Genomic DNA, 71796 nt, shown 5'->3' with positions numbered 1-71796 from the left:
CGTACTAGCGTATTGAGCTTTTGCTCTCACGTTCAGTATTTTCTGTGTTTCTGGACACCCCATTCGACGGGACAGTTACAGGTGTGTACCCAGATTTGGGATTCGATGGTTACCAAGCAAGAGCTGCTGGAGTAGTAGCTAGGTTATCGAATTATTTTCAATAGGTTTGTATTATTGGAATTTATTCACCGATTGTATTCTTCCGGTCTATTATTTAATTAAGTTTCGCAATTTATCTCTGATTAATGTTCATTGCATACTTATTTAAGCTTTAACCTCTGATTAGTAGTGGATCCAGGTTGGGTCACTGCAATCGACATGTTTCTTGAGTCATCTAGGACGACTGGATTTGCATGAAGCACACAACACTATGACCAATGTCACACACACCTGTCACTATCTTTTTAAGGGTATAATGTGCGAAATCTTAAGGGGTGCTATGAACACATTGAATTAACAGAGGAAAGTGTATTGTGCATGAATTTTATTTTCTTACACTTTAGCTTATAATCTATTTTGCTCGAGGGAGATCAAAATGTTAGTATGGAGGGATTGATAGAAGTAGGAATTTTCATGAAAATTATTACAATATTTGGTATATTATCGGCATAGATTTTTTAGTATTCCATATTTATGTCCGAAATTCTAGTTTTTGAGCTTTATGGTCTCTACTCATATATTTAAGACTTCTTGTAGGAAAAGGACGGAAATCAGAGCTCGAAAAAGCATAATTTAAAGACCGGGACAGAACTACTTCCGCCTAGGCGGAATTTATTACCGCCTAGGCGGAACCCAGGGAGCCCCTGCTCCCTGGGAGGGCGTAGCTGCGCCGTAGAGAAAGTAGGTGCAGCAGCCCTGCGCTGGACTAGGGCACACCCGCGCCCTGGGAAGAGAAATTGGATGCCTAGGCGCCTAGGCACGACGCGGACGGAAGGGAAAAAAACAGATTTCGGGATTTTAAAATCTCAATTTTACGAGCTTTGTTTGATGGGCTTTCAAGGACATATAAAAAGAAAAAAAAGACACACATCAGGACTTGAGATGCATACAAAGGAGGCGGCCATCAAGGAACGAAGAGGGAGAAGACAAGGACTCAAGAACCGCAAACGCTAGTTTTCTCTTTTCTTATTTGTTGAGGTTTAGGGGATCCTACCCCCAAAACTTTGTTTTGAATTCTTTTTGAATATTGAATTTGGTTTTTATGCATTCTTGATTATATTATTGTGTTTATTGCAACTTTGGAGATTGATCAACTTCGAAGTGATTTTATATGTTATAATTGATGTCGAAAGGAGATTTTATAACATGATAGAGTAATATAATCCATGGATCTACAACTTACATAGACATATGAGGTTGGGTACATGTTGATAGTCATAGTCCAATAGGTCGAAAGCTAGAGGATTCCGTGGTTCGCTAATGCAATTGCAATTATTAAATAACACAAGGACACTTGGTTATTGCACTTTATTAATTAGATTAATATAGCTCGACATAGTATATTGATAGCTTAGAGAATTCCGTCAAAAACATGACTTGAGAATTGAAATTAAATCATTAGAGGAGATTAAGGGGTGGTGAACCAAGATCCTAACAATCGTTTATTTATTTCTGAATTTAATTTATTCATTTTTCATGTGTTTCATCCTTTTATTTTAGTTTGTTAATTTATTTTCCATCTCATCTTAATTAACTAAAGAATAATACTTGAGGTAATTTTGTCTTAAATCAATCTCTGTGGATCGATGCTCGTACTCACGTACACTATATTATTACTTGACTCGTGCACTTGCGATTTATTAGAGCTTAATTTATAGATATATTGAAACGACCATGTAACGCACCAAAATTAGTCTTATCGAGATCATGTGAGATTAATATTTATAATCAGAGATTAGGAAAGTCTCGGGTTTAATTGATAATTGATCAGTGGCTGTTTTGCAATGTTTGAAGAATTCGAGGGCCAAAGTGCAAAAAGTGATTATTATATATCACTTGGCCTTATTTGCTTTGACTAGTCTTCTCTTCTTCCTACTCCTTCTTCTCCAACGCCTTCTTCCTCCATTTCTCTACAAAACGTGAGTTTGAAGCCTTTAAATTTCTCGGTTTGTTCGATTCGTCCGGTAGATTTCAGATTTTATTGTATATTTGCGATCACGGCTGCGAGAGCTCCGTTGTATCGTAAGTTTTTCTTCGATCAACTATAGTTCATTTTTGGGATGTTATTGGAATCGAATGACTTTCAGATATGTTGTTCTTGAGCTAGCATAGATCGTATATTCGAAGTCGGATCGGGAAAAGAATGTCGTTTGGATTTGTTATGATTTTTGGAAGCAAATTCGTAATAGGGGTTTTTAAGATGTTATTGGATTTGAATTGTTTTGATGGATTATTGGTGTTAGAATTCGAATTGGATCGATATATTGATGTCTGTGGTTTTTCGGTTGGCCGTTTTATAGCTGTTATGCCGTCGATTTGAGATTTCAGAATTTAGGAGTTTGATTGAGTTTTTGGGCTTGATTTGAATTGGATTGTTGATATTGAGCTCTTTTGTATCTCCGTACAGATTTGGTTAAAGATTGTTGAGTTCAGAGTTCGTGGAATCCGAATCGTCGAAGAGTTGATCGAGAATTGGTAATGAGTTTACCTTAATCATTGAATTACGATTGAATGGAATTTTGATTAGAATTCTCGTTCTTGTATCTTGTCCAGATTGAAACTGCATCGAATCGAAGAAAAGGTAATAGACGACATCAAATCGAAAAAGGATGAATACTCGAGTTTAGACTGATTCTCGAGTCCCTAAATCACATACATGCACGATTACTTGTTATGATTGATTAAATGCATTGAGTTGAATTACTTGAATGTATTATGATTTTATTTGCATTCATACTGAGCCAGAACGATTGATTTAAAAGGGCCGAGTTGCTCAGTCTTAATTAGACGTTTTAGAAACTATAATCGAGTGGCATTGGTCATCAAGTTACTCCATTAGCCCGAGGCTCCTTATAGTTGCTCCAGAGTCTAGAGGATTGAGATATGCATCATCCACCTCGATCGGGAGAGTCGGTGAGTTGTTGTGATATCTTGACCTCGGGATCCCAAAATAAGAAACCAGATTCTTTGATTATCCGAGTCGATAATCTTGTTTTAAAGACATGCATTGCATTTTATTGCATTTCGAATTGAGTTGTTGATATTTCAGGTGGTTGGTATACTACTTGAATTGCTTGTCTTGTTGTTACGTATATCATGAATTGATATATTACGTGGATTTACTTGTTATGTCTCTTTTGCTGGGAATTATATTCTCACCGGAGTTATCCGATTGTTGTCTTGTTTTATATGTGCACTTGGAAACAGGAGGAGCAGGTTCGAGTCAGAGGCAGCATGACTAGATCGAGTTGGGAATGATAGAAGTGAGAACTTGGTTTAGAAGCCGATATTTGTATTGTGGAACTTGTTTGTATCATATTAGATTGTTGATGAAATGCATGTTGTATTTTGAGATTTGAGGATTTTGAGGTTGGATTGGGATTGCATGTTCTGTTGCCTGTGTTTTATTTTTCAGAAAATTTATAGGGCACGGACCCCGTGCATGCGTCCGTGAGGGGTCCGTGTACCTTCGCATTTTGTAAAGGTTGAAATTTGTTCATGCACGGACCACAGACATGCCTCCATGCATGGGTCCGTGTGAACATTGGTCGAGGTAGAGAGTTGAGTTTTTGTGCATTTTGTGCACGGACCCAGGCACGGAGGTGTGCATGGGGTCCATGTATTTGTAGTCTTTGAGCTTGGGCTACAGCTTAATGCACGAACCCGGGCACGGAGGGTGCATGGGGTCCGTGCATTCTTTTAAAAAAAAATTCTTGATTAATCCCTTGACTCTCTGTCATTGATTGTATGATTTATTCTTGATTAGATGTCTAGAACCGAGGTCCTCACAGACCCTCAAACCTCTAATATAAAAAAATAGTAAAATAATACGGGATTTTTCAAAAAAAATCGGCATGACTTTTTTAAAACATTTACAAACCACCTGTCTCAACTAGCACACAAAAGACTGAACTAAACGAGGCAAAAGACTAAACAAGGAAACGAGCGAGAATTTAAAATGGAAACAGTTCAAGGTTTGCGATTACCAAAATTTAACAAACAAATGTTTAACTTGCCAATAAAATTGATCTAGAAGTTCTTAAATTTACATCCAATAAATATACAAAATAAATTATATCAAAATATTTACGTTTAAATAACATCTGCGAAAGACTAGCATAGGTCGGAGGGATGTGCCAATCCCGCATTGCATTCCACTCAAGAGTCATGTTTCTCGATCTCAATGAAGGTATAACCTGCACCAAGCAAAGTAGTGAGCTTAAAGACTCAACAAGTATAAAGCATGGAGTAACGAATGATACATAATACATGCACAATATTTTAAAATATTTGTACTCAAAATATTTTGAAACTTTTCCTCGAAAAAATGCTTGAAATTAAATGTAGATGAGACTTAGAACTTTAATGAAACCGCATGCAATTAACTCACTTAACTTTAACTCAAACTCATGCTTGAAACTTTAATTTTACTCGCACTTGAACTTTAACTTTCCGCATGTCTTTAAACATGAACTTTCATAAACATTAACTTTAACTTTAACTTTCTTCTGTGAATTTAGATCCTCGATTGTGACCCTCTTTGTTTTGATCGATCAATGACTATAGTACTATGCCGGCAAGGACACCGAGATTTCTCCCGACACCACATTGTCCCTCTATGGAAAGGACACCGAGATTTCTCCTGGCCCCATATTTCCCTTCTTGGGATGGACATCGAGATTTCTCCCGGCGCCACAATGCCCCTGTAGTTGGTAAGGGAGCCGAGATGTCTCCCGGCAGCACACTATACGTCTGATTTGGCAAGTGAGTTGAGGTATCATCCAACCGACATTACACGTCTATTGTCACAGACTCACAATCAACTCTCCTAATTCAAAAATTTTACCTTTTTATCAACTTCAAACTTTTACTTTATTCAACATCAACACAAACCTTCACTTGAATCAAAAACGCAAAGGTATTTTCTCAACTTGTTTAAAACTTTACTCAACTCAAAATTTGGAAGCAACGCACTCGAATATACAACTTTAGAGGAGGAAAACATGCTTTAAATCAAGGAAAAAGGATGATTAAGTGGATGCCCCTAGGCTAAGCTATCCAACCACAACTCCCTTATCCCTCAATCCCGACTTACATCGAGCATTCCAACCGAAAAACCCATAACTCGACCTTTCATCAACCAGAATGACTTTTTCTTGAACTGACATATTCTACACACTCTAAAATAACTTAAGGATCAGTCCTTAACCTCCCATGCCAACCAGAGCAGCCCGAACAAAATGGATTTCCGGGCAGCAACTACGCTCAACAAAATCTGCACAACCAGCTTGATTTAATTCATTCTTAAAATATCCAAAACGTAACCGAATGGCTCCCAAATCGAACCGACACGTTCACCACATCCTAAAATTGAACTATGGCTAGACCACCCCCTGTCCAGAACAATTGAAGCAGCCCCTAATCCTCGGCACTAGGACAGCCCTTAAACCCATAAAATTTCTGCACCGACCACTCGATGCTAAATTGTCCTTAACTTGACCATCCCTTATTCAAAACAATTCCAAATTGACCGACACAACCCTCACATCCTAGAATCTACCTAGGACCAGAGCACCCCCCAACCCTAGTCTCCCGAACCATCCATCCTATATGATACACCCACAGCTCTACTGCGATGCTAGAAAATATGCACGAACTCAACTTAACACCAATCATTCCTATCTTACCTTTACTTCACCACCAGCCTAAGGCCACACTACATGACACCATGGAACATCACTCGACTCACCCCCAGCCCACGAACTAGCCTAGGCCAGTGGCTTCCCTTTCCAACCTAACTCAAACCGATGCACCATCAATTCAAGTTCAACTCCCTACGCACATTGCACCTCTAAAATCAGCCTTCAAATCCAACACATCCGACATCAATTCATCATTGAAACACAACAAAAACAAGTGTAAACACATATCTAGGGCATCCTCTAATCACCAATGCATCAAAATTCAGAAATGAGCCAAAAACACAATGAGACACAAGCTGAAAATTTCGGATTGGACAAGCCCTTGCATGAATCATTCAACACACACATCAAAGCTCATTTTAACATCATAAACACACAGACATTTCGAAATCTCAGCATGTCCCTACTGATTTTAATTGAAAAACACTTCAACGATGCATAAATTCCATTTTTTCGAAATTTAATGCATAACTCTTCCAAGTTTCAACTCAAATACAACACATAACTCATTCCAACGCCAAATATACATGACATTTTCGAACTAAAGCAATAAAACCTACTGAATTTCGAATAAAACCCAAAACCCTAGCTTGAAATTTAGAGAAAAATCAAAATAACAAGAAGAACAATGCATACAACAATATATCTTTGCCTGGTGGTCAAAAGAAAACTTTATACTTGCCTTAGATCTAACCAACCCAAGAAAAACGAGCTGGAAAGTAGGTTTGACGAGGAAGAGAGCTTCCTTAACGTTCCTAGGCCCGAGCTCCGGCCGGTAAAGGTGGTGGACGGAGGCGGCGACAGCTAGCTTGAAGGAGAATAGACCGATGGTTTTGAGGTGAGAGAGGTGAAGGAGGCGGCTAAGAGGTGTTTTGGGGGGGAGGGAGGGAGGGGGGCGCTAGGGTTTTAATTCTATTTTGTTTTAGGGATAGGAACATTTAAAAGTGTGTATGTATATGTGTGTGTATTGTAGTTGTTAGTGTAAGATTTAATAAAGCTGCTACTTTATTTATAAAAGTGCTTCTACAAATATTACAACTCTTTCACTATTTATAGCAATCTATTTAAAATCCCTATGTTTGAAGAGTCAAATTGAACTAAATAATTTAATTCTCACTTGCCCCGAGCTTTAAAACGCCAAGTTTGAAAATTTTTAAGATTAACTCTAAAATGTTGTAAAATAATTATGATCACCCGAAAAATCTTTAAAATGGAATTTTTATCTATTTTCCTCACTTTTTCATAAATTCCAATTCTGTGAAAATAAAGGTTACCGCCAAGAATTCACAGTCTCTTCGCGTTGGGCCCGGAACCACTGAACTTAAAAACTCAAGAATTCTTTTAAATAAATAATTAAACGTTTTGAGTCACAACGATAATAAAATATTTAAATAATAAATGAAGCGATTAAAATAATTTAAATAAACTAGATGAACGTTTAAAAGTCATTTAAATAAATACATCAGCGGAATTAAAAATCTTTTTAAAACAAATTGGGCAATCAAAAGTATTTAAATAAATAATCTAGACATTTAAAATAATTTAAATTTAAATAACTAACCGATAAACTTAAGTTATTTTAAATAAATAAGCTGTAAAATTATTAAAATTATTTAAATAAGCAAGCTTAGACCCTAAAAAATCATTAAAGATAATAAGTTGTACAATAAAATCATTTAGATAAATGAATAAACATTTTAATAACAAATAAATCAATTAAAAAATTTAAATCAATTAAACTTAGAAATAGTATTCATAATATTTATTTAATTTAATGCATGTGATTTAGTAGATTAGATTTTAGACGCTACATATATTTAAGTTGATTTTCCGTGGTAGCATTTGCTCGATCAAGTTTTTGGCGCCGTTGTCGGGGATTGAAATTGACAAATTTTACTTTTTGTTATTGTCTTTAGTTAATTTTCTATTTATTTATAGAGATTTATTCATGCGTGATCTATGTTTTCTATTTTATTTTTACAGGAATTCAACTGGTGTAATTAGGGGTGACATACAGTACCGTATCGAAAAATATATAACGTACCATATACCGTACCAAAAATTACGATATAAATTTTTTATACTGATACCGTACCGAACATTTCGGTATACCGAAAATTTTGGTACATATAAATAGCATACCGATTATACCAAAATTTTAAGGTATACCGAGATTTCGGTACGGTATCGGTATATTGCGTTTTATACCGGAAAAAAAACCTTATATTTTTTATTTATAAATTTATTGTTTAAAAATATTATATATTTTTAAATTTTTATATAATATTTCGGTATATTGGTATATAACAAAATTTTCAAGTTTCATACCGTTACCGCACCGAAAAAGTCGGTATCGTTAACGTACCCTATCGAAAAAAAAAGGTATACCGAAAATCCGGTAAATTCGATAATTTTTGGTACGCTAACCTCAATATACTGAAATTTCGGTATTTTTTCACACCCCTAAGTGTAATACTTTGAGATGTTCCATCGACAAGTATTCACGAGTTTTACCCAGCAACATGGAGAGCCATTCTACGCAGCATGGGATTCAATAATTTAGCGAACACCTTCTGATGTCATGGTTTTTCTAATTATTCTCTCGTTAATTTTTTTCTTAATGGTTTGAATGCAGTGACAAGAAGATGGGTAATCTATGGAGTTTTGAAAACTGGTAGTCCACTATTTTTTCGAGATGATAACAGTGTGATATGCATGTTAGATGATATGACAAAATTTAACTACCATCGGTATTGGGATCTTTCACCAAATATTCGGAACCACCAATACCCACAAGATACTCATTACCCAGATTTTACAGACCAACCATTCGAGTTTCAAAATGAGGAGGTAAGTTGTTCTCAATTGATCTTACATTCACTAGAGGATATGGTGGACAATTATGTGGCATTGACTGAGACATCGGTAGAAGATCAAATCAATTCTAGATGTCACCTTGTGGAGCAAATAGAGAATATCAAAAGATCAATTCTCCATGAACACCGAGAACATGAACTGAATCAAGATATTCAAGCAGTGATCCATCAAATTTGGTTCGATGATGATGACTCAGAGAACCAGGATTGGGAGTGCCCGTGATAATTTTGGTCCACCAAGGAGAAAGTATCCTTTTACACATTGTTTGGAGGCATGTATTTGGTGGAATTTGGTAGGATTTGGATTTGTGAATCTCATTTTCATTTTTTGGTTTCATGAAATTTTAAAAAGGGAATCGGATTTTGAGGAACTCTATGGGATTTGCTAGGATTTTGTTCTGTTGGCTCAAATCTCATCAAAATTGAGAAGATTCGTTGGGATTTGGATTTCAATAAAGTAAAACTCATTCAAATATTTATTTTCTCTTCTTTATCCTTTCATTTCTCTTTTCACAACATTCATCTCTCTCCTTCCATTCACCTTGCTTCTTGCCTTGGCGAGCACAAAATTCATCTGCCTACCAACAACTTTCAGAGTCGTATGTGTTGCATCTTCCTCTTTTGGTTAGTTTTCTCTCTTTCTCTCTTTTTTATTTTTTTTTGTGTGGGACAATAAATATTGTACTGCATTGCATGTAGTTGTCATCAATAAAGTCAAATGTCAAAAGCACCATGTCATTAAATGTGTGTATGTGTCATTTTGATTGATTCTTTTATCACACTTTGATATTTTACATCGTTGAATGGACCCATTCGAAAACAATTGGATGATGACAAAATTCTCAATGATTGTAATCCCGTATTTCTATTCAACAACGTATGAATAGTTATTTTATTTTGATTAATGGGTTAATTCTTGCCTTGGAATAAATGAAAGAAAACGGACTGATATTGGTGCAATCTGATCCATTATCAGAGAGCAATCCTGAGCCCGCTAGATCATTCCTATATGAAATAGGGGATTTCACTAAGTCGATTCGTAGGAAATGTCGAATCAAACCATTTGCCCTTATTTCAGCACGGGCTTCTTCACTAGAAGAGCTTTTTTTGTCTTGGTTCATGATTAACCATAATACTATTTTATTTTATAAACGTTCATGTATGTATATTATATTATATTATATTATATTATATATATATATATATATGTATATATAAACCATATTCTTGAGTGCAACGAAAATAAACTTGATTGGTGTGGGGGTCAATATGACCCTACACTCAAGAATATGGTTTCTATATATGACTGACCTTTATCTGCAAGTTGGTAAGGAAACTAGTGGTTTTAGAGGTGTCATTTCCAATTTAAATTAGAAATTTATCGCTGATTAACTTATTTGTTTGTCCGAAATATTATGATATGTTGTTGAAATTCTGAATTTAGGATAGTTTTCATATTTTCTATAGGTTTTTTCTTATTTTTATAGATGGATAACATCAACGGATCAGCTGAAAGATCACGGATTGCTGTTGTAGTTATAGTATCTTGTATCTTGCTTGAATATATTATTTATTAAAAACAAAAGGTATATTAATCGAAATATAGCAGAAAACGATCCAAAAAGAGAGGAAGTTAGGAAGGAGTTAATGTATCGTACTGAAACCGAAGAATGAATTCGTGGTGTGCTTCGTATGGGATCGACTGTATTTAAAAATTTTGTTTAAATATTACGAGAAAAAACACTCCTCAAAGATACTATATATAGCACCATAGAAGAACATTTGGAAATTTTTTTGTATGTTGTTGGCCAAAATGAAAGTAATTGTTCGATGAAATTTATATTTAGACGTTCTTGAGAAGCAATAAGTCGACATTTTCATAATATCTTGAAGGCAATCATATCTCTTGAAGATCAATTTATGATCCAACCCGATGGAAGTGAAACTTCATCAGAAATCCTTCATAATCCTAGATACTACCCATATTTTAAGGTAAAATTACATACTCAAAACTTTTTGTTGTTTAACTAAATTCTTTGAGCCATATCTTTACAATTTTTTTTACATATGATAAGAGTGTATTGGTATAATTGATGGAACACATTTTCGTGTTAAAGTTTCTAAAGAACATGTTGCAAGATACAGAGGTAGAAAAGACTTCTCCACACAAAATGTGTTGGCTGCATGTACCTTCGATCTCAGATTTACATATGTGTTACTTGGATGGGAAGGTTCTGTAGATGATGGGCGTATCCTTGATGATGCGCTTAATAGAAAAGATAAACTAAAAGTTCCAAATGGTATTATATCATAATTACATCAGCCTCTGAAAATGAAATAAAAAATATGTTTATTAATCAAAAAATAATTTTTGTAGGTAAATATTATCTCGTTGATGCTGGATTTATGCTAAGAGATGGTTTTATCGCTCCTTTCAGAGGAACACGATATCATCCAAAAAAATATAGCAATCGTGGACCAGAATCAGCAAAAAAAATATTTAATCATAGACATGAATCTTTGAGAAATGCAATAGAAAGAGCATTTGGTGTCTTAAAGAAAATATTTTTAATTTTAGCTAGTGGTGCCGAGCCTAACTATGACGTTTAGACCTATTCAGAGATTATATAAACATGTTGCATCTTGCATAATTTTTTAATGGGTGTAGATCCTGATGAACAATTGATTGCTGAAGTTGATGATCAACTTAGCACTGAAGGAGTTACACATGAAGAATTTAGTTCTTCTCATGGTACACATGAAAGTAGTAGACTTGGAATATTGATGAGGAATAGAATATCACAACAAATGTAGGAATATTATACACGTGTTAGTACTTAAGAAAATTTCTTTTATAATAATATTAAAGTAGTTTGATTTGTAAATAATTCATTGTTTTCTTTTTCACCTTATCTGTTTGTTTCTGTGATTTGTATTTTAATTTATTTTATGTTATGAACTAACTGTCTTACAATTATATAATATTCAAATTCTTTCTTTATATGATCTTTAGTTTTGTGTTTTTTACATGTTAGGAAATGAATGATGATTCTCAAGTTGTTCACACTGTCTATTACAAAACTTGGACGCCGCAAATGGATGAATTTTTTTTTGTTTTTTTATTAGACCAAAAAAATCAAGGCCAAAAACCGGATAGAAATTTTACTCAAGCAGCATATAATGCTGTAATTGAAGCTATGAATTCAAAATTTACAATGAAAGTTAACGAAGATAATGTTCAGAACCAATTGAAATCATTGAAAATAAAAAATGACTATTGTTCTTGAAGTTTTTAAAAGAGGGAGTGGGTTTAGTTGGAATGATGTAACAAAAAAAATTGACGCACAAGAGGAGGTTTGGGAAGCACGAATCAAGATATGCTTTATTGCTTTCTTCATTTTGGATTTTTTTTTTCCAATTATTATTGATGTAACATATTAGTGTAAATTGAATAGGCGTACCCTGATGCTAAACAAGTCTGAAATATTTCTACTCCTTGTTTCCCATTGCTTCGAGAGTTATTTGAAAAGGATAGAGCTGCTGGAAAAGGAACGAAAATTGAAAAAAAAACATGTTTTCAAGTGGTGTTGAATCTTCAAAAATAGAAGAGATCGACCAGTTAGTAGCTGAGCAAGAGATTCATTTAGAAAATTTGAAAGATTTTGGAGTGGAGAACTTTCAACAACCTTTCATTCCTCGTTCATCATCCTCAGATGTTATATCTAAGGCTGGCAAGAAAAAAACATCAAAATTTGATGACCTGAATGAGATACTCGATAATTTGAATGCTACAATCACACAAATTGCTAAAGTGCTGGATGTCACTGAATAGAACAAACGTCGATGTCAAGAGCATACATTGAATTGAAAAACTAAATGGAGTGGATAAAAGTTTTGTTTATGCAGCAAATGATTTTTTGTTGTCAAATCCAACTGCAGCTGATTTTTTCTTAAGACTTCCAGCTGATGATCGCCTTGATTGGCTGTCATGGAAAATGAAAAATTCATCTTAGGATTGAACAATGATTTCATTTGCTATAATAAAAATTAGGATGTGATTCCTGGTTGGATTCACTAATAATTTTATTTATTTACTCGAACATTTCATGATTATTATTTTCACATCAAGACCAAAACTTTACTTTTTAACGTCTTTTGTTTTTTGCTGCAACTTTTTCACTGACATTATTATTATTCTCTAAGGCTCCGTTTGGTAGAAATAATAGGATAAATAATATATATATAAGTAATGTAATGTAATAAAAAATAAATAAGAAATGGTAGTGAATATAGTAATTGATTTGATTGATAGATTATAGTTTATTTGATTTGATTAGTTGAATTTTATATAAAAATACAAAATTACCATTTTGTCCTTTTTAATAATAAATAAAATATGAATAATATTATTTATAAGGGATAATATAGTAATTTAAATTCGATGATTTGATTGATGTAAGATAAATAATTAATGATTTGATTGATGTAAAATAAATACTTAATAGAAGGATAAATATATGGCGAGAAAAACGTAGTATTAGACAAAATAAATTATATATGGATTAATAATAATCCTACCAAACGGAGCCTAATAGTTTTAGGTTAAAAATATGGTTCAGTTTCGGTATTTGTAACAATTGGTTTGCATATTTTTGGATTTTTAATAATGTGAATAATATGGGTTAATTATTTATATAAAAGACCAAAGATTACTTTAGTTAAATTTTAATTTTCCAAATTCAAATTCATTTTCTTCCAAACAAGAAATGGATTTGCAAATATCAATTTTAAATTTCATACCAAACACTAAATAGAATTTCAAATTTATGGATTTTAAAATTCAAATTTAAATCCTAATCCAAATTTTCGAACCGAAATAAACATGAAATAAAATAATAATAGTATGAAATGATATTATTGCCCCCGAATGACCTAACCGCTAAAACCCTAAACACTCGTTTTTATTTCTCAGAATTTATCTGCGCGAGAGAGAAATCACGAGGAGAACAAGGAATCGCCTGCGCGAGAGAGAAATCACGCGGAGAACAAGGAATCAGGCGAGAAGAAACGCTGAGAACTTGACTCGGTGAGGTGAGATTTGCGTGGCCATTTTTGTTAATATCATGTTGTGAACGTTTTTCTTTCTTTTTTTAGTTATTTTTTTGGTGTTTTCGTGAATATTTTAGTTCTGCTAAGTAATTTGAGGTAATTTGTTGTGTGTTTGAGGTAGTTTTTATATTATTTTGTGTTGTGATGTTGGTTGCAAATTAAAATATGAGATACAACTTTTAGTGTTATTTTTTTTCTTTTGGCGATTATGGATCGGACATGATATATGCTTTCCCTTGGTTGATTTGCGTTAGCCACCATTAAATAGAGTTTTATTGTTGATTAGTTTTCCGGATACCTTCAGCCCAACCAGGAAAGGGTTATTTGTAAGTGCTTGTAATGATAGTTTTCTTTCCATTCTCCCAACACCATTTCTCCCATAGCTTTTGTGAACACGTAGGTATATGTGTAAACATATTTCTTGATTTGATACCTATTTCTAGTACATTAGTCAACAGTTTCTGAAAGTAGAACTGAAACCTGTTTGATTATGTCCGATCAATTGGATTTGTGTTTTTGGTGTGGAATAAGATCATTTTTCTGGATATATATATTTTATGGATTTGGATGGAATTTGTGGGTTACTTCACTAGTTATACTGCTACAATATTTTTGTGAATTTTTGTCACTAGAAATACTAACGTTGTACATTCTTTATTATCATTTGGCAGAAGTTGTTCTGCCTTGAACAATCAAGATCGTGGTGTCTGTTGACTGTAGAAGATGGCACATCAGGGTGGTGGTGGTGGTGGAGGTGGTGGTGGTGGTGGTGGTGGTGGTGGTGCTGAGGCGCACGCCAGGTTCAAGCAATACGAGTATCGAGCCAACTCAAGCCTTGTCCTCACTACTGACTCTCGCCCTCGTGACACCCATGAGCCTACTGGGGAGCCAGAATCTCTCTGGGGGAAGATTGATCCGAAATTGTTCGGTGACAGAGCTTACAGGGATAAACCCCCCGAGTTGGAGGAGAAACTTAACAAGTCCAAGAAGAAAAAGGACCGGGAGCCTGCTTTTGATGCTCCTACTCAGCCGAGGAGTAAGAGGAGGCGACTTCAAGAGGAGAGTGTCCTAACTTCCTCTGATGAAGGTGTTTACCAGCCCAAGACTAAGGAGACAAGGGCTGCTTATGAAGCCATGCTTAGTGTTATTCAGCAGCAGTTGGGCGGGCAGCCTTTGAATATTGTCAGTGCTGCTGCGGATGAGATCTTAGCAGTTCTTAAGAGTGATAATGTCAAGAATCCTGACAAGAAAAAGGAGATCGAGAAGTTACTGAACCCTATACCAAACCATACTTTTGATCAGCTAGTATCCTACGGGAGGCTCATTACTGATTACGAGGATGGCGGAGATGCTGGTGATGCTGCTGTTAATGGTGACAATGGTCTCGATGACGATGTTGGTGTTGCTGTTGAGTTTGAGGAGAATGAAGAGGAAGAGGAAGAGAGTGATCTTGATATGGTACCTGAGGATGAAGAGGATGATGATGATATTGCAGAAGTGGATGGTTCTGGTGCTATGCAGATGGGTGGTGGCATTGATGACGATGATAGGCAGGATGCAAATGAGGGACTGAACTTAAATGTTCAAGATATTGATGCTTATTGGCTTCAGCGAAATATCTCGCAGGCTTATGGCCAGCAGATTGATCCGCAGCAAAGCCAGAATCTCGCTGAAGAGGTTCTAAAGATTCTCGCCGAAGGTGATGACCGTGAAGTTGAGACCAAGCTGTTGGTGCATCTGCAATTTGATAAATTTAGTCTCATTAAATATTTATTGAGGAACCGATTGAAAATTGTATGGTGTACTCGCTTGGCAAGGGCAGAAGATCAAGACAAAAGAAAGGAGATAGAAGAGGAAATGATGGAGCTGGGGGCGGATCACATTTCAATCCTGGATCAGTTACATGCCACCAGGGCAACTGCAAAAGAGAGGCAGAAGAACATGGAGAAAAGTATCAGGGAGGAGGCTCGTAGGCTGAAGGATGAATCCGGTGGCGATGGTGAGCGCCAGCGTCATAAGCTAGTCGATAGAGATGCCGATGGTGATTGGTTGAAGGGGCAGCGGCAATTGCTTGATCTTGAAAGCCTTGCCTTTAATCAAGGTGGGCTGTTGATGGCCAATAAGAAGTGTGAGCTTCCTGGGGGTTCTTGTAAATATCATAGAAAGGGGTACGACGAAGTTCATGTCCCAGCTTTAAAGCCGATGCCATTGGCTGCAGGCGAAGAACTTGTGCAGATCTCTAACATGCCAGACTGGGCACAGCCAGCTTTCAAAGGAATGACCCATTTGAACAGGATCCAGAGTAAAGTTTATGATACTGCACTATTCTCTGCAGAAAATATCTTGCTATGTGCTCCCACTGGGGCTGGGAAAACAAATGTCGCCATGCTCACCATGCTTAAACAGATTGCATTGCATATGAATGATGATGGATCCATTGATCATAGCAATTATAAAATTGTCTATGTTGCACCGATGAAGGCACTGGTTGCCGAGGTGGTTGGTAATCTTTCCAATCGACTACAGCATTATGGTGTCAAGGTGAAAGAACTGAGTGGAGACCAGTCATTGAGTCGCCAGCAAATTGAAGAGACTCAGATAATAGTGACAACCCCTGAGAAGTGGGATATCATTACTAGAAAATCTGGTGATCGCACGTATACACAGCTTGTGAAGCTTCTCATTATTGATGAGATTCATCTTCTGCATGACAATAGAGGCCCTGTCCTAGAAAGTATCATTGCAAGAACTGTGCGGCAAGTTGAAACGACCCGGGAGCACATTCGTTTGGTTGGGCTATCAGCTACACTTCCAAATTTTGAAGATGTTGCTGTATTTTTGCGTGTCAACTTAAAGAAGGGACTATTCCATTTTGATAATAGCTACAGGCCGGTGCCTCTGGCTCAGCAGTATATTGGAATCAAAGTAAAGAAGCCATTGCAGAGATTCCAGTTGATGAATGATGTATGTTATGATAAGGTGATAGATGTTGCTGGAAAGCATCAAGTGCTCATCTTTGTGCACTCAAGAAAGGAAACTACTAAAACTGCCCGCGCTATTCGTGATGCAGCCCTTGCTAAGGACACTGTCGGTAAATTCTTGAAAGAAGATAGTGCAAGCCGTGAAATTCTTCAGTCTCACACGGAGCTGGTGAAGAGCAGTGACCTCAAGGACCTATTGCCATATGGCTTTGCAATTCATCACGCAGGGATGGTTAGAGCTGATCGTCAGATTGTTGAGGAACTTTTTGGAGATGGACATGTACAAGTCTTGGTTTCAACTGCGACTCTAGCCTGGGGTGTCAATTTACCTGCTCATACTGTGATAATTAAAGGCACTCAAATCTACAATCCTGAGAAAGGAGCATGGACAGAATTAAGCCCTCTAGATGTCATGCAGATGCTTGGTCGAGCTGGAAGACCTCAATATGATTCGTATGGTGAAGGAATAATTATTACTGGCCATAACGAACTTAAGTACTATCTGTCTTTGATGAATCAGCAGCTTCCTATTGAAAGTCAATTCATATCTAAATTGGCTGATCAATTGAATGCCGAAATTGTCCTAGGAACTGTGCAGAATGCCAGAGAAGCTTGTAAATGGCTCTTGTACACTTACCTTTTTGTACGAATGGTACGGAATCCAACATTATATGGTTTGGCACCTGATATTCTCACTAGAGATGGAAATTTGGAGGAAAGAAGAGCTGATCTGGTAATACATATTATCCCCATGCTTGTTTTTATTTTGTATTGTCATTCTTTCTTAAATTTTTCGTAGAGGCTGCTTGCTTCTACCTGTTTTTGTGGTCATGGTTTTAATTTTTTGCTTATCTGAGATAGTACAGGATTATGCATGCAGCAAACTTCTTGTGGTTTTCTTTCTTGTGTGAGAATTACTGGTTACATGTCTTTGCCAATGTTAATTAGGTTACTTGACTCCTGGATTTCTTGAAGTCCTAAACTAACTTCAGTAGTGCCTAACAGCTGTGGAGGTGGCAGTTTATTACATAACCATGCAGGCAAGGTTCTAAAATTCGTTAGGCGCTAGTCGGGTGCCAGACCAGCGCCTAGCGCCTAGGCGGGGATTAGGCGCCACTTGGCGAATTCCTCGGTATAACATTATAAATTAGATATCATAACTTTAACACGATAACATCAAATTTAAAATGAGTTAAAAATTGCATAACTAATAAAATTCTACAAATTTACTCTACTTCTCCATAAATTTCTTTACTTATTATTCTCCATATTTTCTTTTCTTTTCTTAAAGAAAACGACTTCAAAAGGGTTTTCGCGGAAGGGTAATAAAATTTTTCTTTTAGTTTTTTACTAGGCTTACGATTTAAAAGCCCAAAAAAAAATTCATTTCCGTCTAGAGCCCGCCTAGTCCCACCTAGGCCCGCCTAAGTCCGCCTAGGTGCCTAGGACGATTTTTAGAACACTGCATGCAGGGATCTACTTTCTCAGCCAAAGAAGGTAGACCGAATTACCAGACGTATACATGGAATGTAGAAAGATCAGGCTTCTCTCACATTCTGTCTGATAGCTTAATATTTCTTTTTTATTTACATTTGGATTAATTTATATGAAAGCTGTTATGTTATGTTTTGTTTTTTTTTTTAATGTAGTATTAATTGACTTTGAGGCGTTATTTCATATTCTCTCATACTGTCTGATTGCTTAATGTTTCTTTTTTATACATCTGGATTAATGTATATAAAAACTGTTTTGTTTTGATGTAGTAGTAATTAATTGACTTTGAGGGATTATTTCATCTATTGAGTGAGTCTTTATTTTCTCTGTTTCAGATTCATTCAGCAGCTACAATATTGGACAAGAATAATCTGGTGAAGTATGATAGAAAGAGTGGATATTTCCAGGTCACCGATTTGGGTCGTATTGCCAGTTATTACTATATAACTCATGGAACGATATCCACGTATAACGAGCATTTGAAGCCAACAATGGGTGATATTGAACTTTGTCGCCTATTTTCTCTCAGTGAAGAGTTCAAATATGTAACTGTGAGACAAGATGAGAAGATGGAATTAGCAAAGCTTTTAGACCGAGTCCCTATTCCAATCAAAGAGAGTCTTGAGGAGCCTAGTGCTAAGATCAATGTGCTGCTTCAAGCGTATATTTCGCAGCTGAAGCTCGAAGGGTTGTCATTAACCTCGGACATGGTTTTTATTACACAGGTTTCAATTGCACCTGTTTGAGTTATCTGTTTTGTCATGTGACGTTTTCATTTTAGTTAAATTGCAACTTTGATATTTTATTCTTATTTTGACTCTTTTCTTTTGCAGAGTGCTGGACGTCTGATGCGAGCCCTGTTTGAGATAGTTCTGAAAAGAGGATGGGCTCAGTTGACTGAGAAGGCTTTAAAATTGTGCAAAATGGTAAGCAAGAGGATGTGGAGCGTCCAGACACCACTTCGCCAGTTTCATGGTATTCCAAATGAAATTTTAATGAAGTTGGAAAAGAAAGATCTGTCTTGGGCAAGGTACTATGACCTCTCTTCACAGGAGATTGGAGAACTTATTCGTTTTCCTAAGATGGGAAGAACTCTTCATAAGTTTATTCATCAGTTTCCGAAGCTTAACCTTGCAGCACAAGTTCAACCAATAACCCGCTCTATATTGAGGGTTGAACTAACCATTACTCCCGATTTCCAGTGGGATGACAAAGTTCATGGGTATGTGGAACCCTTTTGGGTCATTGTCGAGGATAATGATGGCGAGTATATTCTTCACCACGAATATTTCATGTTGAAGAAGCAGTATATTGATGAAGATCACACACTGAATTTCACAGTTCCTATTTATGAACCACTACCTCCTCAGTACTTCATCAATGTTGTGTCCGATAGATGGTTGGGATCGCAGACTGTTCTGCCTGTTTCATTTAGGCACCTTATTTTGCCTGAAAAATATCCTCCCCCTACAGAATTACTGGATTTGCAACCCCTTCCTGTGACAGCATTGAGAAACCCGGCTTATGAAGCCCTCTATCAACAATTCAAGCATTTCAATCCCGTCCAGACCCAGGTTTTCACAATCTTGTATAATTCAGATGATAATGTGTTGGTTGCTGCTCCTACTGGTAGTGGGAAAACCATCTGTGCTGAATTTGCTGTTCTAAGGAATCATCAGAAAGGATCTGATAGTGTCATGCGTGCTGTCTATATTGCTCCTCTTGAAGCTCTTGCAAAGGAACGGTATCATGATTGGAAGAAGAAGTTTGGAGAGGGACTTGGAATGAAGGTCGTTGAGTTAACTGGTGAGACTGCAACTGACTTGAAACTCCTGGAGAAGGGTAATATAGTTATCAGCACTCCTGAGAAATGGGATGCTTTATCTCGCCGATGGAAACAACGGAAATATGTTCAGCAGGTTAGCCTTTTTATTATTGATGAACTCCATTTGATCGGGGGTCAAGGTGGCCCTATCTTAGAGATTATTGTCTCGAGAATGAGATATATTGCTAGTCAGGTGGAGAACAAAATCCGTATTGTGGCGTTGTCAACATCTCTTGCAAATACCAAGGATTTAGGAGAATGGATTGGTGCTTCCTCTCATGGGCTTTTCAATTTTCCTCCCGGTGTGAGGCCCGTGCCTCTGGAAATTCACATCCAGGGTATTGACATTGTTAATTTTGAAGCAAGGATGCAAGCTATGACTAAGCCTACATACACTGCAGTTGTACAGCATGCTAAGAATGGAAAACCTGCAATTGTCTTTGTTCCTACCAGGAAACATGCCCGTCTCACTGCTGTGGATCTCATGACATATTCTAACATGGAGAGTGAGGAAAAATCAATGTTCTTATTGAAATCTATTGAAGAGCTGGAGCCTTTTGTTAGCAGGATTAGGGAACCTGCATTGAGGGAGACAGTTCGGTTTGGTGTAGGCTATTTGCACGAGGGTATAACTGGCACAGATCAAGATATAGTGAAGACACTGTTTGAAACAGGATGGATTCAAGTCTGTGTGATGAGCAGTTCAATGTGTTGGGGAGTCTCGTTGTCAGCGCATCTGGTGGTGGTTATGGGAACTCAGTATTATGATGGCAGGGAGAGTGCTCACTCGGATTACCCAGTCACTGATTTATTGCAGATGATGGGTCGTGCCAGTCGACCTCTTGTGGATAACTCTGGAAAATGTGTCATTCTTTGTCATGCTCCGCGGAAAGAATATTACAAGAAATTCTTGTATGAAGCTTTCCCTGTGGAAAGCCATCTACATCATTATTTGCATGATAATCTGAACGCAGAGGTTGTGGTTGGAGTGATTCAAAACAAACAAGATGCCGTGGACTACATCACTTGGACATTTATGTACAGAAGGCTCGCTCAGAATCCGAACTACTATAATCTCCAGGGTGTTAGTCACAGACACCTGTCAGATCATCTCTCCGAACTTGTGGAAAGCACACTCAGCGATCTAGAAGCAAGTAAATGTGTTGCCGTAGAGGATGAATTTTTGCTGTCACCATTGAATCTTGGCATGATTGCTTCTTATTATTACATCAGTTATACTACAATTGAGCGTTTTAGTTCGTCTCTGTCTTCCAAAACAAAGTTGAAGGGTCTACTGGAAATATTAGCTTCAGCTTCAGAATATGAACAACTTCCAATACGGCCTGGAGAAGAAGAGGTGATAAGAAAACTGATCAATCACCAACGATTCTCCTTTGAAAGCCCAAAATTCACGGATCCACATGTGAAGGCAAATGCTCTGCTGCAAGCTCACTTCTCTAGGCAAATGATTGCTGGAAATATGGTTGCTGACCAGCAAGAGGTCCTAATTTATGCTTCTAGGCTACTTCAAGCCATGGTTGATGTTATTTCCAGCAGTGGATGGCTTAGCCTGGCCCTCCTGACCATGGAAGTAAGTCAGATGGTGACACAGGGAATGTGGGAGCGTGATTCGATGCTCCTCCAACTTCCCCATTTCACGAAAGACTTGACAAAGAGGTGTCAGGAAAATCCTGAGAGGAGTATCGAGACCGTCTTTGATCTGGTGGAAATGGAGGATGACGAAAGGCGAGAACTCCTGCAGATGTCAGACTCACAGTTGATGGATATTGCGAAGTTCTGCAACCGCTTCCCAAACATTGATTTGACCTACGAGGTGCAGGATAGTGATAATATAGGAGCTGGAGAAGACGTCAGTGTTCATGTAACTCTTGAGAGAGATCTTGAAGGACGGTCAGAGGTTGGACCTGTAGATGCCCTTAGATATCCTAAAGCAAAAGAAGAAGGATGGTGGCTGGTTGTTGGTGATACTAAAACTAATCAGCTACTTGCTATTAAAAGAGTTGCTCTCCAAAGGAAGTCCAGGGTCAAACTAGATTTTGCTGCTCCTACAGAAGCTGGCAAGAAAGCATACACACTCTATTTTATGTGTGATTCTTATTTGGGCTGTGATCAAGAGTATAGCTTCACGGTCGATGTTAAGGAAGCAGGAGCTATGGAAGATGACAGTTAAAGAGAATGGACTTGCTGCTTATTGCTAACTGTTTTGATCATTGGATAGTAAGTCTTCATGTTTGTTTTGTTCGTAGTATGTGGATGAACTGCATATTGTTTCGTTTATGTTCGGTAATATCTTTAAACCATCTTTTTAATCGCTTATTGTTTCTCCTTGGTGTGTAAAATTTTGACAGCAATGGTGGGTTTGCCATTTGAAACTGTGGTCTATTGCCACTTTTGCACTGCGGCCGAAAGGTATCCGAAGTTGGTGGATGCATTTGCCTTGGGAACATACAATCATTTGGCACAACCTGCACGAACCCTTTTATCACAACCCTTTCTTTGCCAGCATTGTAATTTTAGGTACCAACTTTCCAAAGAAATTGTGTTGTTTAGTACCTTTTCAGCAGAGTGAAACAAATCATTGTTCAAGCTTGGCTTGATTCGGGTGACATTCAAATATTTAAAAGCAAGTCGCGTTCGCGTAGCTAAAGGGTTTGGGCCTTCTTGTTCAAAACCCGTTAGCTATGAAGTGTTAGATACTCTGGAGGTTCTCAAGTTTTACGAATGATGCATGTTCCTTCTATTCCTCCAAACAAGCTCTTTGCATCGCAATGCCTATTGTGCGCAAGTCTGGCATATGCAGGCATACACACACGCCCACACACAAACACATATTATATACATATATATCACGTGTATGTGTGTAAGCCGGGTTGACATGATCAAACTAAAGAGAGACACGAGCCTTCGCCCGCTTGCATGTTACATCTCAAAGCAGAGGGAAGGGATGCCAATCGAACGCTTTCTCTTACCTTATTTTCATGCCCGAGATTTCAACTATTGACTAGAGTCCGTCTCTTTAGTGAAATTTATTCATATACTCGTTGCTTTTAGGAGTCTATTTATATTTATTTACTTATATGCCCTATGATCTTATTTATGCTTTTTGGATGATATAAGATATAGCAGAAACTTAAACTTGTTAATTTATAATGATTGATATTATAACGTCACTTGATTGTGCTTGTTTGCAGTTATAAGATCAATCAATTTGGTTTAATTAATTGTTTGCTATAATCAAGATCAATCCACTATGATAATACAAAAAGGCACGTGATCATGTTATGTTATAATGCAAACAGTTATTTATTACATATTTTTATATGTTAAATATTGTTTTATTTTTGACAGTATATATTAAAATATTGTTATTATTACTAATTATGACAGAGTTTTAATTATTCGTATATCTGTTACAGTTGTAATCTACTATAAGTCTATTATCTATAATAACTATTACTATAAGGTACCGTTTGGTTTGACTGATGAGATAAATAATATATGGATAGTTAATGTATTGTAATAAAAAATAAATAAGAAATGATAGTTATTATATTATTGGATTTGATTGATTGATTATAGTATATTTGATTTGATTGATTAAATATTATATTAAAAAATTAAATTACTATTTTATTTTTTAAAAAATATATAAAATATAAAATAATATTATTTATAAGGGGTAAGATAGTAATTTAAATTAAATGATTTGATTGATGTAAGATAAATTATTGATGATTTGATTGATGTAAAATTAATAATTAATAGATGGATAAATAATATGTCGAGAAAAACGCGAGATTGGATGAGATAAGTTATACATAGATTAATAATAATAGCTACCAAACGGTGCCTAAGTAGTATTATTATTGTGATTGTTATTTATAAGTCGTTATTGTTATTACGATTTTATTTGTATTCTTATAGTTCATGAATATTGTTGTATTTATTATCACTAATTCATAGTATTAGTATTACAGACAGAAAATCAGTTTGCACAATTTATTATCACAAAAAATTTTATGAGATGGTCTCACAGGTCAATTTCGTGAGACGAATCTCTAAGTCACACATAAAAAAGTATTATTTTTTATGTTAAAAGTATTATTTTTTTATTGTAAATATGGATAGGATTGACCCGTCTCACGGATAAAGATCCATGAAACTTTCTCATAAAAGACCTACTAATTTATTATATGAGGATATATTTGAGGAGGAATGCTCAGCTGCCCAACCATGTTTCTCCACTTGGTCCGCGACCACTAAAACCCGGTAGTGGGTTTTAGTGGTTTTTGTTTTTGTTTTTTTGCATCACTAAAACACGAACTAAGTTGAAAAACATAGTTGAACAGCTGAAAATTCCTCATATTTGAGACTTGTTAAAAGTTGCGGAAAGATCTTTACAAATATGTTAGGATGATTCAATTTTTTTAAAGACAATTTAATTTTCAATCTTATAAGCAGTCCGATACCTTTTTTTAAACAATTTTTGAAAACGTACAAGCTCTCATAACTTAAAATTATTTTCAAAAATTTGAAGTTTTCTGAAACAGTCGATTAAAAATTTTAATGTTAGCTTATGTAAAAGTCGTTGCTCCTGGAAAAGAAAACTGAAAATTATCGTTTACTTGACAGTTTGTTATTGTCATACGAGTATGTCTTTTGTAAGACGGTCTCAGAGATCATTATTCGTGAGATGAGTTATCAATCCTACTCATATTTACAATAAAAAGTAATACTTTTGAAATAAAAAATAATATTTTTTATGGGTAACCTAAATAAAAGATCCGTATCACAAAATTGACTCGTGAAATCGTCTTACATGAGTTTTTATGTTGTCATATTATGTATGTGATGGATCATAATCGAAATTTCGTAGTCCATTAACATCGGGTATCATAATATAAACCCCAAAAATTATTTGAAATGTTTAGGTAAATTTGGAGTAATTGAATTAATAATACAAAGAATAATCATAATGTTATATTTAAAAAATATATAACTTAAAATATTGAAATTAGACATTCAAAGTAATTAATAAAATATATTAAAAATAAAAACATGTGTATAAATCCTTACATTGACACATGTTTAGTTTAGACATCAATAACTCTCACAAGTTGTCAAGACAAGTGTCAAAGTTTGCCTAGACAGGTGCCAAAAATCGAAAAAACAGTTTAGACAAGTGTCTAAGTGTAGAGGCTCATTCTCTCCTATAAACAGGCTTCATTTCTAAGTATTTACTCACACATTTTTCTCACAAATTTGTAGGTTATAGAGTTGAAGTTGTAGAAAAATATTGAGTGAAAATGAGAGGAAAAATAGGAAAAAATAATTTCCAAACCTTGTCCAAAAATTTCCAAAAATTACACAATACTAATTTTTTACCCAGAAACAAGAGTGTTTTGGAAGTGTATCAAATTCTTCATCCAAACCATTCTAGAAAATTCGAATCCGTGAAGAACATTTATGAAAAATTTCCAGAAAATCAGCTTCAAGGTAGCTAGTTCTTGTTTGTTTTTTCTCATTCTTTTTGAATGAATCTCACTTTGATTTTAACACAAAATTTGTTCAAAATATTTTATAGTTTTAACATATGTCGGTCGAACAACCAAAACGTTTACGGAATCACTGTTTTTGAAGCCCAAAACTAGCTTGATCATAATTTGAATTTTTCAAAATCTGGGCAAAATCAATCGAGAATTTTTAAAAGTGTTCAACATGAAAATTGTAGATCATTCAAAAATACATCTTCTTGTCAAATCCCAGCCACACGTGGCCATCGGAGCGGCCACACGAGCCGAAAAAATTCCAGTGTTTTCATTTTCGATCAATTCTTGACATATTTTCATCCATGTGGTGAAGTTTCATAATTTTTGGATTCGTATTTTAATTTTTATGAATTTTTAAATTTTTAATCAAGACTTTTTGGTATAATTTTTTTTTTCCAAAATTGAGTTTTAAAAGGTTCCAACATCCACTCTCAGTCCTTACCGGTGTAAAACCCACTCAAACTATGTTTATAAGAATTTATATTGTCTTGGGTTCAATCGACTGGTTCGGTGGAATAATAAGTATTGAGGTGAGGTTCACTACCGATTTCTTCAATATTAATATTTGACATTTGACCTGTAATTTATGGTAAAATTTCATAAACTATGATTTATTCATATATATATATATATTGCATCATCTCGGACATTTCTCGTTTCATTGATCATATTTTCTTGCATATTTGATCTCTGGTATGTTACTGATTCCTGAATGATTATCGATCGACTACTGGCTACTGACTGACTAAATGACTTAATGAATGAAAAACTGAATGAATTGAGCCTGGACAATGGTGTATGTACCGGATTGCTAGCCCACTGAACAACGTGACTTCAGTCCGAAAATATGAGTTCACTTTGGCTCGTAAATGATCAATTGTACGGATCCTACTGAGTACGTGAGAAAAAGTGCTACACCGAATGTTAGTGGGAGCCACCTCTTTAACATACGATATTCACTTCAGAATCTTGAACAGTCACTGCATTTCACTTGACAGATACTTCATACTGATACGTTATTACTGATACATTGCATCTCATAATGAAATAATGCACTAATATCGTTTGTCCTCTTATAAAGGTACACAGTCATTTTATTTCCTCACTAAGTTCTTAAAGACTTTTAGTAACCCGCACCCCATTATATAAAATTAAATAGTAAAACATGATTAAACGACCATAATCCTAATTAACCAGATGTTTAATTTGATTAGAAATTTAGTGTTTGAACTTCGGAACCACCGATGAGTTCGAAACCTCCGAAGTGGGTTCGGAAGCACCGAACATAGAGATGCGCAGTTCGGAAGCATGGGGTCAGATTGGAACCAGCGAACGGGAGATCGGAGCTTCCGAAGGTTATGCCATGCGCACTAAGTGATGTGTCACCATAGTTTGTACATGTAGTCTCATGCATATGATCAGAGCTTCAGAAGTGGAGATCGGAGCTTCCGATCTGGGCAGTTTGGATTGTGGCATGTATGCAGGGATAAAAGCTTCCGATCGTCGTCTATAAATAGGACATCCTAGGCTCACTTTCAACTTCCCAATTCACAACTTCCCTCTATTGTCTTGAGTTCTTTAGGCGTTTCCAGCCATATAATCAAGGGCTGGGTAGTAGCGAGACGTTTTCGGAGGAGCTGCGGAGCAGTGCTCAGGAGTTTGGGTCTTTGACCACAAAGGGCTGAAAATGGACATGTATAGTCTAAGATCCCTAGTAGTATTAGGGAGTATATATTAGCTTAGTTAAAACTTTTAGAACAACTTTAGTGATATGATAATTGTTGGCTTGTTGGCTTGGACCCTAGACTGGTATTGCTAAGCTGCCTTAGATAGGTACGTGTGTATTAATTGAGATTGCCAGCAAGTATGCTTGCTTATATGTTGCATTTTATGTGCCATGATCCATGTTTTAGTGCTTTATATATTATGATGTATGTGCATATCCATGTTGAGCCGAGTCTTCTTCAAGATAGCCATTTGAGTAGGCTCGCTCAGCCCTGCGTCCTTGTTTTATTGTTGGACACTGGGAGATGCAGTGATGACGGAGACCAATTCTACAATGATCCTCGGCGTGTTTGTGGATGTACCCAGCGGAGTTGGTCCCAGATGTACTATACACTCATTGACGCCTATACTGAGCAAAACTTGAGATTTGACCAGTACCCCGTCATTTGCATGCATCATAGTAGGTTTTATACTCGTGCTTACGTTCTTAGCGTAGTTCGCTCACGTCCTTGTTATTTTGTTTTTTTGGACATGGCATTTGATGGGACATGGCTTAGGTTGGGCGAGGCTAGTGGTTTGAGCAGGGTTGAGAGCGGACCAGTGGCAGTAGTGTTGCGATATCTTGTTTCAATGGTTTGATACTGATTTTGATTTGGTTGTATAACACTATTTCTACTTTGGATTTTTATTCACCGGTTGTATACTGTCGGTTTGGGGCATGTAAAATTATTTTATTTCCGCTGGTTGATTATTATTTTAGGATTATCTTTAATTGCATACTTAATAATCAATTAGTAAATGATCCGAGTCCGATCCTTACATTTTTAGTATCAGAGCATGTTTGATATTTCAAGACTTAGTGGGGCCTTTGAGTTTTTTTTATGTATGCTACTTATTTCAGATGGCTGGTAGAGACGACGAGAGTCACGATAGTGTAGATTGTTGGTAGATGATGATGCCCCTAGACGTCATCGTGGTCACCACCATCATCACGAGGATAAAAGTATTTTTGAGATGCATAGGTTCCTTCTGATGGAGCCCAAGACTTTGGCAGTGGGAGAGACTCTGGAAGTTGCAGAGAATTGTTTAGAGTGGATGGAAGGCTGCTTCCATGCTTTTGATTGCTCTAAGGATCAGAAGATGGACCTGACCACTTTTCTGTTGGAGGGTAGTGCCGACAAGTGGTGGAGATCCACGTCCGCACAGTTGCTCTAGGAGAGAGGACATGTTCCGTGGGCTGATTTCTGTAGGGAATTCATGAAGTTTCACTTTTCTCCAGCCCTTGGTCAAGAAAATTCTATGGAGTTGCTCAATCTGAAGCAGAGATCGATGACGATTGAACAACATCAACAGAAGTTCCTTGATATCTTACCGTTTTGCTCACTTTGTGGCGCCAGTTCTGAGGGGTAGTATGATCATTTCCTGTAGGGTCTGAATCATGAGATCTACAATCGAGTCACTGTCTGTGATGAACCCACGTCTTATGAGGATTTAGTGAACCGGTGCAAACAGTCAGAGACCAGTTTTTACCACACGAAGTTGTTTCAGTCTTCCCGACCTGCTAGTTATCTTGGGCCTCAGGCACAATCATTCAAGAAACAGGCATATACGTCTTCTTCCTCTAGTTGTGATGGTGTGTTTCGATTCGGGAAGAAGAATAAAAAGAGAGGGGAAGACCATTGTGAGCACTGTGAGACGAAACACCCATATGATGAGTGTCGCCACGTATTTGGAGCTTGTTTCTTATGTGGTGTGATGAGCCATGAATCTCGTAGCTTCCAGACATATCATCATCTCGAGATCGTTTTTTTTTTCTTTTCGGGTGAATAATTGAGTTTTTTTTAATCTTCTGCAGTTTGTGTGATTTTATTTAGTAAACGATTGAACTCAAAAATCTAGTAAAGAATGAAAGTCACAGAACCTTTAATTAAATCCATTACGTCTGCTTTCAACATCCCACCAATTCATCCTTCTACTATAATCAAATTCATATAACTCCATCCAAAACCAGACATGGATTGAAGCGATTGACCGGTATGAAGACGGCGACCCTCTTCAGACGTGGATCGAGTGAGTAATTTTTATTATATTTTATGATGGTTGTTTGGTCATTTGATTTGAGTCCTAGTTCCTGGTTGGTCGATGAGACCCTTAAAGAGGAATTTAACAAACTAATCACCTTTTGATTTGGGTATTAGAACGAATATTTTTGTTGTTAGGATTGCTGATTCTTTATAAATACATGAGCATTCTTTATTTAGTTAGAATGCTTCATTTACAATATTCAGATGCTATAATTTCTGAAATCCAATTTTGGGGGAGTAACTTTGGTACGCAAGGAATATTCTTTATCTAGTTTGAAACTTGACGTATTTATTGGAATATTTTGCTGAAGAATTTAATTTTTTAGAAGTACTTTTTTGAATTACTTCCGGAAAAAATAATCATGCCTTCCCTTGATGTGTTCTTATTTTGACCATATCAGGGTGTTTATTGTTTTTTTTTTTGTCGTCAAAATTTTGAGAATTTTGCATTAGTAGATCAGATTCTCTCTTGAAATCCTAATGTTTTCTTCTCTTGATGTATTTTTCTTCTCTTGCTCTGATATTTCCGCCTTCAATTCATGAATCATGGTTGCTCAAAGGTGAAAACAACATAGTTTCTCATATGTTTGTGTCTGATTGATAATATGATGTACCTTGATGATATAATGTACCAATAGATTCATATTGTATGCAAATTGCCAAGGAACACGGTGGCACATTGAGATATATTAGTGTAGACCTAGTTGTAACTATGGTTAGACTATTGTTCACATAAATTAATGATATTTCAGACTACCGAATGCATTTTTTGTAGGTACTCACTATGCTGCCAAGGGGAAAGGCATCGCATTTTTGACGAGTACACTATGTGGGTGGTGGAATGGTACGATTGCAGTGATTTTGTAAATTCGTGTGTGTAACTCGCCTATGTTGTGAAATAAGTCGAGAATTTTCCAGAAATAAATAAAGGGTTATTTTTGCAGTATTTCTTGATGTTGGAATTTGCAGTCTTCGTCTTGGTACAAGACAAAAACCAAATCTTGTTATTTCTACGTAATTATGGAGTACATAGAAATATAAATGCATTACTAATTTGTCTTCCTATATGTTTGAGTATAGCCTTATGGATTCGATGTTGGCCAATCTGGGAGGGGGGAGTGTTTTGAAAGGATTATATTTAGGAGTGGAAGGCATGCGTGTGGGAGGCCGGGTGAGTGAATCTATGACATAGAGATTCATTATATTGCTTATTGGAAAAACAAGTAAATCTGAAATTTTGTATTCTGTTCAAGCACGAGTTGAAACCATATTCAATGCTAAGCACGATCAATGCACGCTGTTGTTACACCTAAATTCCATCAGATTCACTACATGGATCCTTGAAAATTTCCAACTAACATGACCATTTTTGCAACGCTTGTTGATAGTACCTCCTGAGGTAGCTTATGGGAGCAAAGGGGTACAAGAACTCACCCCCATGCAACAATCGAGGCAAGAAAGTATTTTCATCTGATAAATCATGTTTTCGGATAGCTTTACAGCTATATATATCATTCTTCCTTAATTGATTCCAAAATCTTGATCTTTGGCTTGCAGCTTGATGTTGAACTATTAGCCATAAAGCAAAGTCCATTTGGATATGTAATTGTCCACGAGGCCATTCTTCATTTTCATTCATCCTTAATTCCTCATTATTCCTAGTTTGATTCATGTTAGTTAAGCAACCAGTAAATATAATTAGTTTTCTTCCTTATTTTAATGCAGGTCTTCGGTTAAAATTGTTGAAGGATAAGTGGGACAAGTTTCTTTGTTGGTGATTGTCAAGCATGCACGTGGAGTGAAACTTGTAGCATTGTGATCTTACTTTGACTCGATTGAATGTGAGACTGGTTTTTGAGATAAAAAGTAATACGTTTACTATGTAGCTTTGCTTCATGTATGTGAAACTGGCTTTGTGTTTGATACAATGCAAGCTCTGTATTTTCAAACTTGGGCGATCTTATTATGAGCTTTAGCATAAAATTTCACAAAAAAATCAACAAAAATAAAAATATCAGGATGACAAGCATATGATTGACGGTGACAAAGATGTCAAGCAAGAAATAGATTTTTTTGTATTAATTTTTTGTCAAAAGTATTAGTTTTCATAGTAAAAGTATTAATGTTATCTCAAAAATATTAGTTTGTAATATGTTTATTTGATCAAAAAGTATTATTTGTTAGGTCAAAAGTATTAGTTTTCATGACAAAAGTATTACGTTTTATGTCAAAAATATTATGTTCATAATATATGTATATTTGATTTAAAAAAATATTAGTTTTAATGTCAAAATTATTAGTTTTTACTATAAAAGTATTACTTTTTAGTTCAAAAATATTAATTTGTAGTTTATATTTATTTGGATGAAATCATTACTTTTTAGATCAAAAGTATTAAATTCTTGAAAATGCAAAAGTTTTAATTTTTAATAATGTTTATTTGATTAAAATTATTAATTTTTTGTCACAAGTTCATGAAATGCATTAAAACTTTTGGAAGACCATTTGTATTTCATCTATATTAAAACCTTTGAAAAATTGAAAATATCCAAATGCCATACTTAAAGTTATGATGTTCAAGTAATTTAATAACTAGCGCAATTTCATTAATTATTGAGAATTTAAGTATTTAATTTTCCAATGATAAAATCATGTCTAAAAAACATACAAAGAAAGACAAATAGTTTCGGTCAAATATATATATATATATATAGATATTAAAAAAACCTTCATTTTTTATTTATTAAAAAAAACTATTTTCGGTTACAATCTCCTCCCTCAGCTAAAAAAACCCTTATATTAAATTGGTGTTGACAAAAAATTATCAATGTATGTGTGTGTGTATCAGGTTTTGAATATATATGTATAAGTATAGATTAATCAAGTTTTATTTGATCTATGACGTCCGGTATGTGTGATAATTTAACATAAAAAGTATTAATTTTTTCTGTAAAAAAAAATAATTTATATGTCAAATTAAAAAGTATTAATTTTTTCTGTGAAAATTATTTTTTTGTCAAAAGTATTATTTTTATGTGAAAAATATTACTAACGTGTTAATTTGACATATAAATTATTATTTTTTTATGAAAAGTATTAATTTTAATGATAAACGTATTAGTTTTTATGTGAAAAATATTAGTTCGAATATATGCAAGTTTGACAAAAATTGTTGTTTTTCTAAGTTAAAGGTATTACTTATTTGGTCAAAAGTATTATGGTTTATGTTAAACATATTACTTCTAACATGTGTAATTTGACAGTATTATTTGATGTCAAATAAGTATACGTTAAAATTAATATTTTTGACTGAAAATCTAATATTTTTAGCATAAAAACTAATACGTTTGAACAAAAAAATAATATTTTTTTTGTCAAATAAACATACGTTAGAAGTAATACTTGACATAAAAAATAATACTTTTAGCATAAAACCTAATACGTTTGACCAAAAATAAAAACTTGTCGTTTACCAAAAACGTAAATGTCAAATAAACATATATTACAAATTAATTCTCTTTACATAAAAATAAATACTTTTAACATAAAAACTAATATTTTTGACATAAAAACTATTATTTATACCATTTACTAAAAAAAATAATTTTAAAGTCAAATAAACATATATTACAAAGTAATACTTTTAGTATAAATACTAATATTTTTAGCATAAAAATTAATACTTATGAAAAAAATTAATAATATTATTTATTTCAAATTAGGATACATTAAAAATAATAATTTTGATATAAAAATTAATACTTTTAAAATAAAAACTAATATTTTTTACATAAACAATCATCAGATTCGGTCAACGTAAACACACTTGCAAAACAAGTTTCTTTATTGTATCCATACTCTTAACAGTATTTGTGAGACATTGAGTGAAAATTCTTACCCAAATCAACTAATAACAAACACAAGCGATTACATCTCTAATAAGAAAATAAAAGGATGTCTGGTTAATTAAATGATAGAGATGAAAACTATGCTACAAAACTGATGAAAAACTTCTGAACAAGAATTCAACTTCCAAAAAGTTAGTATCTTGAGCATTGTCAAACGAAAATTCCAAAACTTTCTGATCTTCGTTAGAACTCTTCCGTGCTGCCAAAAATCCAGAAGTGTTTATTTAATTTTCATACGAATTTTTTTTGGGAAACTTATTCTCAAAACCAATCAGCTTTCCAGCAACGTAGTAAATAAGGACTCGCGTTGTCTTTTTGAATATTTAGGAATGTCCACACCAGCTGCAGAAATCAAAAATGTTAAAATGAATAAGAGAGGGAAGTTAAAAAACCATCATAACACCATTTAATTAGAAAAACCACCAAGCATACTTGAAAGCTAGGAAGAGAGATATTGAATGTTGATATCTTCAAACACTTACTTCACCATTTTTGGCATGGTGAAATCTAACAGCCATTCGCAAACCCGTTAGCTAAAATCTTCTCTGCAACCTCAATTTCTGCAATTCACACACGTGCGTAGATTCATGACTACTTCAATATTGGGAGAAATGAGTAATGGTATAAGATTATTAATTCTTTAAACCTTTTTCAATATTTTTTGCATAGAAAATTATCCCTCGGTAGTTGGTAATTTCCAAATGCAGGTCAAGAGTCCAAATGAACATGGTATTTCTTCTAAGTCATGCTTAAGAGCTTGATACTCTAAATCCAATAGTATGGGAATAAGGAAAACGATAAAAGAAGAATTATCAACAATCTACTCACTGCAAAAACATTTCACATGTTTGATATTTCTGTAGCACCCATATTCAAAGCCAATTGTCAGACGAAACTGTTGCTCCTAAGTTGTATTTCAAAAGACAAACCCTCTACTGAATCAATGACTATAGATCAACAAACTAATAGGCATGCAAATTACAAAAAAATCATTTCAATGTTGGATCCTAAAATAAAGTTTCACAACAAATTTTAACTGATCCTCCCATCAACCAACCAAATCCATATGTGGAGCTTTAAAGATTATCAGCATTTTAGCAGAGCAACTAGTTACTTTTGTCTCAGAGTTCCTAATTCAGATTTCATTCACTTCACTGACAGTGATGAAATATCTAGAAAATTAACATTATGGCCAGAAGTGTCTTTAAGACAACAAATGACACCAATCAAATGCAAGTGGCAGCACAATGGATTAGTACATCCAAGATCTTAAAACATTCAATGTTCACCTTTTGATGTAGGCGGTTTGACTCGTCACAGACCCAGCTCATTTCCAACTCAAATGCTTTGTCCTTTGCTTCATCATGTCCTCCATAAATACTGTTTATGAAAATGGGAGAAGATCAAATCATGTCCTACATATTTAAGGATTGACACACAAGAAACTTTGCTACTTCTGGAATCCACTTGCAACTAGCTGACTTCAACCTTTAACAAGTTTTCTAGTACCTAACTCAAAAGATTCTTAAGCATAACAACAACATTAAGAATATCCCGGCATTGGAAACTAAAACTTTGATCATCAACGCAAAATAGCATAACCACGAGAATTAAAATCCCACCATCCAAAGTACACAAAATACTGAGAAAGAAGAAGAAAAGAACCTGTAACAATGGCTGTGAGACCCGACCCATCGAGCACTTCAGTGACTTACACGGCTGTGGAGGTAGCTGAGAATCAAAAGTAGGCGATGGATTAAAGACATGATTTAGACTCAAAAATCATCGATTTTTCATTAAACCCATCGATTTCAGATTTTAAAAAGAGTAAGAAATTGTTTCTGTCGATCTGGATATGCGAGGATTTAAGACATGAGTTAGACGCAAATCGATGCTTTTACCTAATTAATCTTCGTTCCTTGCCGTCAAGCTTCTCAGTTCGAACCATCGATTCGAGATGGAACAAGAATCTGCCATGGTTTCTGTCGATCTCCATATGCGAGGGATTTAGGGCAATTTAGGCGACAAATGGGATAAGAAAAGCAGATTAGATATGGATCCAATCTGCCGGTTAATTACCCGTTTTTGTTTTGGGTTGACCCACGTGAGACAGTCTTCACAGGAGAGTTACTCAAAAATCAATATGGTTCACTTGGCAAAATATTTCGAAATAACACATTATTACTTATTCATGTCATTTCATATTAAATTACTTCACCAATATATTATCATTTGTTTTATAAATACCAAATTATTCTCTCACTAAGTCCTTAAAGACTTAACTTTATTTTTTGTTCTATTTATTTTTGTTTTATTTATTATAAATTCCAGATACACGTTACAGTACCTCGAATAAGAATATAATTATGAAAGGTGAAATGTTGATTTAGCACGACTGTAATATTATGAGACCCTGTCATGGTATTAGTATTTTGATAATAATTTTTATAAAGTTAAAAGATTATACACACTTCCGCTGTTGTTATAAATTGATTGTATTATAAGTTGGGGCCACAATATATATGCCATACTTTTGAGTCTTTGACATATATTAGTTGCAAGTTGCAACATGTAATCTAGGCACTATTTGATTCACAAAAGTGTGATGGTAAAAGACGAAATGATAAATTTTAAAATAAATATAATATGATATATATATCTATATATAATTTACTCTAATGATTAGAAAATTTTAGGCAAAACATGAGATGATATAGAGAAAAAATTCCATTATTCGTATTAAATGGTATACTTGTAATCATATGTACGTAGATTTTTTTACTATTTAAATTAATTATACCATGTGTGTAGATTTTTATCATTTAAATTAAATTAATTTTTAATTTAAGTAAATAAATATGCTATAAAATCTATTATTCAATTTATCAATTAATATCTCTTTCCATCTTACCTTCATTACAATAAAAAAATATCTAGTATTTATGAAAATATTAAAATATAATAAAAATTAAGTTTTACTTTAAATAAATTTTATTTTAAAGAAATCAAGAGATAAATCAATAATTGTCTGAAACAAAGAAAATGTCATGGATTAGAACATTCGTAGTTGATATGTTTAATTTATTATATATAGGATATACGATATTTTTAAAATTATATTTTATATTTATGGCAATATTCATGGACTCACTAAGTTAGTATATATGTTTTAAAAAGTTCGATGAGTGGACATGTGATACTCATTGATTTTATATCTTTGTTTTTTCCATATGTTTGAATTAATTGTGTTTCATTTAAATAATTTATTTTATTTTATTAAGCATAAAACTAATTTTTTTTTAATAATATAGATTATATTCCACAATTTTTAGAAGACATTTTTTTTAAAAAAAGAAAATAAAAGAAATATATTGTTGATATATTTGTTAGACCAAGCAAAAAATGCAACTTTTATGAGCAATGTCTTCTAAAAAATGTGGAAAGTCAACGTATTGTTGATAAAAAAAAAAATGTAATCAAAATGTAACTTTTATGAAAAATAAATATATCGTTGATATTTGTTTGTCTAAGCAAAAAAATGTAACTTATATGTGCATATCGTTTAAAAATGAAAATTTTATATATCCGAATAAAATTGATTCGTCGTTTACAAAATCATCTCCAAATTTCAACAATTTTTTACTTTGCTATTAGTATATATATATATATATATATACCACAATGTAAATATTGGAATATAATCTATATTATTATTTTTTGCATAATTTATATATTCCTTTTATTATTATTTGACCCGCAACATTAACTAGTCGTGGCAGATCAATTTCAACAGGGTTTGAACTAGGAAGCCAAGCCGCAACAACCATCAATGCACCCGTCGGATGGTCGGGACGGATTTGGGCTCGATCCGCATGCTCGTATTCCGGAGGCAGATTCCAGTGTCTCGCCGGGGATTGTGGATCAGGTCAAGTCGCATGCAACGCGTATCACTAATTGAATTCACTCTCAACGGAGATGGAAACAAAGATTATTACGACCTCAGCCTCGTCGATGACTTCAATTTTCCCGTGGTCGTGGCGCCACAGGGTGGTAATTGCCCCACTGCGGTTTGCCCCCATAGACATCAATAATCGTGGATGTCCGAATGAGTTGGCGGCGAGGGATGGAGATCGGGTGTAAGAGCGCGTGCATCGCTTTCAATCAACCGCAGTATTGTTGTACTGGACAGTATGGTACTCCAGAGACGTGTCAGCCGACAAACTACTCGAAAATTTTTAAGCAGCAGTGTCCGCAAGCGTATAGTTATGCTTACGATGATAAATCTAGCTTGTTCACCATGTTCGGCCGGGGGTAATTACCTTGTTACCTTCTGTCCATGATTGGAGTAGTTAATATTGCATGCTAGCCGATCTTTGAGTAAATTAAATGGCTTGTCATATAAAATATTCGACCATATATAGGATGAGAAGAAAAACGAAAATGTAAAATTGATAAGTCTAATTTCATGTATTTTTCGAGGAATTTGAAGTTATATTATCCTCAAAATATACAATATCAATTGAATGATTGTTAATTCTTTCAATCTTTACTTGTCGGATAGATATTTAACTGTCCAAAATTAAATGCATTGGATTCCATAAATCCGAGTTAATGAATTTGTTGTTAAAGACATAATGAACCACATATGTTATTTATTTATTTATTTTTATGTGAGGTCATGTATTGAACATGAATCTGAAATTTAGATGCGACACACCTTGTTATACCATTGGATCAACATTGAGGACAAACTAACTTCGATCCTCCATCCACATAGAATTTGTCAATATGATCTTGAGGATCACCAGTTCCGTCAAACTCAAGTAGGTTGGGGATTTTGACTCCCTTAGGCAATGATTCAGATAGAATGACATTAGTGAATGGGCTCTGACGCACATTCAAGATTGTTGACGAATTCTCTCCAGTTATATATGTGTGAGATCCATCTCTACGGGTTGGATTAGTGGTTTTGTTTTCGTCAGAGACATCGTGAACTATGTGAGCACTTGTTTCACCCTCTTTATGAGTAGTATTTTTCTTGTTACCCTCAGGATCTTTGTCATTAACTTTAGACTTAGTTTTCTTTGGGTCTTCTTTATCAGGGTCGCGAGATGATGACCCTATTTTATGAGCTCTCTTGTCGGTGCTTCGGCGTTGACGGGATGCCATAAATTGAGCGACTACTTCAGTTGTTGCGCGTGTAGCTGTTCCTTCCATTAAGGCTATCAACGTTTCTTGGGTGAAATTAAAACGAGGCGGTGTTTCGGAGATGGGAGGTGAGTCTCCATTGCGATTATTTCCTTGAGATGTTTGTGGTGGAGTATGCATTCTCAATGATGCAGTGAACAAATTTCCACATACGGCGCCAAGATGATGTAGCAAAAAATTGAATTACCCGATTGGAAAAAATCTGGATAACTTGCGGAGATCTGGATAGCTGGATTAATACTCGAATTGTTCCAAAGATCGAACTTTGTGGGTTGTTACCTGCATCACAAAGCAAAGTGAGTGGCGCTGAGGGTTGCCCGGCGAAGACACTCCGACGCTCAAGTCAGTATTTGCCAATAAAAGTTCTAGAGAACTTGCATGTGACTATAGAGTGCGTACCTTAATAATGAGAGGACTTGAGCTATTTATAGATAGTCGGAGAGTTTCATTGGCTTGATTCTTTTATGGGCTTTTAGAAATTTATGAGTTTTGATAAAGTGTCCAAATAAATATATCGGAGTAATATGAGCCATTGAGTTCGGGCCCGAGAGAAAGTCAAATTGGGTAATAACCCATCATTTATCCATTATTTTTATTACCTCCTTACAAAAGCATTATTTTTTAATTATCCAACGTACTCATTCCATTATATTTTTTTACGATAAAAAATTATAAATTTAGAAATTATTATTTTTTCATAAATAATCTTCATAACTAGATAGTATGTTTCAATAACTATAACATTTCAATAACCTCTATCACATAATTGACTTATACTTAGTATGTTATGCTTAAGTCCTTTAACAAGAGAACATCATCAATCATAGTAGAGTTAGATATATATACCTATTGATCTGATGCCCTCAATGATTTCTTTAATGTTGTCTCCAAAGTAATTGTCCCTTTTTCTTTTGGATTGATTGATTGGAGCAGCTCCTTGTTTCCCGTCATGTGTCTGGGCATCCACTATTAAGATACCATATGATTGGCGGCATACTTTTTTTCTATCCCTGCAATAAAATTTTTGGTACCCTTTAGTTCTTTGGGTCCATCATTGTTAGGGATATAACAATAGTCACTTGATAACATAATCAACACTTTCTAAGAGTTCTCCCAGAAAAGATAGGTAGGGATAAGGCCTCTTTAAAAACCTATCTCCTTAGACAGATCAACGCTCATCAGGGAGACCAGTCGCAAGTCAAGACAGTTTAAACCGGTCTGTGAATAACTCCCTTAGATCATGTTTTATAATGTCACCTTATCATTATTGAAAAATCTTAGGTATCTATTTCAAATAACTTCTTTCATTATACTGATGTCATAGTGATCTACACTTAGGTCTAACATGACCAGTTTTACAGCAATAAGTACTGATAGGGGGTGATATCATTTTAGCCTTACCAATAAGACTAGTGAAGTCTATAGATTTACTAACATACCCTATTCATCCTTTATCAAAGCTACATTTTTGCATGCTCAGTAGATTGTTCAATTTATACTACTAACATTGAATTTATCAAATAATTTTTATAAATGAGATATATCATCCTTTAATCTTAAGTTTTCATGCTCCTTAGATTCTAATTCATTTTTAAGACTTCTATTTTCCTTTCTAAGTGATTTAACCATGTCAAACATAATTTTATAGGCATGTGTTAATTCATCATAGGAAGGTACCTCATCATCGTCGTCAGAGACAAAGTCATCATCCTTAGCCACGAGACAGATGTTGGCTTCCTCCTCGTCATCGTCATTGTCGCTGCTATGAGTGCCTTGTTTTTGCCTTTGTAAACTTTGTTCTTGAGAGGGCATTCATTTGCATAGTTCTCTTGTTGTTGGCAGTTGTAGCATGTCACTTCCTTCTCCAGCTTCTTCTCCTTTTTGAATTTATTTTCTCGTATGAAGTTTTTGAATTTTCTTGCAAAGAGTGTCATATCATCATCATCATCATCTTCTTCAACTTGTCTTGATAAGGCTATACCCTTTGCTTTGATCTTTTCATCTTCCTTCTTTATCTCCTTTCTTGTGGATAACTCTAGTTCATGGGTTTTTAGGGTCCCATGAATTTGATCAAGATTATAGGAGGCAGTTTCACATTTGTTGGATTCAATGATTGTCGTTCTCTTTGCATCCCACTCCTTGGGTAGTGCTCGAAGTGCTCTTCTCTATACTTGTTTGGTTGGATAATTTTCGCCTAGTTGGGCAAGCTCATTGATGATTTGAGTGAGCCTTCGGAACATGGTATCAATATCTTCCTTGGCATCCATCTCGAAGGTCTCGTATTTTAGTTGTAGAAGGTCAATCTTTGTCTCCTTCACTTGATTTGTTCCCTCGTGAAAAATCTCCAATTTGTCCCAAATCTCTTTTGCGGAGGAGCACATAGAGATCTGGTTGTACTCGTTCATATCTAGAGAACAATGCAAAATATTCATAGCTTTAGCATTTTGAGAAATTAATCGCATATACTTTTTGAAAAGTCGTCCATTCCTTTCGGAACTTCGATACCATCCACTATTTTCATAGGGACGTAGGGACCTTTCACCATCACTTTCCAAAGTTCATAGTCTACGAATTGGATATATAAAGAAATTTTATTTTTCCAATACCCGTAATTTATGTCGTTGAAAAGAGGAGGACGATTGGTTGATTGCCCTTGAGCATAATCACTCGCTAGATTTGCCATAGAGCATTTTGAAAAATATTTTCAAAATATGGCTCTGATACCACTTGTTGGAACCTAATTGGGGGGAGGGGGGAAATTAGGTTCTATTGACAACTTTAGCAATTTAAAATGATTTTGCAAAATATATTGAAGGAATTTGAAATAGGCTTAAATGCTTGAAGGATCGGTGCAATGGTGCTTGAATGAATGAAAGAGTCGGATGTTGAGTTGTGTTTCCAAATTGCCTCGGAACGCCTCTATTTATATTTTTGAAACGGGTGAGATCGGAGCGTCCGTTCTAACTTCGGAGTGTCCGTTCCGTAGCATTTCAAATTCAAAAGATTGAGCGCCAACACAGTTTGGAAAGTCTGATCTGGTTTTCGGAGCGTCCGTTCGGCGTCATTACATGCATTGCCGTGAAAAAATCTTCGGACAAATCTGATCTTCGTCGCATGAGATCGGAGCGTCCGATCCTTCGATTGGAACGTCCGATCAAATTGGATCGTTTGTTCATGATCGGACCATCCGAAGTCACCAATTCGAGATTTCCATCTTCATTCTGAGCCATCTTGATTCTTAAACTTGATTCCGAATATTTTTAGTCTACACAATTCCATATTTATTTTGAACTTGACTTCAAATATTATTGTCACAAAATATATAATATGTAATTCTTTCAATTTCAATAATTAGTAACAATTTTAACCTATTTTTGTAATTATCAAAACAAAATAATTTATCGCATTAAAAAACATTAATCTCACTTAAGAGATTTGTATGCGTTTACGGCGTAACACAAATGTTACCACGGGAAATTAATTTAAATATATCTATCAATTAAGCTCGAATAAATCTCAAGTGCACGAGTCAAGTAATAATATAATGAACGTGAGTACGAGTATCGATCCACAGAAATTGATTTATGACAAAATTACCTCAAGTAAATTCTTTAGTTAATTAATATGAGATGAAAAATAAATTAACAAACTAAAATAAAAGGATGAAACACATGCAAAATGAATAAATTAAATTCAGAAATAAATAAATGATTGTTAGGATTTTGGTTCACCTACCCCTTAATCTCATCTAATGATTTAATTTCAATTCTCAAGTCATGTTTTTGATGAAATTCTCTAAGTTATCAATATACTCTGTCGAGCTATATTAATGTAATTAACAAAGTGCAATAACCAAATATCCTTGTGTTATTTAACAATTGCAATTTCATTGGCGAACCATGAAATCCTCTAGCTTTCGACTTATTAAACTATGACTATCAACATATATCCAACCTCATATGTCTATACAAGTTGTAGTTCCATGGATTATATTACTCTATCATGTTATAAAATTTCCTTTCGGCATCAATTATAACATATAAAATCACTTCGAAGTTGATCAATCTCCAAAGTTGCAATAAACACAATAATATAATCAAGAATGCATAAAACCAAATTGAATATTCAAAAAGAATTCAAAACAAAGTTTTGGGGGTAGGATCCTCTAAACCCCAACAAATAAAAAAAGAGAAAAAAAAAACTAGTGTTTGCGGTTCTTGAGTTCTTCTTGTCTTCTCCCTCTTCGTTCCTTGATGGTCGCCTCTTTTGCCTGCGTCTCAAGTCCCGATGTGTGTCTTTCTTTTCTTTTTATATGTCCTTGAAAGTTCATCAAACAAAGTTCGAAAAATCAAGATTTTAAAATCCCGAAATCTGCTCTCTTTTTCTTCCTTCCGTCCGCGTCGCGCCTAGGCGTCCAATTTCTCTTCCCAGGGCGCACCCGCGCCCTGGGTTCCGCCTAGGCGGAAATAGTTCTGTCCTGGTCTTCAAATTATGCCTTTCCGAGCTCCGATTTCCGTCCTTTTCCTAAAAGAATTATTAAATATACTAGCATAATCGCACACACGCGTTGCGTGTATATAAAATCATATAATATATTTAATATTGTGAGTTATGTATAAATATTATTTTTTTCGATAATATTTAAATTTATTTATTTTTCATTTATAAAATAATATAAAAATAAATTTAAAATATATTTATCAATTTATCTTATCTATAATGTTTAGTTGAGAAAAATATGAAAATTTGAAATATTGAAATTTAAAAAAAAAAACAAAGAAGAATAAAAGTTTAATATTTATATCACATAAGGGCAATTTCGGCAAATGAAAAAATGGTATATAAGGGAGAGATTCTTTATATATAGGGGAGATGAGTAGAGACCATAAAGCTTAAAAAACTCAAATTTTGGACATAAATACGGAATACTTAAAAATCTATGCCGATAATATACCAAATATTGTACTCATTTTCATGCAAATTCCGACTTCTATCAGTATAACGTAATAAATAAATATAAAATATAATGAATTTATAAAATATGGTCGTGTGTAACCTAATGATATAATAAATTTTAATATATAATGAATTTATAAAATATGTTTATGTGATTTTAGCTAGCGGCCAGCTGTTCTCGCTATTATGGGTGTAACGAAGTAAATGAATATCGTATCTTGATTCTTGAGTGTGTGATAGAGTAAATTAAATTAAAATGATATGAAATGCTTAAACTTTTGAAACTTAGCAAGGCAAAAGGAGGCAATTTATATCTCAATAATATTTTGAAGACACTGTCAGTAGGGAAGATTTGGGGATATGAACCTGGTCTTGGTTTTAATTCAATAAATAGACCTCTGAATAAAAAATATTATTTTCTTTCTCCTACTTTTTCCATTCTTCTTTCCTTCTTCTTTCCTTCTTTACTTTTTCGTATTTTTTTTTTAGACTTGGGTTGACCCAAAGCGGTCGACCCAAACCTTGGTCGACCCAGCTTGGGTCGACCACGGTCGACTGGGCTCGGTCGACCATGGTTGACCAAGTCTGGGTCTACCCTTCGGTCGACCTGGCTGCTGGTCGACCCAAGTTGGGTCGACCATGCTTCTTGATTGGTCGACCGCGGTCGACCCAGGCTTGGGTCCACCCCAAACCATTGTATATATATTTTATTGTTTAGTATTATTATTAAAAATATTGATGGCTTAATGGTTAGAACCCAAGAAGGGAGGGGATCCAGGTTCGAATCCTGGAGAAGGGGAGAGGAGAGGGGGGAAGATGTGAAAGTTATACATAAATTGTTTTTTTTTTCAAAAAAAAAATTATGAAAAGACAAAATTACCCTTAATGAGACCCTTTGACTGGAGTCCCTTTTATTGAATTAAAAAAATTTTACCCTTAATGAGACCCTTTGACTGGAGTCTCTTTATTGAATTGAAAACAAGACCAGACCTATATATTTAAATGGCCCCAGTAGCATTACTGAATACTTTATATATTGTTGTCCTCGGCATTTTCTCTCAAAGAATATCTTTCAAACGAACGGCCTGAAAATCCATATCTTCGTCAAAAGCTGCAAAATCAAAGTGTTGTGAATGGTTAGTAACTCGTACAATCAAATCTAACTAAATTTCATGTCTAGTAGTTCTATTGAATTGAACATAGAAATTGCACGCCAAAAATCTCTAATTCGACACCGTAAATAATATATCATCTCAGTGGAATGATATTTCTCATCATCTCATGTTTTTTTTTCCAAAAAGAGGAAGATATTTTCCTGATATTAAATGAGAACATTTGAAATCAGTCCATATTTTAGAATTCTGCAAGTGAGACATCGAAACCAACACGGACGACATAATCAATTCGTAAATCAAAATCGAACAAGGCATAAACAGATCGAGGAATTTACTGAGTTTTTTTTTCTTCCATTTTTTGTCAATGAAGAAAATTTTGCAAATCGGCCAGGCTCCTTTTTTAATGATAGAAGAGCATCTGGAATGGCCCTTGCTGAGCAATGTCGTTGAAGATTTGTCTGGATTTCGTTGGACTTTTTTTGTTTTTGAAACAGCCAAGGTTCTGTTTATGCTGCCCTTAGGGTTGGCTACCAAAGGGCAGATCAATGGACCTGATTGATCAGCAGATCAAATCAATTGATCTGCACATCATCTGAGACCATTGATTCTTGCTAGCATAGAATTTTTCAGTTTTCACATGTGCCGTTTGATATCATTGAAATTTCTCTTTTGGTGAGATTTCAAATAAGATGAAGTGGTTGTGAGACACAGTGATGTAGCCGTGTTTCTTTTTTATTTCAATTTTTTTAAATATAGAAGGTTTCCAAACTGAACAAAATTAATTCCCGAAACAGATTTTGGTAGGTTTAAGTAGTACCTGTCGGCAAAAGACACATGGGAGACATGCATTAAATGCATGTGTTACATATTCAAATATGGTAGGTAGAAAATGGACGGAAAGTGTTCAGACGAGAATCCTCACTATAAATAGGTGTCTTCCCTCGGCATTTCAGGATCATCCCTCAGCCTCTAGCATTCTTCTGTTCTTGAGTGCATTTCTTCTCTCCCTAGTTATTTTTATATATTTGTGAGATATGTTTTCTCCTGTATAAGAGAGTGAGTGTCTCTTTGGAAACACAGAGAGAGGTTGTAATTTTCCAAATATTATAGTGGAATCTTTTGGTCTTGCCCGTGGTTTTTACCCTAATAATTTTTGGGGGTTTTCTACGTAAATCTTGGTGTCTATTTTATTCTTCAATTTTCATAGTTTCTATCTCGTAAATGCCGCACCTGGGACCAACAAGTGGTATCAGAGCCTTGGCATAAAATTTCTTAAAATTCTGAGTATGCTCTGTGGTTGCAGCTTTGACTGATCTTCCACATCAGAAAAGATTTTTTGAAGATTTTATAAGGCAGGATTATTGTAGTCAAGATGACGGCAAAATACGAGATAGAAAAGTTCAATGGAAGCAATTTTTTGCTGTGGAAATTGAAGGTGCAAGCAATTCTAACAAAGGAGCGTTGCTTGGCAGCTATTGGAGATAGACCGGCGGATGTCACGGACGATCAAAAGTGGAATGAGATGAATCACAATGCTGTTGCCAATTTGCACTTGGCGATAGCGGATGAAGTTTTGTCAAGTATCTCGGAAATAAAAAGCGCAAGAGTTATTTGGGATACTCTGACAAAATTGTACGAGGTCAAGTCACTACACAACAAGATTTTCCTAAAGAGAAAGCTTTATACTCTTCGGATGGCGGAATCCTCATCGATGACTGACCATATCAACACATTGAATACTCTATTTTCTCGGCTCACGTCTATGGGGCATAAAATAGAGAAAAAAGAACGTGCGGAGCTTCTACTTCAAAGTCTACCAGATTCATACGATCAACTCATCATCAATATTACCAACAATGTTCTTTCGGATAATTTAAATTTTGACGACGTCTTAACTGCGGTTCTTGGAGAAGAGAGTCGTCGAAGGAACAAGGAAGATAGGTTGGCAACGTCGAAGAAAGCAGAGGCTTTACCGATGACGAGAGGAAGATTGACGGAGCGTGACTCCAGTGGGAGCCACAGATATGGTAGATCAAAGTCAAGAAGTAAGAAGAAAAATATTTACTGCTTTAAATGTGGCGGTAAAGGGCACTTTAAGAGAGAATGTACGAAGAGCATCGAAAAGGGATCTCAAGGAAATGTGGCCAGTACTTCAGGAAGTGGTGAAATATTATTCAGCGAAGCAGCAACGGTTGCGGAAGGCAGACACAAATTTTGTAATGCATGGATTATGGATTCAGGAGCGACGTGGCATATGACGTCAAGGAGAGAATGGTTTGACCAGTATGAACCAGTCTCAGGAGGATCTGTATTCATGGGAAACGATCATGCCTTGGAAATCGCTGGGGTCGGTACCATTAAAATCAAAATGTTTGATGGTACTATTCGCACCATACAGGAGGTACGACATGTGAAGGGCCTGACAAAAAATCTTTTGTCTTTGGGGCAACTGGATGATATTGGGTGCAAAACCCGTATCGAGAAAGGGATCAATGAAGATTGTGAAAGGCGCGCTTGTGGTTATGAAGGCGGAAAAGTTTGATGCAAATCTGTATGTATTGTTGGGGGAAACACACAAAGAGGCGGAACTAGCTGCTGCATCAATTGGTTCGGGGGAAGAATCAACAGTGTTGTGGCATAGAAAGCTTGGGCATATGTCAGAACGAGGAATGAAGATTCTCTCAGAACGAAAGCTGTTGCCGGGGCTTACAAAAGTGAATCTATCCTTTTGTGAGCATTGTGTTACCAGTAAACAACACAGATTAAAGTTTGGCATGTCTACTGCCAAAAGCAAAGGCATATTGGAGCTAATTCATTCTGATATTTGGCAAGCACCGGTGGTGTCCCTAGGAGGAGCGAGATACTTTGTCTCGTTTATTGATGATTTCTCTAGGATATGTTGGGTGTATCCAATCAAGAAGAAGTCAGATGTTTTTGAAGTCTTCAAAGTTTTTAAAGCGCGGGTTGAACTTGATTCTGACAAGAAAATCAAGTGTTTGAGGACGGACAATGGAGGAGAATATACCAGTGATGAATTTGATGTATTCTGTCAGCATGAGGGCATCAAAAGACAGTTCATGACGGCTTAAACGCCTCAGCAGAATGGAGTGGCGGAGCGAATGAACAGAACTTTGTTGGACAAAACAAGGGCCATGTTGAGTACTGCGGATCTACCAAAGTCATTTTGGGCAGAAGTAGTCAAAACCGCTTCTTATATCATCAATCATTCTCCTTCAGTGGCGATTGATTTGAAGACTCCGATGGAGGTGTGGACTGGCAAGCCAGCTAATTATTCTCGATTACATACATTTGGAAGTCCGGTGTACGTTATGTACAATGAACAAGAAAGATCGAAGTTGGATTCTAAATCCAGAAAGTGTATCTTCTTGAGCTATGCTGATGGAGTAAAGGGGTTTCGCTTGTGGGATCCTAATGTACACAAGCTTATCATCAGCAGAGATGTTATCTTCGAGGAAGATAAAGTGAAGGGAGACAAAGACACACTGAATTCAGAAACTACTATCATTCAGGTGGAAAATAATACAGACGAAGATCAAGTTTCTTGTGAAGCAGTACCGGAGCACGAGGAACAAGAATCAGTTGAGTCAGAGGTTTCCAAAGTGAGGTAGTCAACTCGAGAGAGAAGACCACCAGGTTGGCTTTTAGATTATGTCACTGAAAGCAACATTGCATATTGTCTATTAACAGAGGATGATGAGTCATCGAGTTTTCATGAGGCTACTCAAAGCTCGGATGTATCCCTGTGGATGACAGCGATGCAGGAAGAATTGGAAGCATTGAACAGAAACAAAACTTGGGATCTTGTTTTACTACCACGAGGGAGGAAAGCTATCGGTAACAGATGGGTCTATAAGTTCAAGCGTGATGACAATAACCAAATGGAGCGGTATTGTGCGAGATTGGTTGTCAAAGGGTATGCTCAGAAAGAAGGTATTGACTTCAATGAGATATGTTCTCCTGTGGTTCGACTTTCAACAGTCAGGGTAGTATTGGCATTGTGTGCGGTGTTTGACCTACATCTAGAACAGCTAGATGTGAAAACGGCATTTCTTCATGGCGATCTTGAAGAAGAAATTTATATGCTCCAGCCAGAAGGTTTTGCAGAAAAAGACAAAGAGAAATTGGTTTGCAGGTTGAACAAATCTCTGTACGGTCTCAAACAGGCGCCGAGGTGTTGGTACAAGAGATTTGATTCCTATATCATGAGCCTTGGGTACAACAGACTCAGTGCAGATCCTTGTACATATTTCAAGAGGTTTGGTGATGATGATTATATCATTTTGCTGTTGTACATGGACGACATGTTGGTAGCAGACCCCAACAAAGACCGGGTCCAAGAATTGAAGGCACAGTTGGCTAGGGAATTTGATATGAAGGACTTGGGACCAGCAAACAAGATTATAGGGATGCAAGTTCACCGAGACAGAAGCAATAGGAAGATTTGGCTTTCCCAGAAAAATTATTTGAAGAAAGTCTTGCAGCGCTTCAACATGCAAGATAGTAAGCCAATTTCAACCCCTCTTCCTATTAACTTCAAGTTATCTTCTGAGATGTGTCCTAGCCGTAAAGCAGAGAAGATGGAGATGTCTCGAGTACCGTATGCATCAGCAGTGGGAAGTTTAATGTTCGCTATGATCTGTACTAGACCAGACATTGCACAAGCAGTGGAAGCAGTCAGTCGGTATATGGCGAATCCTGGACAAGAGCATTGGAGCACGGTTAAGAGGATCCTTAGATACATTAAGGGTACCTCGGATGCTGCATTATGTTTTGGAGGATCAGATTTTACACTCAGGGGCTATGTGGATTCAGATTACGCAGGTGATCCAGATAAGAGAAAATCTACTACTGGTTATGTGTTTACAGTTGCAGGAGGCGAAGTCAGCTGGGTTTCAAAACTGCAAACAGTTGTGACATTATCTACAACGGAAGCAGAATACATGGCAGCTACTCAAGCTTGCAAGGAGGCAATATGGATTAAAAGGTTATTGGAGGAGCTTGGGCACAAACAAGAAAAGATTCTTCTGTTTTGTGACAGTCAGAGTACCTTGCACATTGCAAGAAATCCAGCCTTTCATTCAGGACTAAACACATTGGAGTTCAATTTCACTTTGTTCGGGAAGTAGTAGAGGAAGGAAGTGTGGACATGCTGAAGATCCATACAAAGGATAACATAGCTGATTTTCTGACCAAGCCAGTGAGTACAGAGAAGTTTGAGTGGTGTAGATCCTCAAGTGGCCTAGCAGAAACGTAAGCAGCGGGAATGGCAAGATTGAAAGGATGTGTGGAGATGTGTTTGATTCTCAATCAAATCTCCAAGTGGGAGAAATGTCAGCAAAAGACACATGAGAGACATGCATTAAATGCATGTGTTACATATTCAAATATGGTAGGCAGAAAATGGACGGAAAGTGTGAAGGAAATTCACAATGAATTTCCTTTCTCATGACTATGCCGTGTTCAGACGAGAATCCTCACTATAAATAGTGTCTTCCCTCGGCATTTCAGGATCATCCCTCAGCCTCAAGCATTCTTCTGTTCTTGAGTGCATTTCTTCTCTCCCTAGTTATTTCTATATATTTGTGAGATAGGTTTTCTCCTGTATAAGAAAGTGAGTGTCTCTTTGGAAACACAGAGAGAGGTTGTAATTCTCCAAATATTATAGTGAAATCTTTTGGTCTTACCCGTGGTTTTTACCCTAATAATTTTTGGGGGTTTTCCACGTAAATCTTGGTGTCTATTTTATTCTTCAATTTCCATAGTTTCTATCTCGTAATGCCGCACCTGGGACCAACAGTACCAAAAATAGTTTTTAATATCCTCGACTATAGTTTCAAAAAAAAAATACCCTCAACTATTAAATTAAAAATACTAGAGAACGTAACCATGTCCTATCATAAAAAAAAAAAATAGTAGCCTCCAAGAGGTGTCCAAGTTGGTGGATTAGGTGAACTCTTGACCATAGGTCAGGAATTTGATTCTCCCTGCCAACATTTTCTTGGCAAGCCTTGGGTCTAGTTTGCAGACTATTACGTTAGTCATCCAGAGCGCACGAAGAGATAGCGGCTGCGGGTCCCACGTAAAAAAAAAAAGAAATAGTAAAGATGTATCACTACTTTGGTTGAGTAGATGCTACCCGCGGGGTAGTGCCCAGCGGGTGACGTGGCGGCTCATGATTGGTTAAAATCAGTGGACCTCATGTGGGACCCACTAAATTTAACAAATCATAGAGTTACACATCACCCAAAAAATAGTGCCCAGCAAGCGACATATACCAAACTCACAACTTTAACGTAACCATATCCTATCATAAAAAATCAGCGGGTGCGGATAAAACGTGAGGCGCTAAAAACTTCTCCCAAGCACCGCCAAGGGTCGCATCATCCACTCGAAAACGCCAAAAACCTCCAAGAATTCATGGTCAAGAAATATTCAATGAAAACGAACAAAGATTCTCGTCTCTCCCACGCTACGCTCCTTCTCCATGATCCATTGCATCCCACCACAGAGTTATTACTTCAAATCCCACAAACAACAATCCCTGATTCTTTACAAGAACAAGCCTTTTCCACACACATGCATTGCTCTTTCTTCATTTGCTAGTGCGGGGACGCCAGAATGGAATTCCGAGATCATCCAGTATCAAAATGAGAGTTCTCCTGAAAAAAGCAGAGTACAGAACAAGAAAAAGGAAAAAGAAGTAAAAGTTGCGGAGGAGGAGGAGGAGGAGGAGGTGATTTTAGGAGAAAGAACCGTGGATTGTGAAGTGGAAGTCATATCCTGGAGGGAACGCAGAATAAAAGCTGAGATATCAGTTAATGCCGATGTTGGATCAGTTTGGAATGCTCTCACCGATTATGAAAGGCTTGCTGATTTCATACCAAATCTAGTAAGCAGGTAACTCGATCTGCGGATAAGCTTTTGATTTTCGTTTCATGAAATGTACTACCGGTCTTGATTGTTTAAATGCGAGGTAGCAATCTGGATTACTTTGGTTGTCGTTCAATAATTTTGGACCGCACTCTTTTTGTTAATTATGAGATAGAATTTGATGTAGTTTACTTGATTAATGCTGTTCTTTGAATGTGTTTCGCTTTGAATATCGTGTCAGTGGGAGAATCCCTTGTCCACATCCAGGGCGGATATGGTTGGAGCAAAGAGGCTTGCAAAGGGCACTGTATTGGCATATAGAAGCTCGTGTGGTGTTGGATCTTCAAGAATTTCTCAATTCTGTATGTACATTTTATTTTGAATGTGAAGTAGATATGAATCTACCAATTGTTAAATGCAAGTATATTCAGAAGTAAACATTACACTGAAGAGGTTTGGAAAGTGGAAAGGTGATTCCATTGATTGAAGTATACACATCTGTATGAATGTATTAGGTAGACATGTAGGCTGTAGCTGTACAGTTTTATGTATAAGTTTCTGTTTACGGAATCACCTGTGTCTCTTACCCCCGTCTTTAATGTAGGAAAATGACTGTGAACTTCACTTTTCTATGGTTGATGGAGATTTCAAGAAATTTGAAGGCAAATGGTCTGTTAAGTCTCAGAAAGGGTAGGTTTATTTTTCTTCCCATTCTCATTTGTATCTTCGCTGTTGCATGTTGAAAAAGATGTATTTTTCAAGATAAGCTTCCATTGTTTTGCTAGGAAAAGTCAAGAACTTGTTTTCGTAGGCGAGCTAGTTATTTTTCTCATCATTTTCTACTTCTGGGAAACCTCATAGTATACCTAAGCATGGATACACTTGTCATCCAGCTGTTCCTTGAATAATTAGTTATGTTTAATTGAGCTTTTGATCATAGAGAACAATATCATTAGCCAAACACATTATTATCCTGTTCCTTTAACTACTGGTAAAATTTATAATGATTGAGCTGGAAGTTAATCATTGGAAGTTAATCATTGTCCTTTTTATATCCAGTTACAAGTTTATTTTGTTTTTCTAATTTTTTTTGCTTCCATCGTTGCATTTTAAAGGTCTTCGACCACAACTTTGAGTTATGAAGTGGAAGTCATACCGAGGTTCAATTTCCCTGCAATATTTCTGGAGAGGATTATTAGATCTGATCTTCCTATAAATCTTCGAGCCATAGCATGCCGTTCAGAAAGTGATTTTGAAGGAAATCAGAGTACTGTTCTCTCTCAAAATTCCTTGAGCGAGTCTTCTGTGTATCCTCTTGCTCTTGGAAGCAGCGATGGTGCAGTCATTGTGAAAAATGCTTCCTTTGGTCCGTTATCCCCTTCAACTGGTGAATTAAGCACTAACTGGGGAATCTTTGGGAAGTCTTGTCCAATTGACAGGCCATGCATGGTGGACGAAGTTCATCTCCGTAGATTTGATGGCTTACTGGTATTGATGAATACTATAACACGTTCACCATCATAAGTGAAGTTATTTGTGTTTGTAAATTTTGAAATAGAAAAATTCACACTCACGCGTGTGACTCGAACCTGAGATATGTTGTCTTGTAAAAACATTAGCTCTACCTCTGAGTTATTAGGTTAACCTCTTGTTACTCTATTAACGGATTCAATTTTGAATGAAGGAAGATGGAGGTGTTCATAGGTGTGTCCTTGCCTGCATAACAGTAAAAGCTCCAGTTCGTGAAGTATGGGATGTTCTCACAACTTATGAAAGTCTTCCTGAGTAAGCCCTTGTGTAAATTATTTTGTACAACTTGACGACAACCCATATATTCTAAACTTCACCAAGAAATCTCACGGTGACATTTCCTAGCGATCTATCGTAAATGATAGAATTTCTTCTAATTAGTACTGTATAGAATTTTAATTTTGCAAGGACTCTATGAAAGTTTATTGTTTGACTAGGCAAATTTGTGACTGTAGAGATTGCTATTAATATTTCTATTACCTGTTCTTTGGATTATATGAATGAAATTAATCAGTCTGGAGCTATGGGTTTGTACCGAAGTTCTATTATCTTATTGCTCCTGAAACTACCACAGGATAGTTCCAAATTTAGCGATCAGCAAGGTTTTATCTCGAGAAAACAACAAAGTCCGCATTCTCCAGGTACAGTTTACCTTGTTCTATACTAGATTATAGTGATCCTTAACTGGGAAAAAAAAACGGGGCTTGCTTTCATTATCAGAAATTCCATTTGAATCTTCATATATCAGGCCATAGATTCCTCCATCAGCAAAATGGTGGAGTATTCAAGGTCTGACAAAAACAATGAGAAAGTTCTTGTCGTGATGGGAAACACTAAAAAGAAATTTCTTTTTTTTTCCACATTTCAAAAAATGATATATTTGAATCTTCTTGATGAGTTAGATTTCTAGATATTTAGTAAAGGGGTTTTCGGTTATTTATGATGGCATCTTAGGAACCAATCAATCTCGTAAGAATGGTAGAATATCAGATGCTTTGACATGTTAATGAACGAAATAAAATCTTTCATCAAACTATATTATGTGATGCTAGTGGACTTATTATTTTAGCTCGTACTTGTATGTCAATAAGTAAGCTCTTAAAAGATCTTTTACTTCTCCAATGAGAAGCTCTTGTTAAGCAGGATACCTTGGTAAAATGAAGTTGTAACGAAACGCAGATATCTCTAATCCTAGTTTTTGCTAGTTGGCTTGTGGTCAGCCATGAACTAACATAATCCTGACGACTCAAAAGGGTTTTGGGGAACAAATTTGAAGCTTAACAAATTTACATGAAACTAGAGATTTCTCGTTTTATCTCTGTTGGCCTCACCACTGGCTGTAAAATATCTAATAAAAAAATTAACCTTCCATAATCCTTGCTTGTAAAGTATGCTATCATTTCGTGGTGTCACTATGGTATCTATAAATTCCTATAAAATCCCGTAATCTTAAGCAACTACTTTAGGACCGCAACGATCACTTTGTCGGTGAAGATAATGTATGGCTCAGTAAAATGGTTTCTAAGGAGTGTGGTTGTTGTGGAGTGATTGGCTGAATTGTGAGCCTCGTCACAATTCTTGCTCTGGTGTTGATTCCTAACTAGAAATTGTTGCATTCCATGCAAAATTAGGAAAGGAGGAACAATCTATTTGGATGAGAGAGCCATCTCTAAATCGTAAATTACTGGCTGACTGTTTTCCTCATACAAGAATTTTGACATCTAATACATGGAGACCAATGAAAGCGTGAAAAACCATACTGATAATTCTTGCTGATACTTGAGTTCTAAGATATTGATCTGTGCCTAATTGCATATAGGAATATCCATGTTCACTTTGAAAAAGGATATCTTAGTTTTATTTTGTAAGCCTAGATACTTCTGAAGCTTGCGTGGAGTACTCTATCTTCCATGATAAAATTAAGTGCTAGAAAGTTTCAATTTTGTCTGCGCAAGTTTAAAATTTTTTCGGGAGATCTGAAATCAAGTCTTACGTTAAGGCATCCTATTTTTCTCAAAACTGATTTTTTTTTTCTTTTTTCTTGGTTTTTATATAGTAATTAGTTTGGCTCTCCTCCGACCTCTTCCCCTTCGTTTTGTATCTCACATGCAAACCGCTATATGTTTGAGGTTTTCAAAGAAACATATGTTTTATGGCTCAGGAAGGATGCAAGGGTTTGCTTTACATGGTTCTCCATGCACGTGTTGTTCTTGATTTGCGCGAGCATCTTGAGCAAGAAATCAGCTTTGAGCAGGTTGAAGGAGACTTTAATGCATTTCGAGGGAAATGGATCTTGGAGAAATTAGGAGGTCACCACACACTGCTAAAGTATTTAGTTGAGTCAAAAATGCATCAAAACTCGTTTCTCTCTGAAGCTATCATGGAAGAGGTTTGTATCCATTTGTTTTGTTTAGTGTTCTCATTAATGCAAAACTGCATCTTTAACACAGTGACTATTGTGGGGGAAATCAGCAAATGTTTTTTGAGTTTGGAATTCTTCTTGACCAACAAGACAGGAATGATTACAGTATCATAAATTTATATTTGAATGCATAGAATGTTCATCTAATTCCTCGGGCCAATGCCATGCCTTTCCATTTACAAATTGCTTTGAGTAAAGATATGAAGTTTCATGCAATTGTTATGTTTTTGTGCTGATGTAATATGTATAACATACTTGTGTAGCATTTTTTGTACTACTAAATTTGAACATATCCGAAACAGAAAAAATTGTATATCCTCCAGTCTTGTTGTCAGGAAGGCTGACGAAGTAGAATACTGCACTATTACGGGAAGAATCATCTTTTAAAAATTTTCGAATGATGTAGGTCATTTATGAAGATCTTCCTTCAAACTTATGTGCCATTAGAAATTATGTGGAAAAAAAGGAGGTCAGACAGGATCAGGAGGGGTCCAACCATGACGGTAAAATAGAGGAACAGACGACTTCACCAAGTAATGAAAGCTCGTATGTTAATGCTATTCCTACCAAGCTTTCTGATTGCAGCAGTGCAAGTTCATCAAGACAAAGATCGAAGATTCTGGGCTTGCAGACAGACATTGAAGTTCTTAAATCTGAGCTCTTGAAATTCATTTCTGAGCATGGGCAGGAAGGATTTATGCCCATGAGAAAGCAACTACGGGTGGAAGGGCGTGTGGATATTGAGAAGGCAATTACACGCATGGGCGGGTTTAGAAGAATTGCTTCCTTGATGAACTTGTCCCTTGCCTATAAACACCGAAAACCAAAAGGGTACTGGGACAATCTTGAACATTTGGAAGAAGAGGTTAGTGATTAGTTCTTTGTTTTGTATTATGTGTTTTGATTTACCTTTTCTATTGTACTGTTCTCGTTGTTGTTTAGGCTTCTGAAAAGCATTATACCACTGAAAACATTCTCAAAAGTGGTACAATGTGTTTTTTCTCACTATCGAGTAATTTAATGTCAACATCCGTTTGTATATGCCTTGATAAGATACATGCAGAAAAGTTTGGACATTTGTGGCTATAACGGTTCATTTATATGACAGATAAATCGGTTCCAAAAAAACTGGGGTATGGATCTGTCATTCATGCCCAGTAGAAAATCCTTCGAACGTGCAGGTACTGAAAACATCACCTCTTTTTTATCAAGACTACTAATTTCCTAGGAAAGTTTGAAGAATGGATATGCTTATGAGATAGCTTCATTCAACATATCATAGTTGTCTGAACAATACTTGCAAAAACGTCTATGTATACGAGTGTTGTTCAGGATAACCATAAATAAATATCACGTCCTTGAGTAGTCTTGAATCTTAATTTCTTGAGGATTACCCTTGAATCTTAAATCGGTTCCTATATGCATATCTAAGCTGAATATTAGGAGGAACACTGTTTTTGAGCTGTTAAGGTTGCTAATTCAGAAAAATATGGTTCTGTGACTTCTGTTTCTTGTAGGACGATATGACATTGCTCGCGCACTGGAAAAATGGGGAGGGCTTCATGAAGTATCCCGCCTTCTGTCGCTCAAGGTGAGGCACCCAAACAGACAAGCTGCTCTTTCCAAAGAAAAGAAGACCGAATTTCTCGGATCTTATAATATAAATGGCCTGGAGAAGATGCCATCTAAAACCTTTGTTTCGCAAGATACACAAAAGTGGCTGATGAAACTGAAGGATTTTAATATAAATTGGGTCGAATAAGAATGTGAAACATAGTTTATGTATTAAAAAACATGATTTTGCCTCCTGAAATTTTCTGTTTTCGCATTTTCCCCTCTGACAAAAGTTCTTAGCTCTGCTGGAGGCAATGCTGTTATGCTGGGGTGATAGTTGGATTGTTCGGTCCTACCCCATGGGTTTTATCCCATGGGGTACGTGTAGGCATGAGATTGGCCAATTCATGTAAATCCCACATTAATTGATGTGGGTCCCACATGAATGGACCACTCACATGCTGCCACCTACCCCATGGGGTAGGGCCGAACGAACCGTGATAGTTGTAGAAATTTTGAATTGTAATGTTCTAGTTGTTGGACTTCGACAATTCCCCACTTTCTGTAATGAATTCATATTTCTTACGTTGTAGATCCATGGCTGTTCCTAATTGTTATTTTCGAGATCAAGGGGTTGTGAGAAATCATCAACCTTTTTCCCATATCTTTGTATTCTGCAGATGAAGGATTTTGTAGGGTATGTGCATGACGTAACCAATTTTTATTAGCATATAATACATGCAACCCTACCAAGATGGTGAATCCAAAAGTAACTCTTTGATGTCTTTCCATTACATGAATAGAATCTACTGAGGCCATTTTTTAGGAGCCTAAATGGGTTCAATGTGAGGTGTGGCTGTATTATCTATTTCTATATATTATGTAAGTTCCTATATATTATGTAAGAGCCATTTAATGTAGTTTTTTGGTGTGCTCATTAAAATAATATATAAATTAAAAAAACATACACAGAACCGCTTTTTTCCACTATCTCATTTTTTTCTCTCAATTATGATTTTTTTCTTCTTTGTTTCAGCTAACTATTTTTTTATGTTCTCACCAATTTTTATATATAGTATTTTATTTGACAATGTTAATTAAAATATAAATTTATTATAAAAACATATTATTAGCACGCAATGCATGCAACAAAATGGCTAGTTATTATAATGGGAGAAGTACTTCCATTGAATTTGTACGACAGTATAAGATGTTTGCGTGACATTTCAATGTAAAGCACGATGGATTTATGTATTTTTATTTTGCAGTAAGGTGTTTGCGTGCGACATCTTATACGAAAACAAAAAATGAAATATTTTTTTCGGTGTAGCATCTCCAAATGTGCCTTCTATGTGAATGAATGCTTGGGTAACACAGTGCGAGATATATACTAACTAGGATAAGGACTCATGTTTTCGTTCTTTCTATGAGGAATATATTTGTTAAAATTGGTGTTAGATCGGCAGTAAATCATATTACAATATTTTGAAATATAATGAAAATAACAAAATATTTAACTAGATTATGGAAACAATATATTTTATTGTTAGTTTTCAAATACGTATATAAAACAAACATTAATTGGATAAAAATGGAATATTTTGTCATCCGATCTAAATTAGATGAATATGAATCAAGTGCTACTAGAGTTTGTTCGTGGTTCCCACTCTCCTGTGCTGTGTAGGCCTCGAAATCTCACGTTCTTCAACAGGCGCGAGAATAACGCAATCTACGTTTGAAAATATTCAAGAAAAACCATTAATAATTCAACCAAAAAAGTCTTTTTCTTCAATCAACACGCTCCCCCCACCTCCAATCACACTCAATCCCCATGCTAAAAAATCAATCAAGAAACTTAGTTTATGATTTATACAAATTCAAATATATACAACCCAAGAAATTATTGACCGCTTTTGTTTTCTGCATCGTTTTCTACTCATATATGACACCAACATTCTTCTGCTTCCGTTCCTGCGGTTTGCTGTCGGTGAGTTTCACGTTTACTCAAAGATAATTTCTCTCTCTTGAGTTATCGTGTTCGATTTTACAAAATTATATGCATCCGTGTGTTTGATTTTGAGTGCAAATGAGCCAAGAAAGGAGCTTTACAAGTGGGGTGATGCTCTGTTTTTCTAACTTGCATTAATTCTTTTGCAGGTCTTTTATTCAGTGAATTTATTTTTTATTTTTTTTTTTTGAATATAAAGTTCGCCATTTGGTGTGGGTCAACCTTATTTCTCGGTCTTATTTGAAGATATTTATTGGGACAGTGCCAACAAGCGACTGTTCATCTCCATCATTTACTATCCATAATGTGTTTTTGTGCGTGTGATGATGCGGTGGGGAATTGAAAGTTGCGCGTCAATAGTATTTGTCCCGTGTATTGTGCTTTAAATATCAATAAATGGATTTGTTGTCAGAATTGGTTTACATCTCAAATCATGTCGTATTCCAAAATTTGAGTGGTAACATTCCAGATTTTTTGTTGGGGGTACGTTGGTTAAGGCGTCAAACTTTGATTTCCTCCTGGAAATTTTATCGTGGCTTTATCATCCTTTATAGTACTCTGGGAAAAAAAAGAAGTTATCCCTCTTTTATTAATTTATATATAGATTTATAGATAGATATCCTGAGCTGAATTCCAGCTGGCTTGATTCATATTCTGATCAGTTAATCGATTTAACTTGGTGGTTGATGTTTTCTTTTTTCTTGGTTTCTGACGTGCATTTTCTTATGGTGTTTCAATGGGTGAAATTGAAGAGAACTGAGTTGGGTTCATAGATGGGAGTTTTGTGAACCTTGGACTGGATGGTGTCCAATGTAGATATGGAACTGGTTTCGATTTGTGGTGGCTAAATAGAGGTTGAAATTGAAGAGGAAGTTTGTCAAATAAGAGTGTAAAGTCGGTGTGTTTGTGAGATGGACCGAAGAAATTGGATGTGGCGGAGAAAGTCTTCAGAAAGAAGTCCCAGCGGTGAAACAGAGAGCTCTGGATCATTGTCATCTCATTCAGAAAGATTCTCAGATGATCAGGTTAATTTCTTCTGTATGTTGGCATATATTTGTGTATCCTGAATCCGCATACTGACTCCGAGTTGGTTCATCGGGGATCCAAAGGATCCAACATTGCTCAGAACCTAAGGTGTAACTATGTGTTTGATCTTTATTTTGGGCTCCGAGTGGAAACTAGGAATTCTGTTTATATCACAGATTGGTATACTTTTATCTGTTTTATTGAGTTTTAGTTTCGTTTTAACTGCCAATTGCGCATTTTAAAAAAAAAAAATCCAATTCAAGAACTTGAATCCCAAAATTTGGCCAACATTAATTTACTCTGAAGACCTTGAGGTAGTAGCAGATGCCAACAAATGAGTACTTGTTAACTATCTTGTTTTTGGTTCTGTCCTTGAATGATTTGTTCAAGTTTGGAGTTTGATGATAATTCATTTTGAACAAATACTCATTTTCGAATGAAGAATCAACGGCCATTAATCTTGTTTATGGCAGACACTCCGCTCATATTAAAATGGACCACATGGTGTGGATGCACACTTTAGGTGGACCACAAATGACTGCTTCTTGCTTTTCTTCTCTGAAAAGGTTTTCTTCATACTTCCATTATTGGTATCCACCTTCAATTATTAACACGTGCATTGATTCCTATTGTTTTGATCACCAATATGTGTGATTCCTAGTGAATCGTGGTTATGCATGTCCGTGAAAAAACCCAAGAAATTATTTTTTTAAATTAAAACCCGAGTAATGGGTTTTTGCTCTAGTTCGTCAGCTTCTTCATTTAGTTGATGACATTGTCTTTCTTGAATTAAATAGAGAGTTGGGCCGACGGTTTTATATAGACATGCATAAGCCTCCGAGAGGAAGAATGTTACTTCCTAATTCTCCACCTTCAATCATTTTATGACGCCAATCTGTGAAGCTTAGATGATTATGTCTGAAGTTACCTGAAACTTACTGGGGAAACAATTTCACAATTCTTTCACGATTAGCATGGTAATTGGAATTGTTTCCCAAGCTAAAGAAAGGTTTTCGTTTCAACAAAATCACAGATTATTTGTATTCTAATTTAATTCTAATGTATGCGAATACGAAACCATTTTTAGATTAAGAGTTATTAGGGTAATTATCCTTTATTGTTTTGAACAAGTATTTGTAAATATTAAATGTCTATGTGAAGTTTAACTCTACATCAGCTCTATAGCAGTTGAGAATGACTTTGTTCTGTAACTAAATTAATTGCAAGCAATATTTTCGTGTGGGCTTTACCTTTTTCTTTCCTCTCCGCTACAAGAATATGAAGTTTCTTGTTACGGAGGATAGTTGGATGGACTTGGATGACTGACTAATGGATGGTTGATTTCCATACAGACATTGTCAAACCATAACATTCGATCACCCGAGGTAACTTCTAAAGCCGTACCTGGTGATGAAGAACAGGATGAAAGTTTGAAGACTCAATCAGAGAAACTATCTGAAGCTCTTCTTGATCTTCGCTCCAAGGAAGATTTGGTTAATCAGCATGCCAAAGTTGCAGAGGAAGCTGTTACAGGTATCCTCTTGTGCTTTTTTTTGCTCCTGTTGTGTATTTTCTACTGAAACAACTTGTGTAGTGTGTCTGTTTTTTATTGGGAGAGACTTATTAAGCATAATTAATATATCTGATTCTGACATCAAACAAAATTTGAGCTTGAACTCCAGGATGGGAAAGGGCTGAGAATGAAGTATTAATTCTGAAGAAACAAAATGAGGTCTTAAATCAGAAGAATGTGGTCCTTGAAGAACGTAATGGTCATGTTGATGGAGCTCTTAAAGAGTGTTTGAGACAGCTTCGACAAGCTAGGGAAGACCAAGAAGAGAATATTTATGATGCTATAGCCAAGAAAAGTCGTGAATGGGAATTGACACGATCTGAACTCGAAAACCAGATTGTGGAGCTCCATTCTGAACTTCAAAATGCTAAAACAGATGCATGCTCCAAGCTTGAGGCCGCGGAAAAGGAGAACTCAATCCTTAAGCTCACTCTGTTTTCGAAGGACAAAGAATTGGAGCTAAGAACTTCTGAGAGAGATCTGAGCGCCTTGGCTGCTGAATCTGCCAGCAAACAACATCTTGAAAGTATCAAAAAGGTCTCCAAGCTTGAAGCTGAATGCCGGAAGCTGAAGGTTGTGGCTCAGAGATCGACATTGGCTAAAGATCACAGGTCACTTACCGCTTCATCAGTTTATGCCGAATCCCTGACGGATAGTCTGTCAGATGGTGGAGAGAGGTTACTGGTTTATGAAAACGGAAGCTCCAAAATGGATGGATTGGAGTCGATTTATGATGACTCGCGCCAAAAAAATACTTGGGGATCGGCTTTAGAGGTGGGACACATTTATAATGAAAGAACTCTGGGAAGAAGTCTTGTAAATCCTTCTGTTGAGATTGATCTCATGAATGATTTTCTTGAGATGGAGAGGATAGTAGCATTACCGGAGACACAGAGCGTTGCCCCTTGCACAGTGGTCAATGATAGGGAAGATCGTATGAGAAATGAACTGGAAGCTATGATTCATTGGACGGCTGAACTGGAAGAGAGATTTGAAAAAATGGGTTCTGAGAAAATAAATCTGGAGATGGCTCTGACCGAGTGCCAGATCCAGCTTAAGAAGTCCGAAGATCGACTCAAGCAGATGGAGGAGAAGCTGGTGGACATGGGTGCTCAGCTGACTGTGGCTAATCAAGAAAAGAGAGCTGTACAGAAAGAAGTTGCCATTTTGAAAGAAAAGCTGAAGAACTCAACAAAGCTTTTAGATGAAGCAAAGGTAGATGCGTTACAAGTTCGAAACCAGTTAATTGATTTAAATCAAGCAAAGAGGTTAGTTTTGGCAGAACTTGAGAGTGCTGACATAAGGAAAGCAGAAGCAGAGTCACAACTCAAAGTTGTGAAACTTGAGCTAGATGAAGCAAAGGTAGATGTGTTACAAGTTCGAAACCAGTTGATTGATTCAAATCAAGCAAAGAGGTTAGCTTTGGCTGAACTTGAGAGTGCCAACATAAGGAACGCAGGAGCGGAGTCGCAACTCAAAGCTGTGAAACTTGAGCAAGAAACCTTGCGTTCGAGGAACTTTTCCTTGGAGAAAGAGGTGGAAGTGGAAAGAAAATCGAGTGATTCAATTTCAAAGTGCAAGAAACTGGAAAGTGAGATGTCAAGAATGGAATTGGGGTCTAAGCTTCAGAGGTTAGCCATAGTGGAGGAGTTCAGAATCAATCAGGTTAGTTTTTTGCCCATCTTTTTATTATGTATGCGCCTTAAATGCAAATTCCGCGCCATACAAGCTTTCAGATCCAATTCCATCTTCTACATTGTAACTGTGGCTACTGATGTTGGTTTCAGGATAAAGAATTGGAGGTGGCTGCTAGCAAATTTGCCGATTGTCAAAACACTATTGCTTCTCTTGATCGTCAGCTGAAATATCTTGCCTCATTAGATGAATTCTTGATCGACTCGGAAAAGGAAGTAGAAGTCCTATGAAGAGGTGATAGCATCGCATCCTAAAGTTGGGGCAGATTCTTGATTGGCCCTTCCCAGGTCAAATAACAAGATGATATTTTGAAGCTTAAGCACTATAGTATACAAAGCACACTACGTCGTAGCGGCGGTCTTACGGAGGAGGGAAGGTTTCATGGAGAGCTAGCAAGATTTACTTGAAGAGAAAGAGATGAAATGAGGAGAGTAGTATGTTGGAATTTGCATTTCTTGTTTTTCCAATTGATTATGTCACCAACTTGGTAAAAGCAATATGCACGGAGGAATCGGGTGCTAGCCTAGGTGGGTTCGGTTATACTTTTACTTTTCCCTTTTTTGGATTTGGATTCAGAGTGGGTTCGATGTTACTCCATGCAGTCATTGTCTGCACGGAATCTAAGGGTGAAAACAAATAGGCCATTGGATTACCCTTACATGCACTGCTGCAGGCGTAGCATCGAACAAGCCTGGATTCAGATGTGAATGCAATATGATATTAAGCTCAAACAATGCAACAAACAAACTAAAGTTCAAAACATTGGAAGTTTTATTTGGTTAAGGATATATATACATTCATCTTATTTTATTTAATATTTTTTTATTTTAACTACGAAATTATATTCGTTCGAGAAACTAATTACAAAAAATTGTTGAAATAACACGGTAGTACAAGCATAATGCGTGCTTGGGATATAAAGTATATAAGTGTGAGATGGGGTTACTATATTGGCATGACTCACTTTTTTTTTGGGTCATTTTTTTTATTTATCAAAAATGATATCCAATTTTTTTTAATGTTTTTAAAATTTGAAAATGCTACCCACCTTTATAAAACTAGAAAATTGCACGTGCGTTGCACGTGACAATAATTTTATTTGGTTGAGATCGAAATTATCATATTTTATTTTAAATTGATTAGTTCTTTTAATTAAGTGTTATATTTTTTACGACCAATTTCAAACTTCGGTCACAATGATTCGATCTCTAATTAGCTAATGATGTAAGAACATTGTGTCTTTCAATTTTCTCTTTTGCGATCGATTTGTGATCTTTAATCGGCGTTTTTCTTGTAGTGCATTACATGCTTTATACCTTGGTGTAAGGGATAATTGTTTGCACATACACAAATTTAGGTGTTGTCACCAGGTGTTAACAACACCTTTAATAACACCTCAAATAATATGCAACGAAAATTATAAAAACGTGAATAAAATAAACAAGCAACCAATAAATAAACTCAAAAATTTAAACAAGAGTATAAAATACTCTTGCAATGCCTCAAAGCAAAACTTTCACTAGAAAATATTCAAACAGTTTACAAAACCCTAAAACTAGTTAATTATTGTCAAACTCAATTTTCTCAAAAACATAAGTGAAAATAAAGAATAAAAACAACTCCTAAAAATTTTATGCAAGATAGAATAAAGAAAATCATAATAAGGAGTTGAATCCTTGTCGACTAAACACCAAGAGCAACAACAACGATCCAATTCTTCAATGCTTTCAAATTCTTCACATGTCGAACAAGTAAACCACGACCGTATCGAGCTTCAAAATATTTTCAAAATTCTCTCAAGTTGCACGTTAGAAGCTTTCTAAAACTCTTGTCGTGAATAATCATTCTCAAAGTATACATCCATCTTCTTAAATAAGGCCAAAGGATCTTCTTCACAATGTTTCCTTGTAGATGTAGGATTCCTCTAGATTTGATCATATCAAATCTACAAAGATTGAGAAATAAATCAATAAGATATGATATAGTTAAATATTATGATAAAGTCAATAATATCTCAAATCTACTTAAATAAGAAAATATTAAATTCTATCTCTAAGATACTTCAAGTTCAAGAAAGGCAAAATACTCAAATAAATCTTTTAAAACTTTAAGGGATTTTAGAAATAAATATTCCCTTCAATCTCCCATTTTTGCCTTTCTGGACAAAACACATTTAATTCAAAACAAATCAACTCCCTCTTTATGAAAACTCCCCCTGAACATAAGAACGAATTCTTCCCCTAATTACAAGCAGATGTGTTGTCACAAGATGTTGGCAACATCTAGCTACAACAATTCAGATCATCAATCATGTATAAAAAGAGAAACAAATAACACATCAGAGCACAAGTACGGAAAATAGTTTTGATTAGGATTAGAGCAAGACAACTTATCAAACAACAATAAAGACCCAAAACAGAAACAAATAACCAAAACTAAACCAACTAAACCAATCTAGAATTGATTTCTCTCTGAGGAGCCATCATCATCAGTAACAGCAGTTTCTCGTTCTCCGTGTTCAGCTTCACCTTCTCCCCCTTTTTTGTCCAGAAGAGGTACCTACTCCAAGGAGGCTGTGGTAGTGAACTTTCAATGCCTCATAGTAGGCAAGATCTGCTTTGGCTTGATTGATCTTCCGCTCAGCATGCAGTAGTTGAGCGTTAATGAAAGTTGTATCCACGGATTGAGCTGTGGAGGGTGGAACAAATATGACACTGGCAGGGGGGGTTGTTGGCAACATCTGCCACAACATCTTCAACAGCACCTATTTCTAACCAAGGAAGATCCAACTTCTTATTTCCTCTAAGTAATGCAGGTGCAATCTTCAAATCTTCTCCAGGCTCAGTGAGGGATTCATCATCATCCTTCTCAATTTTTTGAGATATCATCATAGAATAGATCAAGGAAGGATATGAAAGCTTGAGTGTAGGCTGAGCAAAATCAGCAAATGCCATAACTGTGTCAAACACCAGTCGGCCATAGTTAAAATTAACTCCTGTTCCAATGGCATACAATACTGGTGCTTGATGTTTAGTGACGACATGAGTAGAGTTCCCAGAGGGAGTCCAGGTCTTCACTGAAGTCTTGTGCAAGACAGAGTATAGAGATGTGAGCTTGGCAGCTGGGAGCCTCTTAGGATGAGCAGGGAATGTTGTGACTTGACCACCTGTAATGGCGGAGGTCATCTCATCCAAGGAAGGTAAGACAACATCATCAGTAGAAGATGTCCGCAGAAAGCCATTAATAACTGCATGACTAAATTGAAAGATCTGTCCTCTCACGTACACTTTCCCATACTTCACAAATCTTGGATCCTTCACTGCTTCAGTAAGATTACAGTAGAATTCCAGCACAAGTTCCCTACAATACGGAGCAGCAGTAGTGACAGTAGCAAGCATATTTCTTACCTTAAAAAAATGAACCATATTCTGAGTTCCAAAACTCTCCAGATAAATATTATGTTCTTCAAGGAATTCACTATTGGCATAATGTTCCCAGTATCTGAAATATCCTTAGAATAAAACGAGGATGAGTAAGACTCGTTTACCCGGTAGTCTTCACCTAAGGTTTTGTCCAAGGTGTTAGCAACACCTTCCTTAACATCCTCCTCAGAGTCATTAGTGTTTGACTCTTCTTCCAACTCATTCTCAGCATCTAAGTCCTTACTTGAATCAGAGCTGGAGCTATCAGATTGATTGGGACGATTGTCAGCATACTCTTGTAGCATCTCCTCGTCAGGTTCATCATCGGATTCGTGAGAGTTTACAACTGATTTCTATACTTTTTCCTGCTTCAAACCAGCCATGAATTTGGCTATAGACGCTTCCTCATCATCTGAAAAAACAAGAGGAGTAGTGGTGGATGGCTTCTCAACAATAGGAACAGATGCAAATGCATCTTTTGTAGCAGCAACAGGAGATTGAGTCTCTGACTCAGTTGAATCAACATCAGAAGAAGAATCCCCCTTTGATAGATCTTCTGTGACAAATGGGACTGGGATGACATTAACATATGGTCCCTGTCCGCTAGACTTTCCCCTTTTGCGTGGAACAAGCTTGAAATATTCATCAGAACTAGCATCTCCAGAAGAGTATTATGTGTTCACCAGAGAAGGTCTTGATGGTTGATCCTTCCCACGGTATCTCTTCGAAGCAATGTAGTCAGAATTGTATCCGGCTTGTCGTTTGGATCGGCGAGTCAGGGGTTTCGGTGGAAACACCTTGTTGATTGTAGAAATATCCGGTAGATTCTCCACATCTATTTCATTATCAAGCTCTCCTAGAGCAATCAAATCCAGAGGAACAGGTTCCTCAGCAACCGGAACCATGTCTTGCTCGATAACAGGGTGTGGTGACGGAGGTGTTGTCACACCTTGAGCAGCATCCTCTGTAAAACCCATCTCGGAGCGAATATCATGAGAATCATTACCCTTTCCTGCCATTTGATTGTAAATAAAATCAGAGACAATATTAGGGCAAATGAAAACAGAGGTGGTGAGTGAGTAGAGGGAACACGAAGGCAGGAAGAATATAGTTCTAAGAATAGATAAGCACCCAATATATATTAAAACACAATCTTTTCTACTCTCACTCGGATTTACAGTAGGCCCCAACGGTAACAAAATTCCTAATGGTAACACTCCAAAACGGTAACAAATTTGATTTAAATTAGGTAATAAATCTCCCGATTTTGGATATAATCAAGACCTGAATTTATTTGCCCAATATTTCCAAATTTAACTTCTCATCGATATATAACTCCACTGAAACAAAATTGATCACATTCAAAATCAAAATTTCAGTGGATTAGGCAAAAATTCAAAATTTTTGTTTAATTAGAACTTTCAACTTCTTAGTCAGATATATTCACAAAAAATAAATATGCATGTCCTAAATATGTCTAAAACAGAGTGTGACATAAAATTAAAATGCGATCACATGCAAAATATATGTTGACAAGTGAGGTGTTTTCCACAATGTTGGCAACATCTTCCAGCAACACTTCAGGATTCAAAAAAAATTTGTTATCCAATTCATTATTACAGAAGTGGTAGCCTGCACACTAAATGAACGATCTTCATAGGAACCCTTAAGGTAGCTTTTTCCATTTGCTTCTGATTTTTCAATCAAATTTGATGATTGAATTGGTTATTGTTCAACTTTTGTTATTTTGAGTTTCTGAATTTGCGAAATCACTTTTCATTTAGGACAAGATCATGGAATACACGAACATCCCTCCACTACTTTGTGATTTAGTCAGAACTCTTTATCAAATTAATCCTCATTAAACTGTAAAACACTTTTGTAAGGAATCCTGAGTGTAAACTGGTCAATGGTTACAAAGTATCAAACACTTCACAAAACAAAATGTATGCATGAATGCAACATGCCTAATGATCCTAAAGATTCACATGCATGAAAAGGTGTTGTCTTAGGGTGTTGACAATACTCCAGACAACATCTCAGTTCTGTCTATAATGCACGCATACTGAGAAACTTCTTTAGACTGGGGAATCTCTAAAAATACAAAGCTTTTGTGAATATATCAGCTAATTGATTATTAGTCCCAAACAACTCAATAAAGATCATGCCTTTCTCGACCAAATCTCGAATGAATTGATGTCTAATATCAATGTGTTTGGTTCGAGAATGTTGTACTTGATTTTTGGATATATCAATGACACTAGAATTATCACAGTACACAATAGGAGTATCACTTTTAATTCTATAATCATTCAGCATTTGATTCATCTATAGAGTTGTGTGCAGCAACTTCCTACAACAACATATTCAGACTCGACAGTTGAAAGTGAGACACAATTTTGTTTCTTACCATACCATGACACTAAGTTATTTCCCAAGTAAAAACATCCTTCTGAAGTGCTCTTTCTCTCATCTAGATCCTCAGCCCAGTCAACATCACTAAACCCTACCAAATTCGAGTTGGTTTCTTTAGTGTACCACAAGCACAAAAATTCTAAGGATTAGCGGAAATGAATTTAAACAAATGGCAATAAATGCACTTAAATCTTACAGACTTTGAGGCGAGATCCCTTCGAGTTTTGGCAACCCGTAGTAGGCACAACCCAAACCAAGACCGCTTTCTGATACCAACTGAGACGACTAGCTACTACTACTCAAATAAATAAAAGAGAATAATACGCGGGTTTTTGAAAATTTACTAAAACTTTCGGCATGACCCTTTTGTTTTTAGAACAAACCACCTAACGCAGACAGCAGTTCAAAATATTTAAAATAGAACCTCCCAAACATTCCAACAAGACCCAAAAAGCATAAGTATTAAGACAGCTGAATACTACGTCGGACAACCAAGTAAAAGCGATACATGACAAATGTCCCTACGCAGGGAAACACATCCTGCTACCAAATAAAAACGAGGAAGTAGAAATGTAATTTATTACAGACACTCAAACTGAAAAGACACAGCGGAAAATAAATGGAGCCACGGTCACAGGTATGCGCCTTCGGGAACCTCACCCAGGGGATCCTGCCCCTCAGTCCACTGATACTCTTCCTCACCTGAAAGTGGGAAAAAGTGGGGTGAGTCTAAAAGACTCAGCAAGATTATGAGGGGGGGGGGGGGGGGGGGGGGCGGCGGGGGAATAACGAGTACTACATAGGTACAAGCACACACAATATTTAAAATAATGCGTAACAAAATAATCATTAATGCCCCTGAACTTAAAAGTGATGAACATGTAAAAATAATAAATGCATGAATATGACATGTGCAAGACTAAGTCAAATAACTCAATGAATAGCATAAAATGTGCTGGAACATGGTCATATGAATTTTGAGTGAACTCAGATCCATGAATTGTGACTCTGTGATTGCGATCATGATCATGGCTATAGTGCACAATGCCGCAAGGAGGTCGAGATGAAATCCAACCCGATCTTGCCCTATATTGGTAAGGGAGACCAAAATAGCTCTGGCCCCACACGAATACTTGCTAAGGTAAGGAAACCAATAATGATTTGGTAAGGGAGGCCAAAACGTCTTTCAGCCCCACACGAACACATGAATATGTAGTCACAACCATCTCACTTCGTTCAAAATATACTTCTTTCCTTTATTGAATTTGAGACTTAGCATGCACATGTAGATGTAATGTTCACAAAAATATTGACTCAATGAACATGCAAAGGACTCGATGGTGAATGACTGGAAATGATGATTTAGGGAAGTACCAAGGGTGGGATTCTAAACCATGGTTAAAACACTTAGGTGAATGGAGCGGTACACTCGACATATCTTATATCTCACTCAAAACATGTCCAAAAGAGATTCTGCTTGAAGTAACACTTCCCTAACCTCTTAAGTTAATCCCAGTCCCGTACCCTTAACCCAAGTCTGTTTTTATCCCTGACTTAAAAGCTCAAGCCCGAACAGGAATCTGGTTGCTTAAAATTATGCCCCTCTTAAGTCTCAAGACTTAAAACTTAGGGAAAACTCAACCAAATTGAATTTCACTCGAAACGTAATTTCCTAACTCTCTAAGGTGTCCACCAGCCCTGACCCCTCCCCGAAATCCAACCTCTAACCCGGTTGCAACGCCACATTTCCGGGCAGCAAAGACTCTCCCAGAAATCTGCTCAAGATCAACATCCTAAATTCAATCCAAGCTTACCGAATTGCCCCATGATCCTTGAACCACTATCCTAGTATCAAAGAACAACATCTAGGCTCATCCAACAACCCCTTAACAGTCGCCAAAACCGCTCGCATTTGCTCATTCCCAAGCAACCCGAGAACAGCCCCTAAGTCGACTAAAATTCAAACATCCCCTCTACAATCTCCTATCACATTTGGCTCATTCTAATGCTACCACGTGAACTGCATATCACCCATGGTAACCCCTACACCATCACACCATCAAACACCATCAACGAACACACATAAAGATCGAAACTCGCAAACTCGAAACTGACATTTTTTTTTTCGAAAATGCAAGCACCATAACCAATTCATTCCAAGGCTTTTAAAAATCCATTAATTTACACATGTAATATCTAACTACAATCAAAATTTCCCAAGAAACCATCGGTCGTGAGAAAATAAAAACACAGGGCACGCAATATTTTGTATAATCGAAAATGGGGAGTGCAGTAGATATCACCAAATGCAACACACAATAATCGTATATAAAATGCGATAAATGAATCCACAATCTTTCCTAGTTAGAACAAGAAAGAATCGATGAATCCCAAAATTTTTTAACAGCGGCCGAGAGCTAGGCCGAGAAGGAGGTTTGGGAAAAAGAAAACCCGAGGAACAACGAACACGAGCTTCACTTCTAACTGGCCATGGAGCGATTCTAAAGGAAAAATCGAAGCTAGAAGGTGCTTGGTGAAGATCCGAAGG

The 71796-nt window shown here is 36.0% G+C and overlaps 4 protein-coding genes, 2 long non-coding RNA genes and 1 pseudogene across 15 annotated transcripts; 6 read left to right on the top strand and 1 right to left on the bottom strand.

The window, feature by feature from the left end:
* Positions 1 to 13684: 13684 nt before the first annotated feature.
* Positions 13685 to 23245, top strand: LOC140892121 (DExH-box ATP-dependent RNA helicase DExH12-like). Its single transcript, XM_073300873.1, has 5 exons — positions 13685 to 13828; positions 14518 to 17560; positions 18657 to 19046; positions 19155 to 22384; positions 22516 to 23245. The coding sequence occupies exons 2-4, from the start codon at positions 14570 to 14572 to the stop codon at positions 22335 to 22337; spliced, it is 6564 nt and encodes a 2187-aa protein (XP_073156974.1). The 5' UTR covers positions 13685 to 13828; positions 14518 to 14569; the 3' UTR covers positions 22338 to 22384; positions 22516 to 23245.
* A 5148-nt stretch (positions 23246 to 28393) lies between these two features.
* LOC140892260 (uncharacterized) lies at positions 28394 to 31445 on the top strand. 6 transcript variants are annotated; one of them, XR_012152769.1, is made up of 6 exons: positions 28394 to 29511; positions 30278 to 30369; positions 30606 to 30696; positions 30914 to 30977; positions 31083 to 31127; positions 31251 to 31445. It is a non-coding gene; the product is annotated as an uncharacterized lncRNA (long non-coding RNA). The 6 variants fall into 6 exon arrangements; XR_012152767.1 differs by having other exon boundaries at positions 30301 to 30369; positions 30606 to 30977; XR_012152768.1 differs by having other exon boundaries at positions 30301 to 30696.
* A 1887-nt stretch (positions 31446 to 33332) lies between these two features.
* LOC140892791 (uncharacterized) lies at positions 33333 to 35478 on the bottom strand. Of its 2 annotated transcripts, none has more exons than XR_012152914.1 (5): positions 35335 to 35478; positions 35099 to 35164; positions 34723 to 34813; positions 33866 to 33993; positions 33333 to 33775 (listed from the first exon to the last, which is right to left on the bottom strand). It is a non-coding gene; the product is annotated as an uncharacterized lncRNA (long non-coding RNA). The 2 variants fall into 2 exon arrangements; XR_012152915.1 differs by having other exon boundaries at positions 33916 to 33993.
* A 1375-nt stretch (positions 35479 to 36853) lies between these two features.
* Positions 36854 to 37773, top strand: LOC140890113 (thaumatin-like protein 1; annotated as a pseudogene).
* A 9431-nt stretch (positions 37774 to 47204) lies between these two features.
* Positions 47205 to 47801, top strand: LOC140890112 (uncharacterized mitochondrial protein AtMg00300-like). Its single transcript, XM_073297872.1, has 2 exons — positions 47205 to 47549; positions 47766 to 47801. The coding sequence occupies exons 1-2, from the start codon at positions 47205 to 47207 to the stop codon at positions 47799 to 47801; spliced, it is 381 nt and encodes a 126-aa protein (XP_073153973.1).
* A 3257-nt stretch (positions 47802 to 51058) lies between these two features.
* On the top strand, positions 51059 to 57727 carry LOC140887252 (uncharacterized). 2 transcript variants are annotated; one of them, XR_012151772.1, is made up of 11 exons: positions 51059 to 51630; positions 51845 to 51965; positions 52208 to 52293; positions 52719 to 53091; positions 53288 to 53388; positions 53708 to 53774; positions 55295 to 55522; positions 55962 to 56420; positions 56664 to 56736; positions 57073 to 57445; positions 57614 to 57726. XR_012151772.1 is itself a non-coding variant. In XM_073294371.1 (10 exons), exons 1-10 carry the CDS (start codon positions 51218 to 51220, stop codon positions 57315 to 57317), a joined length of 2166 nt encoding a protein of 721 aa, XP_073150472.1. In that variant the 5' UTR covers positions 51059 to 51217; the 3' UTR covers positions 57318 to 57727. The 2 variants fall into 2 exon arrangements, 1 of the variants encoding a protein (XP_073150472.1); XM_073294371.1 differs by having other exon boundaries at positions 57073 to 57727.
* Positions 57728 to 58920: 1193 nt separating this feature from the next.
* LOC140890756 (filament-like plant protein 3) lies at positions 58921 to 64226 on the top strand. Of its 3 annotated transcripts, none has more exons than XM_073298781.1 (5): positions 58921 to 59096; positions 59870 to 60142; positions 61496 to 61676; positions 61826 to 63381; positions 63504 to 64226. In XM_073298781.1, exons 2-5 carry the CDS (start codon positions 60029 to 60031, stop codon positions 63639 to 63641), a joined length of 1989 nt encoding a protein of 662 aa, XP_073154882.1. In that variant the 5' UTR covers positions 58921 to 59096; positions 59870 to 60028; the 3' UTR covers positions 63642 to 64226. The 3 variants fall into 3 exon arrangements, with proteins under 3 accessions (XP_073154882.1, XP_073154883.1, XP_073154881.1); XM_073298782.1 differs by lacking the exon at positions 58921 to 59096 and adding an exon at positions 59235 to 59600; XM_073298780.1 differs by lacking the exon at positions 58921 to 59096 and having other exon boundaries at positions 59235 to 60142.
* The last annotated feature ends 7570 nt before the right edge of the window (positions 64227 to 71796 follow it).

This window comes from Henckelia pumila, chromosome 3 (assembly GCF_033568475.1).
Source record: "Henckelia pumila isolate YLH828 chromosome 3, ASM3356847v2, whole genome shotgun sequence".
In the NCBI taxonomy this organism is placed as follows: domain Eukaryota; kingdom Viridiplantae; phylum Streptophyta; class Magnoliopsida; order Lamiales; family Gesneriaceae; genus Henckelia; species Henckelia pumila.
The sequence above is the reverse complement of the archived record's forward strand: the minus strand, read 5'-3'. Positions and strand labels throughout refer to the sequence as shown.

Bases quoted from the DNA above. Each gene is read 5' to 3' on its own strand.
- LOC140892121 (XM_073300873.1), top strand. From the start codon at position 14,570: ATGGCACATCAGGGTGGTGGTGGTGGTGGAGGTGGTGGTGGTGGTGGT. The intron at 17,561-18,656 runs GTAATACATATT...TCTCTGTTTCAG, and splicing joins AGGAAAGAAGAGCTGATCTG to ATTCATTCAGCAGCTACAAT. The intron at 19,047-19,154 runs GTTTCAATTGCA...TTTCTTTTGCAG, and splicing joins ACATGGTTTTTATTACACAG to AGTGCTGGACGTCTGATGCG.
- LOC140890112 (XM_073297872.1), top strand. From the start codon at position 47,205: ATGAAGATTGTGAAAGGCGCGCTTGTGGTTATGAAGGCGGAAAAGTTT. The intron at 47,550-47,765 runs GTGGTGTCCCTA...GTATTCTGTCAG, and splicing joins CTGATATTTGGCAAGCACCG to CATGAGGGCATCAAAAGACA.
- LOC140887252 (XM_073294371.1), top strand. From the start codon at position 51,218: ATGATCCATTGCATCCCACCACAGAGTTATTACTTCAAATCCCACAAA. The intron at 51,631-51,844 runs GTAACTCGATCT...ATATCGTGTCAG, and splicing joins ATACCAAATCTAGTAAGCAG to TGGGAGAATCCCTTGTCCAC. The intron at 55,523-55,961 runs GTTTGTATCCAT...CGAATGATGTAG, and splicing joins CTGAAGCTATCATGGAAGAG to GTCATTTATGAAGATCTTCC.
- LOC140890756 (XM_073298781.1), top strand. From the start codon at position 60,029: ATGGACCGAAGAAATTGGATGTGGCGGAGAAAGTCTTCAGAAAGAAGT. The intron at 60,143-61,495 runs GTTAATTTCTTC...ATTTCCATACAG, and splicing joins AAAGATTCTCAGATGATCAG to ACATTGTCAAACCATAACAT. The intron at 63,382-63,503 runs GTTAGTTTTTTG...TGTTGGTTTCAG, and splicing joins AGGAGTTCAGAATCAATCAG to GATAAAGAATTGGAGGTGGC.